The 72,089-nt window shown below is 43.0% G+C and overlaps 2 protein-coding genes and 1 pseudogene across 8 annotated transcripts; 2 read left to right on the top strand and 1 right to left on the bottom strand.

Moving 5' to 3' along the window:
* Nucleotides 1-7,314: 7,314 nt before the first annotated feature.
* Nucleotides 7,315-20,179, bottom strand: LOC129866641 (methionine aminopeptidase 2-like). The gene is made up of 11 exons (XM_055939415.1): nucleotides 19,901-20,179; nucleotides 19,053-19,172; nucleotides 18,593-18,655; nucleotides 16,724-16,826; nucleotides 16,005-16,166; nucleotides 14,798-14,979; nucleotides 13,820-13,914; nucleotides 13,372-13,468; nucleotides 13,032-13,135; nucleotides 9,932-10,047; nucleotides 7,315-8,256 (listed from the first exon to the last, which is right to left on the bottom strand). The coding sequence occupies exons 1-11, from the start codon at nucleotides 20,052-20,054 to the stop codon at nucleotides 8,004-8,006; spliced, it is 1,449 nt and encodes a 482-aa protein (XP_055795390.1). The 5' UTR covers nucleotides 20,055-20,179; the 3' UTR covers nucleotides 7,315-8,003.
* An 11,079-nt stretch (nucleotides 20,180-31,258) lies between these two features.
* On the top strand, nucleotides 31,259-34,635 carry LOC129867672 (FYVE, RhoGEF and PH domain-containing protein 6-like; annotated as a pseudogene).
* A 12,103-nt stretch (nucleotides 34,636-46,738) lies between these two features.
* On the top strand, nucleotides 46,739-71,674 carry LOC129866639 (nuclear receptor subfamily 2 group C member 1-A-like). Of its 7 annotated transcripts, XM_055939410.1 has the most exons (15): nucleotides 46,739-47,077; nucleotides 49,086-49,225; nucleotides 54,770-54,898; nucleotides 55,254-55,490; nucleotides 55,830-55,908; nucleotides 56,001-56,180; nucleotides 57,672-57,840; nucleotides 59,784-59,880; nucleotides 60,847-61,040; nucleotides 64,183-64,333; nucleotides 64,584-64,705; nucleotides 66,544-66,695; nucleotides 67,358-67,495; nucleotides 69,955-70,060; nucleotides 70,290-71,674. In XM_055939410.1, exons 3-15 carry the CDS (start codon nucleotides 54,830-54,832, stop codon nucleotides 70,459-70,461), a joined length of 1,866 nt encoding a protein of 621 aa, XP_055795385.1. In that variant the 5' UTR covers nucleotides 46,739-47,077; nucleotides 49,086-49,225; nucleotides 54,770-54,829; the 3' UTR covers nucleotides 70,462-71,674. The 7 variants fall into 7 exon arrangements, with proteins under 7 accessions (XP_055795385.1, XP_055795384.1, XP_055795387.1 ...); XM_055939409.1 differs by lacking the exon at nucleotides 49,086-49,225; XM_055939412.1 differs by lacking the exons at nucleotides 46,739-47,077; nucleotides 49,086-49,225 and adding an exon at nucleotides 47,098-47,246 and having other exon boundaries at nucleotides 57,672-57,819.
* The last annotated feature ends 415 nt before the right edge of the window (nucleotides 71,675-72,089 follow it).

Below are 72,089 nucleotides of genomic sequence, written 5' to 3'. Positions count from 1 at the left end.
TCAAAGTAGCCACCCTTTGCCTTGATGACAGCTTTGCACACTCTTGGTATTCTCTCAACCAGCTTCACCTGGAATGCTTTTCCAACAGTCTTGAAGTAGTTCGCATATATCCTAAGTACTTGTTGGCTGCTTTTCCTTCACTCTGCCGTCCAACTCATCCCAAACCATCTCAATTGGGTTGAGGTCGGGGGATTGTGAAGGACAGGTCATCTGATGCATCACTCCATCACTCTCCTTCTTAGTCAAATAGCTCTTACACAGCCTGGAGGAGTGTTGTCCTGTTGAAAAACAAATGATTGTCCCACTAAGTGCAAACCAGATGGGATGGCGTATCGCTGCAGAATGCTGTGGTAGCCATGCTGGTTAAGTGTGCCTTGAATTCTAAATAAATGAGCAACAGTTTCACAATCAAAGCACCCCCATACCATCACACCTCCTCCTCCATGATTCATGGTGGGAAACACACATGCGGAGATCATCCGTTCACCTACTTTGTGTCTCACAAAGACACGGTGGTTGGAACCAAAAATCGCAAATCTGTACTCATCAGACCAAAGGACAGATTTCCACCGGTCTAATGTCCATTGCTCGTGTTTCTTGGCCCAAGCAAGTCTCTTCATCTTATTGCAATTTTTTAGTGGTGGTTTCTTTGCAGCAATTCGACCAAGAAAGGCCTGATTTACGCATTCTCCTCTCAACAGTTGAGGTTGAGATGTGTCTTACTTGAACTCTGTGAAGCATTTATTTTGGCTACAATTTCTGAGGCTCGTAACTAACTTATCCTCTGCAGCAGAGGTAACTCTGTGTCTTCCTTTCCTGTGGCGGTCCGCATGATAGCCAGTTTCATCATAACACTTGATGGTTTTTGCGACTGCAATTGAAGAAACTTTCAACATTCTTGAAATTTTCCGTATTGACTGACCTTCATGTCTTGAAGAAATTATGGACTGTCATTTCTCTTTGCTTATTTGAGCTGTTCTTGCCATAATATGGACTTGGTCTTATACCAAATAGGGCTATCTGCTGTATATCACCCCTACCTTGTCACAACACAACTGATTGGCTCAAACGCATTAAGGAAAGAAATTCCACAAATTAACTTTTAACAAGGAACACCTGTTCATTGAAATGCATTCCAGACTACCTCATGAAGCTGGTTGAGAGAATGCCAAGGGTGTGCAAAGCTGTCATAAAGGCCAAGGGTGGCTACTTTGAAGAATCACAAATATAAAATATATTTTGATTAGGTTAACACTTTTTTGGTTACTACATTATTCTATATGTGTTATTTCATAGTTGTGATGTCTTCACTATCATTCTACAATGTAGAAAACAGTAAAACTAAAGAGAAACCCTTGAATGAGAAGGTGTGTCCAAACTTTTGAGTGGTACTGTATATACGGTTGAAGTCGGAAGTTTACATACACTTAGGTTGGAGTCATTAAAACTCATTTTTCAATCACTCCACATATTTCTTCTTAACAAACAATTCCAGTGCTTCAGAAGTTTACATACACTAAGTTGACTGTGCCTTTAAACAGCTAGGAAAATTATAGAAAATGATGTCATGGCGTTAGAAGCTTCTGATAGACTAATTGACATAATTTGAGTCAATTGGAGGTGTACCTGTGGATGTATTTCAAGGCCGACCTTGAACTCAGTGGCTCATTGCTTGACATCATGGGAAAATCAAAAGAAATCAGTTTTAAAAAATGGTAGACCTCCACAAGTCTGGTTCATCCTTGGGGGAGGCTTGCAAGCCGAAGAACGCCATCCCAACCATTAAGCACGGGGGTGGCAGCATCATGTTGTGGGGGTGCTTTGCTGCAGGAAGGACTGGTGCACTAAACAAAATAGATGGCAACATGAGGCAGGAAAATTATGTGGATATATTGAAGCAACATCTCAAGACATCAGTCAGGAAGTTAAAGCTTGGTTGCAAATGGGTATTCCAAATGGACAATGACCCCAAGCATACTTCCAAAGTTGTGGCAAAATGGCTTAAGGACAACAAAGTCAAGGTATTGGAGTGGCCATCACAATGTCCTGACCTCAGTCCTATAGAAAATGTGTGGTCAGAACTGAAAAAGCGTGTGCAAGCACCAGCTCTGTCAGGAGGAATGGGCAAAAATTCACCCAACTTATTGTGGGAAGCTTGTGGAAAGCTACCCAAAACGTTTGACCCAAGTTAAACAATTTAAATGCAATGCTACCAAATACTAATTGAGTGTATGTAAACTTCTGACCCACTGGGAATGTGATGAAAGAAATAAAGGCTGAAATAAATCATTCTCTACTATTATTCTGACATTTCACATTCTTAAAATATAGTGGTGATTCTAACTGACCTAAGACAGGGAACTGAGTTTAAATATCAAAACTGAGTTTAAATGTATTTGGCTAAGGGGTATGTAAACTTCCGACTTCAACTGTATATATATATACACTGCTCAAAAAAATAAAGGGAACACTTAAACAACACAACGTAACTCCAAGTCAATCACACTTCTGTGAAATCAAACTGTCCACTTAGGAAGCAACACTGATTGACAATACATTTCACATGCCGTTGTGCAAATGGAATAGACAAAAGGTGGAAATTATAGGCAATTACCAAGACACCCCCAATAAAGAAGTGATTCTGCAGGTGGGGACCACAGACCACTTCCCAGTTCCTATGCTTCTTGGCTGATGTTTTGGTCACTTTTGAATGCTGGCGGTGCTTTCACTCTAGTGGTAGCATGAGACGGAGTCTACAACCCACACAAGTGGCTCAGGTAGTGCAGCTCATCCAGGATGGCACATCAATGCGAGCTCTGGCAAGAAGGTTTGCTGTGTCTGTCAGCGTAGTGTCCAGAGCATGGAGGCGCTACCAGGAGACAGGCCAGTACATCAGGAGACGTGGAGGAGGCTGTAGGAGGGCAACAACCCAGCAGCAGGACCGCTACCTCCGCATTTGTGCAAGGAGTAGCACTGCCAGAGCCCTGCAAAATGACCTCCAGCAGGCCACAAATGTGCATATATCTCTCTTAGAGTAAAGTACATCGAAAAAAATCAAAAGAAAACTGCAAACTGAATAGGAGACCAAACAAGCAGCAAACAAAGAAGAAAGGCTTTTGAAAAAGTAAAAAAATTTTCATAAAATTATATCGTTTTCTTAGCTAGCTAAGTTGTTTACCTGTTGCTAGGCAGTTGCTAGGAACATTCCTGAAGAAGCTAGCTAGCTAACAAGGAGTGTCTAGTTGGCAGAAGAGAAGAAGGGACAAAGAAGGGACAAAGTGGGACAAAATAAGGACAGAAGAAAAGGGAAAGGGGGGAAAAGGGACATTAAGGTGAAGCAGTCCTCTAAAGACACAAAAGACAATAATACAAGAAACAACACTTCTATTGCCTCTCCCTCTACGATACGCACTTCCGGGTTGGAGCGAGTAGTTGCATTCCGCTTTGCTCCACAGGTAGTATAACATTTCATTTCATTACAGTACAACAGTTTGATTTGTTTGATCTTAGCTGGCTACATAGCCGTCTTTGTATCCAAGATAATTGTGTAGTCTAGAGTAATTGTCGAGGTTACCTAGCCAGTTAGAGGTTACCTAGCCAGCTACACTTTCAAACAAAGTCAACAACGCAGCCACTGCTAGCTAGCCTATTTCACCAGCCAGCAGTACTATATCATTTTAGTCAATAAGATTTTTTGCAACGTAAGCTTAACTTTCTGAACATTCGAGACGTGTAGTACACTTGTCATTCCAATCTCCTTTGCATTAGCGTAGCCTCTTCTGTAGCCTGTCAACTATGTGTCTGTCTATCCCTGTTCTCTCCTCTCTGCACAGACCATACAAACGCTTCACACCGCGTGGCCGCTGCTACTCTAACCTGGTGGTCCCAGCGCGCACGACCCACGTGGAGTTCCAGGTCTCAGGCAGCCTCTGGAACTGCCGATCTGCGGCCAACAAGGCAGAGTTCATCTCAGCCTATGCTTCCCTCCAGTCCCTCGACTTCTTGGCACTGACGGAAACATGGATTACCACTGATAACACTGCTACTCCTACTGCTCTCTCCTCGTCTGCCCACGTGTTCTCGCACACCCCGAGAGCTTCTGGTCAGCGGGGTGGTGGCACTGGGATCCTCATCTCTCCCAAGTGGACATTCTCTCTTTCTCCCCTGACCCATCTGTCTATCGCCTCCTTTGAATTCCATGCTGTCACAGTTACCAGCCCTTTCAAGCTTAACATCCTTATCATTTATCGCCCTCCAGGTTCCCTTGGAGAGTTCATCAATGAGCTTGACGCCCTGATAAGTTCCTTTCCTGAGGATGGCTCACCTCTCACAGTTCTGGGTGACTTTAACCTCCCCATGTCTACCTTTGACTCATTCCTCTCTGCCTCCTTCTTTCCACTCCTCTCCTCTTTTGACCTCACCCTCTCACCTTCCCCCCCTACTCACAAGGCAGGCAATACGCTTGACCTCATCTTTACTAGATGCTGTTCTTCCACTAATCTCATTGCAACTCCCCTCCAAGTCTCCGACCACTACCTTGTATCCTTTTCCCTCTCGCTCTCATCCAACACTTCCCACACTGCCCCTACTCGGATGGTATCGCGCCGTCCCAACCTTCGCTCTCTCTCCCCCGCTACTCTCTCCTCTTCCATCCTATCATCTCTTCCCTCTGCTCAAACCTTCTCCAACCTATCTCCTGATTCTGCCTCCTCAACCCTCCTCTCCTCCCTTTCTGCATCCTTTAACTCTCTATGTCCCCTATCCTCCAGGCCGGCTCGGTCCTCCCCTCCTGCTCCGTGGCTCGACGACTCATTGCGAGCTCACAGAACAGGGCTCCGGGCAGCCGAGCGGAAATGGAGGAAAACTCGCCTCCCTGCGGACCTGGCATCCTTTCACTCCCTCCTCTCTACCTTTCCTCTTCTGTCTCTGCTGCTAAAGCCAATTTCTACCACTCTAAATTCCAAGCATCTGCCTCTAACCCTAGGAAGCTCTTTGCCACCTTCTCCTCCCTCCTGAATCCTCCTCCCCCTCCTCCCCCCTCCTCCCTCTCTGCTGATGACTTCGTCAACCATTTTGAAAAGAAGGTCGATGACATCCGATCCTCGTTTGCTAAGTCAAACGACACCGCTGGTTCTGCTCACACTGCCCTACCCTGTGCTTTGACCTCTTTCTCCCCTCTCTCTCCAGATGAAATCTCGCGTCTTGTGACGGCCGGCCGCCCAACAACCTGCCCGCTTGACCCTATCCCCTCCTCTCTTCTCCAGACCATTTCCGGAGACCTTCTCCCTTACCTCATCTCGCTCATCAACTCATCCTTGACCGCTGGCTACGTCCCTTTCGTCTTCAAGAGAGCGAGAGTTGCACCCCTTCTGAAAAAACCTACACTCGATCCCTCCGATGTCAACAACTACAGACCAGTATCCCTTCTTTCTTTTCTCTCCAAAACTCTTGAACGTGCCGTCCTTGGCCAGCTCTCCTGCTATCTCTCTCAGAATGACCTTCTTGATCCAAATCAGTCAGGTTTCAAGACTAGTCATTCAACTGAGACTGCTCTTCTCTGTGTCACGGAGGCGCTCCGCACTGCTAAAGCTAACTCTCTCTCCTCTGCTCTCATCCTTCTAGACCTATCGGCTGCCTTTGATACTGTGAACCATCAGATCCTCCTCTCCACCCTCTCCGAGCTGGGCATCTCCGGCGCGGCCCACGCTTGGATTGCGTCCTACCTGACAGGTCGCTCCTACCAGGTGGCGTGGCGAGAATCTGTCTCCGCACCACGTGCTCTCACCACTGGTGTCCCCCAGGGCTCTGTTCTAGGCCCTCTCCTATTCTCGCTATACACCAAGTCACTTGGCTCTGTCATATCCTCACATGGTCTCTCCTATCATTGCTATGCAGACGACACACAATTAATCTTCTCCTTTCCCCCCTCTGATAACCAGGTGGTGAATCGCATCTCTGCATGTCTGGCAGACATATCAGTGTGGATGACGGATCACCACCTCAAGCTGAACCTCGGCAAGACGGAGCTGCTCTTCCTCCCGGGGAAGGACTGCCCGTTCCATGATCTCGCCATCACGGTTGACAACTCCATTGTGTCCTCCTCCCAGAGTGCTAAGAACCTTGGCGTGATCCTGGACAACACCCTGTCGTTCTCAACTAACATCAAGGCGGTGACCCGTTCCTGTAGGTTCATGCTCTACAACATTCGCAGAGTACGACCCTGCCTCACACAGGAAGCGGCGCAGGTCCTAATCCAGGCACTTGTCATCTCCCGTCTGGATTACTGCAACTCGCTGTTGGCTGGGCTCCCTGCCTGTGCCATTAAACCCCTACAACTCATTCAGAACGCCGCAGCCCGTCTGGTGTTCAACTTTCCCAAGTTCTCTCACGTCACCCCGCTCCTCCGCTCTCTCCACTGGCTTCCAGTTGAAGCTCGCATCCGCTACAAGACCATGGTGCTTGCCTACGGAGCTGTGAGGGGAACGGCACCTCCGTACCTTCAGGCTCTGATCAGGCCCTACACCCAAACAAGGGCACTGCGTTCCTCCACCTCTGGCCTGCTCGCCTCCCTACCTCTGAGGAGGTACAGTTCCCGCTCAGCCCAGTCAAAACTGTTCGCTGCTCTGGCACCCCAATGGTGGAACAAACTCCCTCACGACGCCAGGTCAGCGGAGTCAATCACCACCTTCCGGAGACACCTGAAACCCCACCTCTTTAAGGAATACCTAGGATAGGATAAAGTAATCCTTCTAACCCCCCCCCCCCCCCCTTAAAAGAGTTAGATGCACTATTGTAAAGTGGTTGTTCCACTGGATATCATAAGGTGAATGCACCAATTTGTAAGTCGCTCTGGATAAGAGCGTCTGCTAAATGACTTAAATGTAAATGTAAATGTAATGCCCATGGCCTATGTCCTATATTTCTGTATTAAATGGACATAAATGGGTTGGAATTTGCATGCTGTGAATAGTGCCCAGGTAGCCCAATGGGATCCAATGGTTATGAATTCCATTACCATAGCATTAGTTTTCTCCACATACTTTCTTACGTGTTACTGTATATGAATTCAGTTTCATAGTGAGAAACAAGGCTGTATCTTTGAAGCGCCATTGTGTCGTGTGAAATTCGGTTAGTTCTCTTGCCTGTGAGCCCAAGTGGAGAGTACATGTAATAATATCGCCCTCCTTTGGTTACAAATGAGAATACAATATTTCAGTCACACAATTTGAACAATTAGAAACTCTTTGTCTTTCACTGAACACAGTGGCTATCTGATGATGCAGTAAAATGTGAAGACCACAGAAACAAAGGCTGTTATAAGATTGGTAACAATACAATTTATTTATTAAAAAAAATGGCCTCAAAATAAACTACAGCAGATAAACAAAATATAGAAATATAAATACTTTCATAGCAGGTATATATATTTTCCACAGGTTCTTTCCAAGACATTGAAGCTTTGCACTATTAAGTAATATATTGAGGTGTCCACCCAAAACATAGGGAGCAATTTTGCATATTTCATTTTATTCTAAATAAGCAAAATAGCAATCAAGTAAGTATGATAAAGAAAATGTCAAGATTATATTTCTTGCTTTTTATATGCCCTTATTTATTGGCTTGATCCTTTGAAATAATACGTAATAAGTAAGCTACTTCCTTGACACCAGTCTCATGCTCTTGCTAAAACTCTTGAAGCTACTGAAGGTTTGGATTTAGGCAACTTAAAATAACGTCACAACAACGTTGAATAAATGTCTAGTGAGGATTCCTGTCTGTGTTTTACTGGGTTGTGTTCATTCGGCACCAAACGGAAGAAGAAGGAAAAACAACACAGAGGGACTAACTGGACTTGTCCAATAAGAAACACTCAATATCATTTTCTGTTGCAAAACATTTTAAAAAGTGTTGTGCCCTAATGAACAGGACCCTGATTTATCTTCTCTCATTCTTTCTCTTCCTGTTCTTCCTGGTTTTGAGGTCAGCCGACCTACGGAAAACGCTCAGTAGTCATCCCCGCGGCTCACCACTTCCTTACAGGTGGGCCTGAGCAGGATGGTGTGTTCATACTGAGCGGTGTAGGAGCCCTTTGTGTCGCAGAGCGGCGGGTACGGGTCTATGATGCCCAGGTCACACAGGTTCTTCAGGGCCATCAAGTACTTGCTCTCTCCCTGCCGGTCCAACCAGCGGCGGCAGAACGCCAATGTCCCGAAGTTCTCATTGATCACGTTTAGCAGATGCTTGGCCCTGGGAAGTCTTGATGCAGAACAGGGAGAGAGGAGAGGGAACACACAGGAAAGGCGTGACAGTAACCCTTCAGCAGCGCTTGAAGTGGAATGAAAAAGGGGCCAGTACTCATTTTAATTTAGTACCGGTGTTCATACTTTAGAGTGAATATTCCGGTACTCAAGCAGTAGAAATGTGAGGCGTGCACCAACGCCCTTCAGTGATAAGTATGGTTTCTGAAATAACAGGTCTTTACAGTCCTAACACCCTGACTTCACCGGCCACGTTGTACGCGTGAGTGTTGCAAAAAGAAATGTAGAACTTGGTTCTATTTGAGACCACTCTCAGCGGGGATGATACAAGCCGGAAACATCTGGCTTTTAGGGATACAGTATCTTCAACCTAGCTTTCTTTATCCCTGAAAACTGGACGTGGGTACCCCGTTCAGGTGTTCTTTTTATGCCTGCTACGTTAGGTTAATTTGAGAAGCTTGACGCGCTGCAAGTCCTGCCTCTCCCATCTCCTTATTGGTTTTCACGAAGATACAACCTCGAGTGTTTGCTTGAAAGACGAACGAGGAGATATTCATCAAAGATAACTAAAAACGAACTAGGTTTCCTTTTTTATTGATGGAATAATCTTTGGGGAAAGAGAAACACACGATTTTTGTATGATCCGGGTCAAAATTCGACAAAGAACCAGATAAAAAGGGGAACATGTGCATGATCAGGTAAAATAACAACCCAATGTTCATCTGCCAGGACAAACTGCTAGCAACAGCTATCTACCTACATGTCCAGCAATGTTTCATGTGTGTTTCGACCTGTCCCTAAATGAATACAGTTGGTTCACAGTTGGTTTTGGTATTTTAACCTGAGTGTCAAGATCATGTCTGGTGGGGATAAACAAAATCAACACACGCTCAGGGCCAGTGTAGTCATAGTGTAAGAATAATTCACGAATCTTTATCGCATAATGAGTAGTTATGTGGAAGCGAGATCATTTGTAAAGCTGTCATTCTGCACAGTGACAATGCCCTTGAGTGCCATGAGTGTCTCTGATGTCTTTAACAGAGTCAAGACCAAATTAAATCTACAGAGTATACAAAACATTAGGAACACCTTCCTAATATTAAGTTGCACCCCCTTTTGCCCTCAAAACAGCCTCAATTCATCGGGCCATGGACTCTACAAGGTGTCGAAAGCGTTCCACAGGGATGCCGGCCCATGTTGACTCCAATGCTTTCTACATTTGTGTCAAGTTGGCTGGATGTCCTTTGGGTGGTGGACCATTCTTGATACACATGGGAAACTGTTGAGTGTGAAAAACCCAGCAGCGTTGCAGTTCTTAACGCTCAAACTGGTGCGACCTGGCACTTACTACCATAACCTGTTCAAAGGCACTTAAATGTTTTGTCTTGCCCATTCACCCTCTGAATGGCACGGATACACAATCCATGTCTCAAGGCTTGTGTATACATGTCTCCTCCCCTTCATCTACACTGATTGAAGTGGATTTAACAGGTGACATCAATAAGGGATAGCTTTCACCTGGTCAGTTTATGCCATGGAAAGAGCAGGTGTTCCTAATGTTTTGTACACTCAGTGTAGCATTCTACTCAGCATTGATGTTCCGTATCATCAATCAGCATTAAAATCAGGTGAGGCTCTCACTCAGCGAGCTCCGACCGAACCGAGCGACCAACCTTATTGGCACGTGTCCAACATTGAAGTTCTTCATGTAATGCGAGCACTCCATGTCATCGTGAACCGCTCCCCTCCCTGTGCTGCCAAATGTCTCGATTGCGTACACCTCACCTTCCTGTGGAGCATACGGGTAGAAGAGGACACAGTAAACTCAGCGGATCCTAGAAACAACTGATTGACCGTAATCCATCTGCAATTTACATAAGACCAAAGTTCTTCACATCGGAAAGCCACTACTGGCAATTGGGAACAGCCACAAGGAAACAGGGAGAGATGTCATTTTGCTAACGAAAGTAGATCTTTAGAGATTAAATATATATTTTTACTAGAATCAACATCATAGATGAGCAAACATTTTTGTCAATGTCATTACAGTTACTCCATCATCTCTTATAGTGTTCTCACACACACAATCTGGGTGTGATCTATTGAAGAGGTCTTTATCACACACACACACACACACACACACACACACACACACACACACACACACACACACACACACACACACACACACACACACACACACACACACACACACACACACACACACACACACACACACACACACATACACAGTGGTGGGCCGTCAGGGCCTGCAAGGCCTTCTCTGCTGGCCTAAACATTATCAGAATAAAAAAAAAAAATTTAAATATATTTTCCCACAAGTATGTATTAAATTATTCCCCAGAGTAAGAGTTATACTCTTCATTTCACAGCTTTCCTCTTGGTTGCACTGCTTCCAGCCCCAGGTTGAGATTTGGAGGGCTGGTCTTTATGTTAGATCTTTTATCCAATCATATTCAGCCATCATGTGTTGCCAGGGGTCTAAAATCTGCCCTCAGGCCTTCAGAATCAACAGTGCGGGCGCTTGTAGTTTATAGTGAATGGAAATGAAAATTTAGTGTCAACCAATCAGCTTTAGAGTTGGCTATTGTACGCCTGCTGGCTGGCTCCAGTGTTACACAGGAGCCAGCTAGCAGGCGTAGTGCGTGCACGTCTTTTGATTGGATTACCAATATTGAGAGGCAGGTCCTATGGGCAGGTCTATGCAGATCTAGGAAACTGAATTTGATAAACAAATTAATTCGCGTACTACTAAGCTTTTTTTTCAACCCACAATGGCGGAAGGAGGAGAAGATATCGATTTGGTCGAGGATATAATTATAACGCCATTCTCAAGACAAACTTTTCAAGAAAAGTTAGACATTGTAAGGAGAGGTCGCCCGACGCCACAAAGCCTGTCACAGGCGGGAAAGGGGTTCGTTCGTTCGCCACTTTAAAAGTTTCAACTACGAGCGCTGTCAATGGCTCACAGGCTCTGAGAAGCACTGCAAACTGTACTGCTGGGAATGCATATTATTTGCAAGTGATCGATTTGGTGTTTGGAGCCACACTGGCTTTGCAAACTTGTGTTGTCTAACCAAGGCAGCAACGAGACACCAAAGTACGGCTGGGCACTAACAAGCAATGGTGCTTTTGAAAACTTTTGGGGACACCGGAGTGGATCTACAGCTCAAAGAACACGCGCGCAGGGCAACGGAGCTGCACAATGAAAAGGTGAAGGGAAATATTGAAAAGACTCATTGATTGTGTCATGTTTTTGGGTAAACACTGTTTACCCAAAAATGTCAATTTGTCAATTCCTGGTTATACTGCGTTTCTGTCTAAATGTATAGTGTCTAGAGCCATGGCATCATAATGATGGTAATAAGAGGTGGATTAATTCGGGTGGGACTGTGTAGTACCTCACTGAAGGCCCAGGCCCCAGGCCCACGGCACGCCACTGCACACACTACACACACACTACTCCCTCGTTCCCCACTCACACACACAGAGCTCATCAGCTCTCTATCAGGTCATTGTGGTTGTTCAAGGCCCTGTGGTATTAGCTGATATCATTGCGACACCCTCCCTCCCTCTCTGTCTGCTCAGATAATCACTCAAAATGAGAGCAGCCCCGTGGCACGCCCCGCCGACACCAATACACTCCACATAGAGAGAGACAAGCACACACCACCATGCAAGCAAGCAAGCAAGCACACCACACACACACCCTCACACAAAGAGGGTAATGGCCCTAACGCACCAACACTCACTCCGGCTAAAAATATAACCCTCAAACATGCCACATCAGCAACTCCTTGCCTCTCTCCCTGGCTTCGTTGGAAACATCAGCAAAACGCACCACTCAGCAGCTTGCCAATTATAAAGGTTCAATTCTGTCCAAACTGAGTTAAGCATTGCAGCTGTCTGGGCGGCGGGGGGGGGGGGGGTGGCACTAGCCTAGATTTGTGACCCTAGGCTAGTGAACCTCAACCACACCCAACATTTCCATCCTCAATCTACTCCGTTCACAGATCTGTTTGTGCTGTCCTGCCAACAATGACCACGGGAATACTAGACAGCACAAACAGACCTGGGACCAAGGTACCTTTCCTGGGGCAGGTATCTATGCAGGTATCTTGGCGATATCTTCTCCTTTAGTGAGGTAAATGGTCATTAATTGACTTTGGGTGGTGAAAACGCAATGTGCTTCGAGATGCAATAAGGAGTTTCAACAAGTGGCGCTACTCACTACTTGATGCTCCTGGCTGGTAATGTGATTAAAGGTGTAATTAAAGCCCCGAAGAGGGTGCCTAAGGAGGTGTTGGAGTGTGTGTGTGTGTGTGTGTGTGTGTGTGTGTGTGTGTGTGAGAGAGAGAGAGAGAGCGAGAGAGAGAGAGATGTGAATCCGAGCTCATCTCGACACTGTGTTGTAACTCTACATAGTCTAGAGATGTTCTTTCAATAACACTTAATCAAGGGTTTTAATTATATGCTACATTTTTAAAAGATAGACATTCTGAACTGATCAAACTCGCAAGAGAGGAGATGTGTACCTTGAGTTTGTTGTTGCAAACATGGCAGGGAAAAAATAAGAAGTTTGACTAAATTGTACCTGAAGCAACATCTCAAAAAACCTGTTCAAATGAATAAGAGGTGACTCCAGTCCCTGGATGTTTTTACATTTGGTGGCAGCAGAGGAATTTGAACCCACGCCTCTGAAAGGACTGGAGCCTGTTTGATTCAATTGTACTGAAGTATCTGAGAGGTTACCTCCATCCTGGTAGCTTCTCCTCCCTTGACGATGGGAACAGTCTTGCCTGCGTGTATCCTGTACTGTCCGATGGAGTGGCCATTGAGGTTCCTGATTGGCTTTACTACATAGGGAAGAAAGAAATATATATAGAGAGATTTTTTTAAAGCAACAATTTATCTAGATGTATTAATATATCTGCAGTATATCTATAGTTGTAATATTTCTATATAAATATATCTGCAATTTATCTGTCATTGTAATTTCCCACATCAAACCAGCAAACATAAAGAGACAAACAGTTTCCTATATAAACAAACCAACAAACAGAGAGACAGACAGACAGAAGGAGCCTGATACCTTGGTATGTTTTCCCATCTATCTCCACCTCATAAGACTCCATGACCTCCTGGATGGTTTCACCCACGTCACATAGGCGCACATCTATCCCTGCGCACTGGGAAAATGCTTTCAACTTAAACAAGCTCTCTCCACAGGGATCACAAACGGACAAGAGTCGACGTGTCCACAAGCATTCATCAACCATCTCTGCAGAGCTCATGATCAGACGAGCGACGAGTGAGAGTTACGTCACATATCCTCTTATGTTAGCTAGTGTCCGAGATACGGTCATTTAGCAGAAGCTTTTATCCATGCGGCTCACGGACATGTCGACATCAACAGTGACAGATACAGTATATTCAGTATTTGTGGCCCATGTGGGAATCAAACCCACAGTGTTGCCAGCATCATGCTCTAACCCACTGAGCCATTGGAACCAAAGTCACAGAGGAATGGGTTGAGTTACCTTGATGCCTGTGTTGGTAGCATCTCTCACAGCCTCCAGTAGTCTGTCATACTTAGGGTTGAAGGTCACGGTGAAGGCACAGTCAATGATTCGACCTGAAACACCAACAACATGAACATAATCACATGAGGAGGTAGTGCTTTTTTCTGACGGCTTGTTTCGGCTGGTATTGTGATACTCAAGGAGTGTAATTACTAGCTAATTATCATGCAACTACAGTACCATTTTATATTTAAACAAGTGTATCAGGTAAGGCAAAGGGGTAAAAGAGGGATCCTCAATCCTGCTTTAGGAGAGACTGCAGTACTTCAGGTTTTTTGTACCAGCTCAGCAGTGGAACGAACACCCGATTCAGCTAATCAAGGTGTTGAAGATCAGTTGATTATTTGAATGAGATGTGATGGGATTAAATTGCTGGAACAAAAACCTGCAGTATTGCAGAGGGACTATTATTGCTTCAAAATGCAAGTGCAACCAGATATAGACATTAGGCCGGGTCTCTGTAAAGCACTTGACAACTGCTGATGCAATTTTACCTCGACTAACCGGTGCCCCCGCACATTGACTCTGTACCGGTACCCCCTGTATATAGCCTAGCTTGTTATTTTGCTGCTGCAGTTTAATTATTTGTTACTTTCATTTTCTATTTTCAACTTTTTACTTATCCATTTTTTACTTAACACTTATTTAAAAAAAAAAATCTTAGCACGCTTGGTTAAGGGCTCATAAGTAAGCATTTCACCGAAAAGTCTAAACCTGTTGTATTTGGCGCATGTGACAAATAACATTTGATTTGAAACAAGTTTTCTAAAAACATTTTATTGAGAGATTGATCGAACTCAGTGCCAGTGCTGACCCTTTAAGTGTGTGACAAAGTGTATTTATATAAATAACTGTGATTGATTGATTGATTGACTGAAGTAACACAAAACAAAACTACAGACTGAACAGAAACTGAGTGTCAGTGTGTTGACTGACCGTTGATGTGCGTGCCAAAGTCTATCTTGCAGACGTCGTCGTACTGCAGTACTGTGGGGTCTCCAGCGTTGGGTGTGTAGTGGGCAGCGACGTGGTTGATGGAGCAGCCAGTGGGGAATGCCAGGCCAGCCTTCAGACCATTCTCCTTGATTAGCTTCCTACTACAGCCCTCCAACCGCTCACTGTTGACACAAGAGGTCAGGTTTAACATGCCACAACAAAAGAAACACCAACATAAAGTGTTGGGCCACCACGAGCCAGAACAACTTCAATGCACTTTGCCATATATTCTACAAGTGTCGACATCACTGTTCCACGAGCAATTCCATAATTTGGTGTTTTGTTAATGGTGGTGGAGAACTGTCTCAGGCACCGCTTCGGAATCTCTCATAAGTGTTCAATTGGGTTACGATCTGGTGACTGAGACGGCCATGGCATATGGTTCACATAGTATTCATGCTCATCAAACCTTAAAGTGACCACTAGTGCCCTGTGGATGGGGGAATTGTTATCCTATGGGGGCATAGCCATTGTAGGCAAAATAATGGCCTGCCCAGCATTTTTATACATGACCCTAAGCATGATGGAACGTTAATTGCTTAATTCGCTCAGGAACCACACCCGTGGGGAATCACCTGCATTCAATATCATTTGTATCCCTCATTTCCTCAAGTGTTTCCATTATTTTGTATTTTTTAGGTTAACCGTACAATTGAATAAAGTCTCACTTATAGAGCAGTCCGCCAACCGCTCACTGACAGACAGGGGCCACGGCGGACATGGACAGGTGTCACATTCCGGATATTTTCCCTTCAGCAACACAGGTTAACCATGCAGGTTAATAAAGTCTCACTCAATGATCTTCAATGCTGCTCCTGTGGCGCTCTAGAACCAGCTCAGCAGTGAAACACCTGATTCAGCTCATCAAGGTGTTAAAGATCCGTTGATTGATGAAATCAGGCGTTTCACTGCTGATCGAGTACAAAAACCTACAGTACTGCGACTCTCTAGGTGCAGGACTGAGAATCACTAAAAAAATCTCAAATACGTCAATAAACAATATGACTGAAGTGAACAACAGCCAAGTACAGCACTTTGAGATATCAGCTGATGTAAGAAGGGCTATATAAATACATTTGATTTGATTAGTATAACGTGACAGTTTTTTAAAGTACCAAGGCCTATATGATTTGTGAATGAACCTCACCAGATGTCAATCATGGTCATCCCAGGTTTGATCCAGGTATTGACGTAGTTTCGAACCTGTCTGTGGGCCTCGGCAGCCTGACGGAAGTCATTCCACATCTCCTCGTTAGCCTTGTCTAGGACCCTCTTCTCCTCATGGGTGGTCCTCCACGCTGCACTGCGCCTGGTGGTGAGGAACACACACTCCATGTGCGTTTTCGTATGTGTGTGTGTGTGTGTGCGCGCACGCACGCCGGTGTCACATGGAGTCACATGGAGACATACACACACAGACATGTATGAACAGTCACAAATGCACACAGACACACACATACTGTACACACACCCCACAGACAGCACATTCTTTATCGTCTCATTATGCAAATGTTTTCGAATGGGATTATGATGTCAAACAACACGTTCAGGAAATGATGCAGTTTATAATGCAGGTATAGATTAACATACCGGTAGTGTGTGTACATTTTAATGCAGTGTATGCAGCTATAGATGAGTTTGTGTCTAATTCATTATTATATTTGACCTTGATCCAACCAATAAAGTGAATAAAGACAGAATTGCTGTGAATACAATGTTATGTTATGTTGGGTGACTGAGGTACATCCAATATTTTTATTCGGTTTCAGAGTATGAAGTATGATGGACTGTAAACCACAGAGGCCTCAATAAGATCTATGGCCACCACACTGCATAAGGCCAATGCACTTGGTAGAGGTGACATACCCGTCTTTAGATGGGGGATATTCACACTCCTCTCCTTTTGGGAAGTCTCCACTGGGATACAGCTCACAAATAGGGAGGGAGGGAGGGTCAGTCTGTCCCTTCACTGTGGCCCAGATAGGAGAGAAAAGGAGAGGAAGGAGGGAGGGGAGGACGAGAAGAGAGGAGGACAGGGGAAATGAAGTAGAGAGAGGTTAGCCTCTGCAGATGTCCAACCCATTGTTGCTATTAGCAACACATGGTAACATATTGTCACAGCACATGCTACAGCAGGGTTCCCCAATAAGCGGCTAGCAGGTGATTTTATTTACAATTCCTGACATTTAATCCTTGTAAAAATTCCGTTTTAGGTCAGTTAGGATCACCACTTTATTTTCAGAATGTGAAACGTCAGAATAATAGTAGAGAGAATGATTTATTTCAGCTTTTATCACATTCCCAGTGGGTCAGAAGTTTACATACACTCAATTAGTATTTGCTTCATGGCTGGGATGGTGTTCATCGGCTTGCAAGCCTCCCCCTTTTTCCTCCAAACATAACGATGGTTATTATGCCCAAACAGTTCTATTTTTGTTTATTCAGACCAGAGGACATTTCTCAAAAAAGTACGATATTTGTCCCCATGTGCAGTTGCAAACCGTAGTCTGGCTTTTTTATGGCGGTTTTGGAGCAGTGGCTTCTTCCTTGCTGAGCGGCCTTTCAGGTTATGTCAATATAGGACTCGTTTTACTGTGGATATAGATACTTTTGTACCTGTTTCCTCCAGCATTTTCACAAGGTCCTTTGCCGTTGTTCTGAGATTGATTTGCACTTTTCGCACCAAAGTACGTTAATCTCTAGGAGACAGAACGCGTCTCCTTCCTGAGCGGTATGGCGGCTGCGTGGTCCCATGGCGTTTTTACTTGCGTACTATTGTTTGTACAGATGATCGTGGTACCTTCAGGCGTTTGGAAATTTCTCCCAAGGATGAACCAGACTTGTGGAAGTCTAAAAAAAAAAAAATCTGAGGTCTTGTCTGATTTCTTTAGATTTTCCCATGATGTCAAGCAAAGAGGCACTGAGTTTGAAGGTCGGCCTTGAAATACATCCACAGGTACACCTCCAATTGACTCAAATGATGTCAATTAGCCCATCAGAAGCTTCTAAAGCCATGACATAATTTTCTGGAATTTTCCAAGCTGTTTAAAGGCACAGTCAACTTAGTGTATGTAAACTTCTGACCCACTGGAATTGTGATACAGTGAATTATAAGTGAAATAATCTGTCTGTAAACAATTGTTGAAAAAATTACTTGTGTCATGCACAAAGTAGATATCCTACCCGACTTGCCAAAACTGTAGTTTGTTAACAAGACATTTGTGGAGTGGTTGAAAAACAAGTTTTAATGACTCCAACCTAAGTGTAACTTCCGACTTCACCTGTATCTGATCGTATCCCAATGTAATGCAGGATTGAAATGATTCTGTGTATGTCAAATACTATGTCTGTTTGGGATTCTTGAGGTCAATTTGCAATGTACAAATTATTTATAACTATGTTCCGGCCCCCTGACCATCAGCCGAAGGAAAAATCGTCCTACGGCTGAATGTAATTAGGGATCCCTGTGCTACAGGGAGTATGACAATATATGCTTACAAGGTAGCTACCTAATGTATGATGTTATGTGTATAACATTACAGGAGTACAAACAGTGTTCTGGAGGCAATCTCTTCTCAAGAAACAAACCTCCTCAGGTCAAAAAATGGCAATATGTTTTTTATGCCATCTGTGAGCCATCAAAGGTTGGCCTGTACCCACTGATGTAACAGAAGGAACTCAAACCATGCAGTGGAGGGGAAAAAATGCCAACATCAATGGCAAGAACAAACTCACCTCCTTTCTTCTTTTTCTTCTTCTTCTTCTTCCTCCCTGCGGAGTTCTCCACATCTTCTCCATCTGTTGAAAACACAAGGCTTATTCTCTTAACAAACGTGACGTGACGTGTTCGGTCACAATTCGCAGTGCTTGCGGTTAACTGTTTACACTTAAGTAGTTACGTTAATGCGCCACCACGGCAGGTGCCAACTCATGTCACGTCAAATTCTGACTTTGTTGGATTAAAGGAGCAAGTCGGGACTTCAAGATCCGTATGAGAATGACAATGACGATGACGATGATGATAATGAAGTCAAAGAGGACTTGAGAAGTGGTTCGGTCACAATACCCAGTGCAGTTCTTGCAGTTAATGTAGTTTGTTAATGCATGATGACACCAAGCCCGTGTCGCATGTTGAGTTTGAGTATGAGAATGATGATAGTGAATAATGATGATGATGACAAAGTTGAAGTCGTACCATCCACTACATCGTCCTCTTTCTCTTTGTCCTCCAGCAGAGCTTGCTGCTCCAACTGTTTCGTCACATCACCAACACCTCCTCCGGTATCTCCATCCCCCTCAGCCTCATTTGTCCCTGCTGCAAAGTCATACACACATACACACATGTGCGCACACACACGCACTCCGTAAGTAAATTGTTCATAGTTCTGAGTCATTTTGAGAAAGTGCATCTACTGCGATCAGAACTTGGCAGGAGCCATGCATAATTTCAATCTATACCTTAGGAATCAATATCCCAAGGGCATATGTAGGTACCTTGCAGGACTATGCCATGCCATTTAGCCCTTCTGAAACGGGACTACTCTATAGACTATAGAGAAATAGTTAAACGTGCTCCAGAAAATAAGATCAAGTCCACATGTGTTTTTACAAGATAAGATAGCCTTTGCTTGTCACATAGTTTTGTCAGCAATTAATGTAATGCCAGAGCATGCTTTATTTTTTATCCCTAGTGGAGCTCTTTTATAAGACAAGGCAAGTGCTGAAAAGTACTGGAATATCACGGTCATGCACAGACAATTGATATGGTATCTGCCTATTACTGTTGAAAGCAACATCCTTCAATATTCGAATTTGACAACATTCCATCAAACCAATAGAAGAAGAGACATGTCAAGCCTCGAGAGAGGCATTGCCCAGTTTCCAGATGTGCATCTGGCACTTAGCCCTCATAACGGGACAGGGACCCGGTTTTCACTTACAGGTACGGGACTTTACTGCTTTTTTACGCTATGGCACAAATGGGAGCCCTCACTAATTGGCTATTTTCAAAACGGCATTTATCCACAATGTCATGCGTCTTACCTGGAGCAGCAGTCTTATTCTTTCTCTTTTTTCTTCTCTTTTTCTTCCCTGATTCCGAGGGCTCCTCGTCCTCTTTCTCTTCGTTCTCCCCGGCGTCCCCATTGAGAACTTCGGGCGCCTCCAGTTCAGACTGCATTGTCTCGAGCTCCGCCATGATCCGCGGCAGGAATGAAGTGACGCATGAACTGCTGGGAGCCTCCAGTGGACAGATTCTGAAACAGTCATCAGCTGCAGCCTGTGGCTGGCTGTGCTCAAGAGAGAGTCTGCCTGCCCCGGCAGAGGCAGCTGAGCCACTAACGAGCTATTAGGCACTTTGTGCAACTTCTCGACCTCAAAAGAGAAAACTAAACCCGTCCTATCTTAATGACAAGATAGGAGTGTAGGCTAGTGCATAAATGCTGTTTGGAGAGTCTGAGTTTGCGATTCTATACTAACTTTGTTGATGTTTGTGTTCCCAACATAGACCCATTTCGAGATATAGTATGAAATGAAATATGACGTATTATCAAAGTCAAATAGATTATCAAATGTACATACACAATATCACTATGACACTAGTCGTTCAAATGAGTAATAAATAAACAATAAAGAGAGCCCTTGATCTAAACTGTATTAAAATGACATAAAATGACAAAGTCTATAAAATGTTATCATCTCTTACTAGCCTACAGCTGGCATGAGACACTTGTGATGTCCTCGATGAGTGGCCCATAAGGGATGCAGGCCAGAATCAAATCACCGCTTTCTTTCTTGAACAATTATCATCCAGATATGTGCTAGCGCGTCCATCTCAAGTTACTGGGCTCTCTCTGTGCACTGGGGACCGGGACCACTTTGTTTCGCATAACTTGTGTTTGCAAGTAATCAGGCACTCGAGCCACATTCTATTTTTAGAAGAGGAGGGATCCGGTGGTTTGTATTGTCGATGTTATTCTTTCAGATTGTTAACAGGATTTTTATCATTTCTGGTGCGTGAACACATTTATAGACCGCACTGTGCAGTGTATCCAAGCAACACGTTTCCGCAAAATCAAACTAAAAGGATGAAGGTTACATTTACACTAATAGCTAGATGAAAAGGGAGGTTTGCCCAATGTTATTCTGACTGACTTCTGCACTCGCTCCTCTTCTTCTACTTGGGTTCAAATGTGTGTATTTGGCACCAGATCTGGACAATATGTTGAGTTTGTAATTGAGTGGAATTATTAATAATGACAGATTTAAGACCCCGACCACTGTATTTCTTTGACCAGGTGAGGTAACCAATGGACATTATTATTGTTCTACAATTCTGCATATATTGAGGAAACATGGGATAATTAGGCTAATCATAACTTTACACCTCCCTTGCGAGCAGGACACGGATGCAGGAGGAATGGATCATTCCTTTGATTTGGAAAATGAACAGTGGTATGAAGTAGTTCAGTAAAATTACTTTAAAGTACTACTTTAAAGTACTACTTAATAACCATTTACTGCAATGGGGTAAATCAGGGTCACACAGTGTTTCTTGGTAGTATTAAACAAATCTACTTTGAAACAAAAGTATACACCTCACACACATGGTTATGGGTTTAAAGAAAACGAGTCACCTTTACCATGTCAGATAAAGAGTTGAAATGCATTCAATGTTGAGTTTGCATTCCAATATTACACTTTGTATACATCACAGAAGACTGAAATATAGCAAAACCGTTTGGCATAGAAACACCGGATTTTTGGCAGGTTTTTGAAATAATGTTTATTAATTATGAAATAATAAAAATATTAATAACATTCCACCCATGAGGTAATTTGACTGCAGGAAAGGGCTACATAGTTTTTTGGGTGGGTATCTGTACTTTACTTTATTTAGTATTTCTATTTGGGACAACTTTTACCTTTACTCCACTACATTCCTAAAGAAAATAATGTACTTTCTACTCCATAACATTTTCCCTGACACCTAAAAGTACTTGTTGCATTTTTCCCCTTACAAAAAAAGATTGCCGTTTTGAAACTGCAGTAAAAGTGCAGTACCCGCAGTCGACTGTGATATTTTGGATGCAGTAATTACAGAATAACTACAGTGTACTGCAGTTGAAAAAAAGGTGTTATTTTGAACACAGTATTTGCAGCATACTACCGCTATACTGCACTCAAACTGACTGCAATCTTTTTTCGTAAGGAGAATACAGAGCAGGACAGGTCCAATTCATGCACTTACCAAGAGACCACCCCCTACTACATCTGATCTGGCAGACTCACTAAACGAAAATGCTTTGTTTGTAAAATATGTCTGAGTTTTTGAGTGTGCCCCTTGCTATCTGCAAATAAAATAAAAACAGAAAATCATGCTGTCTCGATTGCTTAAAATAAGGAATTTGAAATTATTTATACTTCTTCTTTTACTTTTGATACTTAAGATTAAGAATACTTTAGCAATTACATTTACTGTTGATACTTAATTATATTTAAAACCAAATACTTTTAGAATTTTACTCAAGTAGTATTTTAATGGATTACTTTAAATTTTACTTGAGTCATTTTCTATTAACATATATTTACTTTTAATCAAGTATGAAAATTGGTTAAGCCTACTTTTTCCACCACTGCAAATACTGGTGCACTTTTGGCAACAAACAAAGGTATGTCCTTTATCCAAAGTAGGTCTTTATTCTTACACATTTAGAGCATTGAGTCTGTGTTTATTGTTGTTGTTGCTTAGTGGTTAATAATATTATGGTTCTTTTTTTGCATTTCTATATTTTCTATTCTTTTCATTTATTGATAGCCTTTGCACGCACAGTGAGTGTGTTGAGGATAAGGATGAGATATCAAACGTTTTTAAAAAACAACGATAATGCACACAAAGTGCAAAATAAAACCTTCATAAGTGATAAACCTCATATCTCCCCGCTGTTAACGAAGTAATGAACATGGGTGGTGGGAAGAATCTGGAGGTCGCCACCATGCCAAACGTGCCAGCCGTGCCGGTGGACTGGCTGGATGACATGCACCCAATGGATACATACAAGCAGTTGTTGAGTAAGTTGGGGGAGTTTCCTTCTACAGTACCAGAGGAGCAAGGAGGTATGTATTCCAGACTGGCTCGTATTCTATTATATTCAATTCTACTTTATTTTATCTATTTCTATACCTTTGCCTGCAACACAAGATATCCATATTTCCCACAGTTGCTGTTTCAATTACTTTAGTGTGTCAATGTATCAATAAGTGTGTGACCTCTCACTTCACTCTGAGTTAGGTGGGGCTCTTTCTCATAAAGTATGACTTCATTTAATACAGAAAATTGCAGACGACCAAGCAAGCAGCGAATGGCCTAAACAAACCACCCATCCTCCGCCCCTATGGAGACGTCAATTTGTCCACACAAGAAACATGGTATAAAGGAGACTGGTTGCCCTCTAGGTTACAGAGAGCTGGTAGTCCCATCCACCAAACTACCAGGTGTGAAACAGGGAAGAGACTCAGGGGGTATGCTAATTTGAAATAGAGCAGACCTAAAACCCTATTAAATGAGTCAAAACATGAACATTTTACATCTGGCTAGAAATTAATAAGGAAATGATCTAAACAAAGACAAATGTTCTCATGTGTGCTACCTATATCCCCCCAATAGAATCCCCATACTTTAACGATGACGGCAGCTTCTCTATACTATAGGGGAGATCAACAATTTCCAGGCCCAGGGACATGTACTAGTCTGTGGCAATCTACATGCCAGAACTGGACAATAACCTGACACCCTCAGCACACAGGGGGACAAACACCTACCTGGAGGTCACAGCATTTCCTCCCCCATATGCCCCCCTAGACACAACTATGACAACATAACCAAAAACATGGGTCACAACTCCTGCAGCTCTGCCGGACGCTGGGTATGTACATAGTCAATGGTAGGCTTCGAGGGGACTCCTCATCTCTTGGCAGTAGTACTGTGGACTACTTTATCACTGACCTCAACCCAGAGTCTCTTAGAGTGTTCACAGTCAGTCCACTGACACCCCTATCAGATCACAGCAAAATCACACTCTACGTGAACAGTGCTATGCTCAATCATGAGACATCAAAGCCAAAGGAACTCAATAATATTAAGAAATGCAATAGATGGAAGGAAAGTAGTGTGGAAATTTACTAAAAAACAATTGGGCAACAACAAATTCAGTCCCTGCTAGACAATTTCCTGGACAAAATGTTTCACTGTAATAGTGAAGGTGTAAACTTAGCAGTAGAAAACCTAAACAGTATAGTTGACCTCTCAGCTTCACTATCAAATCTAAAGAAATGTAAAGCAGACAACCTAAGAAAATGAACAACAATGACAAATGGTTTGATGAAGAATGCAAAAACCTAAGAAAGAAATGGAGAAACCTATCCAACCAAAAACATAGAGACCCAGAAAACCTGAGCCTACGCCTTCACTATGGTGAATCACTAAAACAATACAGAAATACACTACGGAAAAAGACGGAACAGCACGTCAGAAATCAGCTCAATGTAATTGAAGAATCCATAGACTCCAACCAATTCTGGGAAAATTGGAAAACACTACACAAACAACAACACAAAGAGTTATATTTTTGTCTCTTTAATAAAGGACAAACAGCACAAATATATACATGATCAAATACAAATCTCAGTATCAACTATTAAAGACTACCAGAACACACTGGTTTCTCCAATTACATTGAATGAACTACAGGACAAAGTACAAACCGTCCAACCCAAAAAGGCCTGTGGGGTTGATGGTATCCTAAATGAAATGATAAAATATACAGACCACAAATTTCAATTGGCTATACTTAAACTCTTTAACATAATCCTCAGCTCCTGTATATTCCCCAATATTTAGAACCAAGGACTGATCACCCCAATCCACAAAAGTGGAGACTTATTTGACTCCAATAACTCCCAGGGGATATACACATATAACAGCAACCTTGGGAAAATCCTCTGCATTATCATTAACAGCAGACTCATACATTTCCTCTGTGAAAACAATGTACTGAGCAAATATCAAATTGGCTTTTTACCAAATTACCATCGACAGACCACGTATTCACCATGCACACCCTAATTGACAAACAAACAAACCAAAACAAAGGCAAAGTCTTCTCATGCTTTGTTTATTTCAAAAAAGCTGCTATACAAATTGAGGTAGCGGTCCTGCTGCTGGGTTGTTGCCCTCCTACGGCCTCCTCCACGTCTCCTGATGTACTGGTCTGTCTCCTGGTAGCGCCTCCATGCTCTGGACACTACGCTGACAGACACAACAAACCTTTTTGCCGCAGCTCGCATTGATGTGCCATCCTGGATGAACTGCACTACCTGAGCCACTTGTGTGGGTTGTAGACTCCGTCTCATGCTACCACTAGAGTGAGAGCACCGCCAGCATTCAAAAGGGACCAAAACATCAGCCAGGAAGCATAGGAACTGAGAAGTGGTGTGTGGTCACCACCTGCAGAACCATTCCTTTTTTGGGGGTGTCTTACTAATTGCCAATAATTTCCACCTTTTGTCTATTCCATTTGCACAACAGCATGTGAAATTTATTGTCAATCGGTGTTGCTTCCTAAGTGGACATTTTGATTTCACAGAAGTGTGATTGACTTGAAGTTAAATTGTGTTGTTTAAGTGTTCCCTTTATTTTTTGAGCAGTGTATATATCAACGAATTGGCGAGGGCACAAGAACAGTCTGCATCACCTGGCCTCACCCTACTAGAATCTGAAGTCAAATGTCTACTGTTTGCTGATGATATGGTGCTTCTGTCCCCAACCAAAGAGGGTCTACAGCAGCACCTAGATCTTCTGCACAGATTCTGTCAGACCTGGGCCCTGACAGTAAAACTCAGTAAGACAAAAATAATGGTGTTCCAAAAAAGGCCCAGTTGCCAGGACCACGAATACAAATTCCATATAGACACCATTGCCCTAGAGCACACTAAAAACTATACATACCCCGGCCTAAACATCAGCTCCACAGGTAACTTCCACAAAGCTGTGAATGATCTGAGAGACCTGGCAAGAAGGGCCTTCTATGCCATCAAAAGGAGCATAAAATTCGACATACCAATTAGGATCTGGCTAAAAATACTTGAATCCGTTATAGAACCCATTGTCCTTTATGGTTGTGAGGTCTGGGGTCCGCTCACCAACCAAGAATTAACAAAATGGGACAAACACCTAATTGAGACGCTGCAAAAATATAATCTGTGTACAATGTAAAACACCAAATAATGCATGCAGAGTAGAATTAGGCCGATACCCGCTAATGATAAAAATCCAGAAAAGAGCTGTTAAATTCTACAACCACCTAAAAGGAAGAAATTCACAAATCTTCCATAACAAAGCCATCACCTACAGAGAAACGAACCTGGAGAAGAGCCCCCTAAGCAAGGTGGTCCTGGGGCTTTGTTCATGAACACAAACAGACCCCACAGAGCACCAGGACAGCAACAAAATTAGACCCAACCAAATCATGAGAAAACAAAAATATAATTACTTGACACATTGGAAAGAATTTACAAAAAACAGAGCAAACTAGAATGCTATTTGGCCGTAAACAGAGAGTATACAGTGGCAGAATTCCTGACCACTGTGACTGACCCAAAATTAAGGAAATCTTCGACTCTGTACAGACTCAGTGAGCTTAGCCTTGCTATTGAGAAAGGCCTCCAAAGGCAGACCTGGCTCTCAAGAGAAGACAGGCTATGTGCACACTGCCCACAAAATGAGGTGGAAACTGAGCTGCACTTCCTAACCTTCTGCCAAATATATGACCATATTAGAAACACATATTTCCCTCAGATTACACAGACCCACAAAGAATTTGAAAAAACAAATCCAATTTTGATAAACTCCCATATCTATTGGGTGAAATACCAGTGTGCAATCACAGCAGCAAGATGTGTGACCTGTTGCCACACGAGAAGGGCAACCAGTGAAGAACAAACACTATTGTAAATACATCCTATATTTAATGTTTATTTTCCCTTTTGTACTTGAACTATTTGCACATCATTACAACACTGTATATAGACATAATATGACATTTGAACTGTCTTTATTCTTTTGGAACTTTTGTGAGTCGAAATGTTCACTGTTAATTCTGTATTGTTTATTTCACTTTTCTTTATGATCCATTTCACTTGCTTTGGCAATGTAAACATATGTTTCCCATGCAAATAAAGCCCTTAAATTGAAATTGAATTACCAGAGAGGAATGGAGAGAGTTACTTCCTCACTGAGTGATTCACCGACTGATATAGTGACAATGTAGTGCCAGTGTGTAGAGCAATATCGGGTTAAGAATAGCCTATTCTGTGGAATGTCCACGGTGATAAAGATACTGAAGATACGAATGAAGACTTTAGTTCCTTACGTACTTCCTGACACAAATCTCCGAACTTGCATACTGAACTCCAGCGTTTTCATTTTTCCACAGAACTCAGTTGCTGTTATTAGCACTGATGACGGAGAATTATATTCAACTTCAGCACACAATATGTGATGGTACATAAAATATTCAGCAAACAAACATGTAGGCCTATTATTACCATTATTGAGCACAGGCAATTTTTTGGTGAAGCATTTTTTATTAAACATATGAATAAATACTGGGATTGATAAATACACTGCTCAAAAAATAAAGGGAACACTAAAATAACACATCCTAGATCTGAATGAATGAACTATTCTTATTAAATACTTTTTTCTTTACATAGTTGAATGTGCTGACAACAAAATCACACAAAAATGATCAATGGAAATCAAATTTATCAACCCATGGAGGTCTGGATTTGGAGTCACACTCAAAATTAAAGTGGAAAACCACACTACAGGCTGATCCAACTTTGATGTAATGTCCTTAAAACAAGTCAAAATGAGGCTCAGTCGTGTGTGTGGCCTCCACGTGCCTGTATGACCTCCCTACAACGCCTGGGCATACTCCTGATGAGGTGGCGGATGGTCTCCTGAGGGATCTCCTCCCAGACCTGGACTAAAGCATCCGCCAACTCCTGGACAGTCTGTGGTGCAACGTGGCGTTAGTGGATGAAGCGAGACATGATGTCCCAGATGTGCTCAATTGGATTCAGGTCTGGGGAACGGGCGGGTCAGTCCATAGCATCAATGCCTTCCTCTTGCAGGAACTGCTGACACACTCCAGCCACATGAGGTCTAGCATTGTCTTGCATTAGGAGGAACCCAGGGCCAACCGCACCAGCATATGGTCTCACAAGGGGTCTGAGGATCTCTTCTCGGTACCTAATGGCAGTCAGGCTACCTCTGGCAAGCACATGGAGGGCTGTGCGGCCCCCCAAAGAAATGCCACCCCACACCATGACTGACCCACCGCCAAACCGGTCATGCTGGAGGATGTTGCAGGCAGCAGAACTTTCTCCACGGCGTCTCCAGACTCTGTCACGTCTGTCACATGTGCTCAGTGTGAACCTGCTTTCATCTGTGAAGAGCACAGGGCACCAGTGGCGAATTTGCCAATCTTGGTGTTCTCTGGCAAATGCCAAACGTCCTGCACGGTGTTGGGCTATAAGCACAACCCCCACCTGTGGACGTCGGGCCCTCATACCACCCTCATGGAGTCTGTTTCTGACCGTTTGAGCAGACACATGCACATTTGTGGCCTGCTGGAGGTCATTTTGCAGGGCTCTGACAGTGCTCCTCCTTGCACAAAGGCGGAGGTAGCGGTCCTGCTGCTGGGTTGTTGCCCTCCTACGGCCTCCTCGACGTCTCCTGATGTACTGGCCTGTCTCCTGGTAGCGCCTCCATGCTCTGGACACTACGCTGACAGACAAAGCAAACCTTCTTGCCACAGCTCGCATTGATGTGCCATCCTGGATGAGCTGCACTACCTGAGCCACTTGTGTGGGTTGTAGACTCCGTCTCATGCTACCACTAGAGTGAAAGCACCGGCAGCATTCAAACGTGACCAAAACATCAGCCAGGAAGCATAGGAACTGAGAAGTGGTGTGTGGTCACCACCTGCAGAACCATTCCTTTATTGGGGGTGTCTTGCTAATTGCCTCTAATTTCCACCTGTTGTCTATTCCATTTGCACAACAGCATGTGAAATGTATTGTCAATCAGTCTTGCTTCCTAAGTGGACAGTTTGATTTCACAGAAGTGTGATTGACTTGGAGTTACAGTGTGTTGTTTAAGTGTTCCCTTTATTTTTTTGAGCAGTGTACAATAGGCTTTACAGACATCCGATTGGAAATGTAAACACTGACAGCGATTGCATACAAATAAAACAAAAATAAATAAAAAAAGACATGTAAAAAAGAAGCAAGGCATCCACAGCAACTCTCTGACCATATCAATAATGTATGTCCACGGCATGAGAGAGCACATCCTTAAAGTCCCTGTATAGAGCACCCAATCTACCCTACAGATGTGTATTTGATTTGTGGAGTTGTGAGCCCCCTAGTGGATATGTTGTGAATAAACTCTTTTATACAATCAGCGCTCACAGCGTAGTCTTCACAGGCAGAGTTGATAACATCGGAGCGGATCAGAGCAGCGCAACCGATGCCTGTTCGGGATCAAAAGAAGAAACGTTACAAAATCTAACGGGTGGATAGCAAGATTACTTACAAAGTTTTGACACCACACTCGAGTCTTGACAACGCATCTGAAAGAAGAAAGCGGGCGGTTTTCATTGGAAGAAAAAAATTGATAAACCAGCCGGAGGAATGTGTGTGTGCGACATTAATCATCATCATGAGCGCAGGTGAATTGACAGGCTGTAGTTGATGAGAAGTATTAATGGGTTTCGATTGGGTTAGAGGATTTGAAAAGCAAGCTTAATTTACCTGTGTAGAGATAGACATTAGACATGTAATGTAGACATTACACAAACCTTATAATAGTCGCCTATTGATTTAAACAATGATACATTTGGGATTATATATATATCTATTTTTTAAAGATAAAAATATCATTCACCACATGGAGCGATTTGGTGGCCCTAGTGCATAGGCCTACACTACAGTGTAGGCTAGTTTTGATTGTCCCAATACTGCAGGCACAACGACAAAAGTTGAGTTCAAACAACTACAGAGCAGGTAGTTTAGGGGTTAACTCCCAAATGCCTGTGATGAGTAAAAATGAATCAACCAAGAGATTCTTAATATAATGTCCGTCAATCACGTCATACTCTTTGTTTTTGGTGTTGCATTTAATAAAAGGAAACTGTTCTCTTTGCTTTCAGTTGACTATTACGTTGCAATGTTTCGTTTAGAAAAGTGGCACACCGATCAGGCCAAACTGAGTGAGAATACTTAATACACAATAACAGTTTGGTTTTCAATGCTGACAGTGCTGATTTCCTGAAGGACCATTGTATGTCTATCTCTATTCCTCTCAGCAGTTCAGTTCTATACTGAACAAAAATATAAATGCAACAATGTAAAAGTGTTTACTTAGTTACAGTTCATATAAGGAAATAAATTAGGCCCTAATCTATGGATTTCACATGGCTGGGCCTTGGAGGACATAGGCCCACCCACTTGGGAGCCAGCTTTTCAGTACCCCCACAGAAACCCTCCATGGAAACCTATTGAAATATAGATAATAGAATACATGTGACCTTTGAAGTTGACATTCGACAATGACCAGCGGTCATCTTTGTGGTAGTAATTATAAGTAAACATTTTCAATGTATATGTCAATGGTGTACCAGGTAAATTGCAGTGGTCTGAAGGGATGGGTTCATTCTATGAATTATATTTCTATGATTGAAATGACACCCACCCTGTAGTCAAGAGCATGTTGTGTCTCAACCGGTGGCAGGGACAACACGAAAACCCCAGAAGATGTAAAACAGGGTCTAAGCTGCAACATATAAAAACATGGAGTATGCTTTTAGATAATTGATGTTAGAGGATGAAAAATGACAATTTACAAACACTGTAAGCAAAGTCAATCGTTTATATTTTCCAGTGTTGAAGACGTGGATGTCTCATGGTATGGTTGGGTATGCAAAATGGGTTCACTTTGAGCACCTTTATCTCCAGAGTGTTTTGGCATTCAGGTCCAAAAAGTCACTTTTTGAACACTTCTTTCACGGCCAAATGTATGAAATGTTTTGTTTTAAATCAAAAGGGATCCTCTCAAAAAGTAATTGAATTCAAATGGATTTACCCACATGTCAACCCTCTGAGTGGAGGCACGCACACACACCCCTTTCTCCTTGTTAGCCCAGCATCTGTTAGCTTTTACAGAACATTTAAATGTAATTTGTATTCTAGAGTACGAGGATTTTCTTATACTAGAATGATCAATATAAATGTAATCTTTAGAGTTCTAACTTTTACTTTCAGTTAGGACTGCTTGACATGTATGAGGGTGATGGTGTCACTTTTCCTATGTTTTTAATGCCTGTTCTCTCTCTCCCTTCTCCAGCCATGCAGAAGCCACCGGTGGCCGCCAAACCAAAGATCACTCAGCCCCAGGAGCCAGGGCCCTCTCCATCCTCGGCTCCCAAACGAGATGGCCTCTCCCAGGCTCCCCTCGGTACACCAAAGAGGGTTAAACCAGCTGTAGCCCCCAAACCACCATGCTTCCCCAAACCATGCCTCGCCACAGCGTTGGAGTCCAAACCGCTCTCATCAAAGACTGTAAGTCACAATCAGACCACAGTGAACGATGGTCAGAGACCATCGGAAATGTCCAGCAGTATAGGTCTTCTGAACTGCAGAAATGGAATACGGCATCAAGAGAACAAGAAACCAGATTGTGATTATATTATTCCAATTTGTCAGTGTAGCCAGAAGAACTGTCTGTGTGTGGGGAACGGTAACACACCGGATGTAGAGATTGACAAAACTGACAAAGACTTGAAAACGTTGCATAACAATAGCAAAATGGAGGAATCCAGAATAAAGCTTGTTCCCAAATCTCGATCTCGAGAGAACAAAGGAGACAACAACGAGAGCCAAGCCGTAAACAACACTTTACCAGATGTTTGTGCACAGGCTGTGTTGCTGTCCGCGAATAACCACCTCTTAAACACAAATCAGAACGTCAAATCAGACATTGTGACGTCATCACACCCTGACATAGTGCCCTCTTCCTCAGGAGAGCACATAGAGCAATGAAGCCAATGCTGGTGGTGACACCATCCCCTCCTCTTGTTCTATTGGTAGAGACACTGGCCAGCCCAATCAAAACCCAGCTGTCCATAGGAAGCCTCTCCCCCTCCCTGTACCACGGAAACCCAGGAAGTCTGCCCTGGTTAGACAGGAAGACCCAGAGGAGGGGAGGGGAGGATAACAACGGTCAGAAAGGTGAAGGTGTCACTGGAGAGGAAGAGCAGCCCATCTCTCTGTCAACGCACCTGCTGCTCATGCACACAACATTCCTGCCAATACCAGTGAAAGCTGTGAGAGTCTTCCATCGTCCAGTACACCCTGCCCTCCACCCCCTTCCAGAAAGAAAGCCTTTCTGTCTGAACCTGAGAAAGCAGCACAGACCTCTGCCACCTCCTCCCATCCACACCTCCCTCAGGATGTAGAGGAGGAGAATAAGGGATGGGTGGATGACTGTGTCTATGAAAAGGAGTGTTCAGTAGACAAGGAGGTGATCCATGGTGAGATTACTTGTCATCCTTTCTCGACCAGTCTGCCCAACCAGCTGGAGCTCAACTCTAACTGCCACTCGCCTTTCACCGTGGCAACCAGCAAGATGGCCGTTGTCCCCAAGAAACCACAGGGACACAGCTCCCCGGCAGCATTGGTACTGAAGAAGGAACTGTCAGAAGAGGGAAAAGGGGAGAAAGGAAAGACCTCAGATAGTGATGAGGATGGACGTGTACTCGCTAAGGGCAGTCAAGATGGCAGGGCTCTAAATATGAAAGCTATGAGAGCGCTAGCTGCAACCCCAGGGGAGCGACCAGGAAGGGGCATCCTTCAGATGCTGGTATCACCTATCTCCAGTAAGAACAGCATCGGTGAAACACTGATGCTGTCCAAGACGCTTCGCTCCACCCTGGGGAACCGGAGAACCAAGTCCTTCTCCTCTGCCGACTTCACCCGCTCCGACGGACAGAAACTTAATTCCTTCCGGAGGCTCCTGGAGCTGAAGCTCTCTGTCAAGACGCTGCCCAAGCTGCTAGCCAAGGGAGGCCAGTCTTTAGACTGCACTGCAGCTGACTCAGAGGCTGAGCAGTGTGTGAATGGTGGCGGCCAAGATATCAATTTTCAAGATCGCCTGGGTATGTCGGGGGCACGCTGTCCCCAGCTTGGGGTGATTGAGGTGGGGGTGGAGCAGAGCGTGGATGAGTTCCGTCACCTCGGAGCGGCACAGGCTCCGGAGATGGAGTATGAGAATGTGTGGTATTACGAGGAGATACCGGAGTATGTCATCCTGCCTCTGGCACTGGGGAGTGGGGGGCCGGTGGGTACACCTCCGGACCAGTCGGACTGGCACAACCACCTGTATTATGATAATATATTTACGAGGAACACGAGCCGTACCATCCCCTGGAGAAACACACTGAACATCAACAGCGGAAGCATAGTGAGAGGTATTCTTGCTCTTTTTGTTATTATATATTTTTTTTAATTAGGTAAAGGGAGCCATACATTTTCTTCTTGTTATTTAAAGGATTAAACATGTTTGTGTATTTCATTGGAGAGTGGAGAGATACTGTAGTGGGAAAGACAGATGGAGAGTGAAAGTGTCACAAAGGCAGTGGGTCTGATTCAAACCCACAGCAGCACAATGTGACTAACTCTATTTGAGCTATTCCACGCAAGTGTGGACGGGAAATATTTCTGGTATCTCAGATTATTTTGGCAAAAATATTATTCTGATTATCTCAAAACTATCCTTTTTGATTTTGTTCGTTTTTAAACATATTGCACATCGCATTTCCAGAGTGGGCTCTCTAGTACTTTTGAAAATATGACCCATTTCATACATAGAGATTGACAATATAGGTCATTAACCAATCACAGCCTTCCTTTAAGATTGCACATTCAGCAAATCACTAGCAGATGGAGTTCCCTTTTAAATCCATTTTCCACTTCACTGTTTTGGGAACAGTGGGTTACCTTGTTCAGGGGCAGAATGACAGATTTTTACCTTGTCAGCTCGAGGATTCGATCTAGCAACCTTTCGGTTACTGGCCCAATACTCTAACCACTAGGCTACCATGGTTTGGTAAGAAGAATGCCCCTCTCCCCACAGGTGTGATTACTACCTCTGAGGGTTTAGAGCTCGAGGTAGTCACCTCATACAAGTACTTGGGAGTATGGCAAGACGGTACAGTGTCCTTCTCTCAGCACACATCAAAGCTGCAGGTTAAAGTTACATCTAGACTTGGTTTCCTCTATCGTAATTGCTCCTCTTTCACCCCAGCTGCCAAACTAACCCTGATTCAGATGACCATCCTACCCATGCTAGATTACGGAGACATAATTTATAGATCGGCAGGTAAGGGTGCTCTCGAGCAGCTAGATGTTCTTTACCATTCGGCCATCAGATTTGCCACCAATCCTCCTTATAGGACACATCACTGCACTCTATACTCCTCTGTAAACTGGTCATCTCTGTATACCTGTCGCAAGACCCATTGGTTGATACTTATTTATAAAACCCTCTTAAGCCTCACTCCCCCCGATCTGAGATATCTACTGCAGCCCTCATCCTCCACATACATCACCTGTTCTGTCAGTCACACTCTGTTAAAGGTCCCCAAAGCACACACATCCCTGTGGCTGCTTTGCGTGATGTGTTGTTGTTCAACACTCTCTTTATGTAGTGTTGTTGTCTTTCTTGTCGTGATGTGTGTTTTGTCCTATATTTACCTTTTTAATTTATTTTTTAATCCCTGCCCCCGTCCCCGCAGGAGGCCGTTTGCCTTTTGGTAGGCCATCATTGTAAATAAGAATTTGTTCTTAACTGACTTGCCTAGTTAAATAAAGGTTAAATAAAAAAACACTTCAGTGTTCTGTGCCTTGAACCAACAGCTTCGTGTGTTAGTCAGGCCTCTTTGTTTCAGAGTGAAACAATCACATGCATCTAACACACATTGAGCCTCTCACAAATACAGCCGTACCAGAGAATCTCTACTGTAAACAGGGCATGGCCTCAGAATGCACAGAGAAGGAGACTACTTGAGGTAGCCACTCACCATGGTCCAGTTCTAAACCAATACCTAACAACAATAGTTCTGCTAAGCCTTCTGCTTGGCTAGGTGGTGTTTTTGTCATATTATAGCTGGTTGGAGTAAAGGGCCTAGGATTAGGGTAGAGTTAGCATGCTGCATAACTTCATCCCCCCCCCCCCCCCCCCCCCCCCCCCCCCGTAGGAACATAACATAGGAATGTCCTTCACAGAGGACTGAAAAGGAACCAGCTCTTTATATTTGGCATTAGAGCTCAAACACCCCTCAATAGAATAAATAACTTTAAAAGGTAACCCTCAAGCCATCAGATTGGCCCTCTCAGGGGCCAGGCTCATAGGAACCAAATCTCCGGCTTTGCGTGCCAAACCTGCCCATGTGTCGCCCGAAGCGCGAGAATGTACACACTACTCCACAGCAGTGGGGAGCACCAAGGTTAGTAGGGGGAGAGTCCCTCACTGTATGCCACCACCACCATAAATATTGCTGGACAAGCAGCACAAGTTGGCGAGACAAAGGTGAAAGGAAGCACCTGATACCCTTAGGGGGATGTGTCTGTCGTGATCATCCTGCATGTTACAACTCAACTCATGGGAGCCCCCTGACTATAACAGTGGGTCCCACCACTGGGCCAGAACCTGTAGGCCCGATGGGGACACCCAAAGCAACCGGTTTAGGCTGTGAAATGCGTTTATGTGAGCGACTTGCACTCAGCGCTGGAAAGGCCGCAACAACAATGGCCCCAGGGGAATGGCTTCTACCACAGAAGTCATCATCCCCAGTAGGCTTAAGCACTGTGCTAAACACACTGCATGACCCAGCTGAAATGTGGTTAATCAGAGCCAGAGTGAGTCGAACTCGAGACCCAGAAACGGAATGCGCTGAGAGTCAGACAGCAAGTTTTTCTGGTTTCCTATGAAGCCTAGAGACTGAGTATGGGAAACAAGCATGTATGCGTGTAACACTGCTTGCCCGCAGCCCGTCAACTGTAACAGTTGGCGGCTTGTGATGCATTCTGAATTCATAGACTCTTAGGTGCTTGCTGAGGACACATAGGTCTCAGGGACCAGGATTTACCGTCTGTACCAGCCGTCCTGGAGCCGACATAGAATCCACTCTATGTATATGTAGGTAGAGTTATTTAAGTGACTATGCATAGATGACAACAGAGAGTAGCAGTGGTGTAAAGATGGGGTGAGAGGGGGGGCACTGCAAATAGTCTGGGTAGCCATTGGACTAGATGTTCAGGAGTCTTATGGCTTGGGGGTAGAAGCATGCTCGTAGTACACTTCCTGGTAATCTGTCTTGCCCTGTGGCCTTGTGAATGTTGACCTGTTTAAAAGTCTTACTTACATCGGATGCGGTGAGCGTGATCACACAGTCTTCCGGAACAGCTGGTGCTCTCATGCATGTTTCAGTGTTATTTGCCTCAAAGCGAGCATAGAAGTAATTTAGCTCGTCTGGTAGGCTTGTGTCACTGGGCAGCTCTTGGCTGTCCTTCCCTTTGTAGTCTGTAATGGTTTGCAAGCCCTGCCACATCCAACGAGCGTCAGAGCCTGTGTAGTATGATTCGAATTCACATGTGGGAGACGCAAAACTTTTGACACCCATGAACACTGTAACTTTGGATTTACGACTGTTTATGCGCCAAAGGTTTGCCTGAAGCCTGCCACTCTGGGTTCGGGGGCTCCAGGAATCATTGACATACCCCAACTGGCAGTGTCACTTGGGGGTACTTTTGTCACATCGAGCCTCACTTGGTTTAGGCAGTAAGATGCGTCCCGGCACCCAGCACTGTACCGCACACATTTTACAATAGACTCAGGGAAAAAACGCTATCATGAAGGTTATCATGCCCACCAGTCATAGGTACCGGTGCCACAGGACCATGTAACACAGTTGGAAAAGGGACAGAGCTTTCAAACAAGGTTTGTAATTGAATCTAATTCCCAGCAATAAAACAAATTGCTTATAGAACCCATAAACTGTATCACTAAGCACCTCATAGGGACTAGTGAGCTGCTGGCAGGAATTGGTAATGAGCCACCTATGGGGGAGGGGTGCCCCCTTGTGGACAGAGTGAATAGCCCAACTCCTTACTCTTACCTTGGGGAAATGTACACTACATGGCCAATAGTAGGTGGACACCTGCTCGACGAACCTCTCATTCCAGTCAAGTTCATTCACACCAATCTCTACAAACCCATTAACAGTTGAAGTCGGAAATTTACATACACTTAGGTTGGAGTCATTAAAACTAGTTTTTCAACCACTCCACAAATATCTTGTTAACAAATTATAGTTTTGGCAAGTCGGTTAGGACATCCACTTTGTGCATTACACAAGTATTTTTTCCAACAATTGTTTACAGACAGATTATTTCACTTATAATTCACTGTATCACAATTCCAGTGGGCCAGAAGTTTACATACACTAAGTATCTAAGCATGCCTTTAAACAGCTTGGAAAATTCCAGAATATGATGTCATGGCTTTAGAAGCTTCTGATAGGCTAATTGACATAATTTGAGTCAATTGAAGGTGTACCTGTGGATGCATTTCAAGGCCTACCTTCAAACTCAGTGCCTCTTTGCTTGACATCATGAGAAAATCAACAGAAATCAGCCAAGACCTCAGAAAAAAAAGTGTAGACCTCCACAAGTCTGGTTCATCCTTGGGAGCAATTTCCAAACGCCTGAAGGTACCACGTTCATCTGTACAAACAATAGTACACAAGTATAAACACCATGGAACCATGCAGCCGTCATACCACTCAGGAAGGAGACGCGTTCTGTCTCCTAGAGATGAACATACTTTGGTGCGAAAAGTGCAAATCAATTCCAGAACAACAGCAAAGGACCTTGTGAAGATGCTGGAGGAAACAGGTACAAAAGTTTCTATATCCACAGTAAAACGAGTCTTATATCGACATAACCTGAAAGGCCGCTCAGCAAGGAAGAAGCCGCTGCTCCAAAACTGCCATAAAAAAAGCCAGACTACAGTTTGCAACTGAACATGGGGACAAAGATTGTACTTCTTGGAGAAATGTCCTCTGGTCCGATGAAACAAAAATAGAACTGTTTGGCCATAATGACCATCGTTATGTTTGGAGGAAAAAGGGGGATGCTTGCAAGCTGAAGAACACCATCCCAACCGTGAAGCCAGGGGGTGACAGCATCATGCTGTGGGGGTGCTTTGCTGCAGGAGGGACTGGTGCACTACACAAAATAGATGGCTTCATGAGGAAGGAAAATGATGTGGATATTTTGAAGCAACATCTCAAGACATCAGTCAGGAAGTTTTGCTTGGTCGTAAATGGGTCTTCCAAATGGACAATGACCTCAAGCATACTTCCAAAGTTGTGGCAAAATGGCTTAAGGACAACAAAGTCAAGGTATTGGAGTGGCCATCACAAAGCCCTGACCCCAATCCTATAGAACACTTGTGGGCAGAACTGAAAAAGAGTGTGCGAGCAAGGAGGCCTACAAATCTGACTCAGTTACACCAGCTCTGTCAGGAGGAATGGGCCAAAATTCACCCCACTTATTGTGGGAAGCTTGTGGAAGGCTACCTGAAACGTTTGACCCAAGTTAAACAATTTAAAGGCAATGCTACCAAATACTAATTGAGTGTATGTAAACTTCTGACCCACTGGGAATGTGATGAAAGAAATGAAAGCTGAAATAAATCATTCTCTCTACTATAATTCTGACATTTCACATTCTTAAAATATAGTGGTGATCCTAACTGACCTAAGACAGGGAATTTTTACTAGGATTAAATGTCAGGAATTGTGAAAAACTGAGTTTTAAATGTATTTGGCTCAGGTGTATGTAAACTTCTGACTTCAACTGTACATAAGAGCTGTGAAGTTTTTTGTTACAGACATGTCATTTTATCATTACGGGTGTAGATCGAGTAATATCTATACATTGACATCATCTGCAGTTTTTAGTATTTGCCATTACAGTTGATTGAAAGATATCTTATTTTAATGTATTATGCAGAAAAGGCAAATAAATGAGTTGTTTTGTCCCAGGGCTTGTTCTATCAGATGTCGTGACACGTAAGACCTCTTTTCATGCCATTGCAGTTATATCATCAGAGGGAAACACAACATGAGCACAAGTCACACCATGGAAATATATTTCAAACACAGCGTTGGGTAGTACAGCCTGTTTGGTGCACCTAAAAACATTGGTGCAGTTGTTTGTGGGTGAAATTCACTCATGAACACATGGGCCTTTGCACAGGAATTATGAAATCAAATGTCTACAGTTTACCTCACAATATTCCTTTGAGGCACTACAGCACTAGTGATCAATCCTTGTTATTGTACTGTGTGTAAATATTTAGCTTTCATGGATATTGATTTTACATAGAATTTTAAATAAATCAAGTTGACATGTAATCGATTTTATATTTACTGGTATGATTACGCACGTGCCAATTGTAATAACTTTTGTATCTGTTTCTCCATTTCATATTTTAAGCCAAAAGCCCACTGGGCAAAAACAAATTTTGCATCTATTCCACACTGGTTCAATGTAATTCATTGAAATTATGTGGAAAAAACATTGACAGTGTTTGTCCAGTGGGAGCCTTGTCGTGGGCCTGGGACAGAATTGATATCTTGTTTTGTAGAAGGTGAAAACTAGGCTATTTTGATTTAAAGAATCTTAGCTGATCAAGATATATTATCAAAATATGGGAGGAATACCGTAAATATAGCCGTGAGCAGCAATGAACGGGGTTCACAGCATGACAAAGGACACAAGATCAGCTGGATAACAAAGCAAGCACTATCATGTAGGAACGATCTTTATGTGCAATCAGTGAATGCATTAGTATGTTTATCTCTCAATACCACAAGGATGATGCAAGTCAAGTTAAGTCTAGTGCTGTAGGTTGGTTATCTTTGAATGGAGCAGGTAATCATTCTTTATGCGGGAAAATCTGACCCGAGCTAAATGTGCGTAAATGGAACGTAATTCCTTTTTTATGCACCTTTCTTTACGCGTATTCTGACCTTCAACTTAAGCATGAGAATAGCATGCTATTCGTTTAGGGTGGCAATCAATGCATTGAAGGTGTGCCGGAGGTGCGTCTACAGATATGCTGTATTCTGATCTTGACTTAATTCCCTCATCCTTTCACCACATTTACACGCCATGAATAAGGTCGAGCAACCTGTCAGTTCCAAATGGAAAATCGACTTCATTTTCCCCAATTGAAATAAGACCATTCTCCATGCACTGTCATTTTCAAATTGATAGAGCTAGGTAAATGAGTAAGCTGTTTTGGATAACGGGATTATAAATTTACGTGTTTTTGATCTATTTTACCATATGATTGCTGAAACCAGTCATTTGGCAGTAAACTGAAGAATATCAACATGTGAAGTGTATAAAATACTGGCCTTATATTCAGGGATGAAATTTGGAGATGCAAGCTATATGATTCTGTATTCATGAGCAAATTACAAATTACACACCAAACCTACAGAGTTGATTTATGATTTCTATGATGTTTTAATTATTATTATTATGTAATTATAAACATGAATGTTTTTACAATTTGTATCATGTTAAATATTACCCACTATCGGTAGGTCAGTTATACCCACATACATTTATACTGAACCAAAATATAAACTCAAAAGGTAACATTTTGGTTTCATGAGCTGAAATAAAAGATCCCAGACATTTTTGAAATGCACAAACAGCTTATTTCTCTAATTTCGTGCAAAAATTCGTTTACATCCATTTTAGAGAGCATTTCTCCTTTGCCAAGATAATCCATCCACCTGACAGGTGTTGCATATCAAGAAACTGATTAAACAGCATGATCATGGTGCACCTTGTGCTGGGGACAATAAAAGGACACTAAACTCTGCAGTTTTCTCACAGAACACAAGGCCACAGATGTCTCAAGATTTGAGGGAGCGTGCAATTGGCATGCTGACTGCAGGAATGTCCACCAAGAGCTGTTGCCAGATAATTTATTGTTAATTTCTCTACCATAAGCCGCCTCCAACGTCATTTTACAGAGAAATTGGAAGTACGCCCAACAGGCCTCACAACCACAGACCACGTGTAACCAGGCCAGCCCAGAACCTCCACATCCGGCTTCTTCTGAGACCAGCCACCCAGACAGCTGATGAAACTGTGGGTTGCAAAAATGAAGAATTTCTGCACAAACTGTCAGAAACCAGCTCAGGAAAATTGATCTGCGTGCTCGTCGTCCTCACCAGGATCTTGACGTTCTGCAGTTTGGCACCGTAACCGACTTCAGTGGGCAAATGCTCATCTTCGTTGGCTACTGGCACGCTTTTTAGAAATTGTTGCTCATTTGAAAACTGAAATATCACATTTACATAAGTATTCAGACCATTTACTCAGTACTTTGTTGAAGCAGTGATTACAGCCTCGAGTCTTCTTGGGTATGACGCTACAAGCTTGGCACACCTGTATTTGGGGAGTTTCTCCCATTCCTCTCTGCAGATCCTCTCAAGCTCTGTCAGGTTGGATGGGGAGCGTTGCTGCACAACTATTTTCAGGTCTCTCCAGAGATGTTAGATCGAGTTCAAGTCCGGGCTCTTGCTGAGCCAGTCAAGGACATTCGGAAACTTGTCCCGAAGCCACGCCTGCGTTGTCTTGGCTGTGTGCTTAAGGTTTTTGTCCTGTTGGAAGGTGAACCTTCGCCCCAGTCTGAGGTCCCTAGCACTCTGGAGCATGTTTTCATCAATGATCTCTCTGTACTTTGCTCCATTCATCTTTGCCTCGATCCTGACTAGTCTCCCAGTCATGCCGCTGAAAAACATCCCCACAGCATGATTCTACCACCACCATTCTTCACCGTAGGGATGGTGCCAGGTTTCCTCCAGATGTGACGCTTGGCATTCAGGCCAAAGACTTAAATATAGGTTTCATCAGACCAGATAATCTTGTTCTGGCAAACTCCAAGCGGGCTGTCATATGCCTTTTACTGAGGAGTGGCTTCCAACTGGCCACTCTACCATAAAGAGCTGATTGGTGGAGTGCTGCAGAGATGGTAGTTCTTTTGGAAGGTTCTCCCATCTCCACAGAGGAACTCTAAAGCTCTGTCAGAGTGACCAATGGGTTCTTAGTCACCTCCCTGGCCAAGGCCTTTCTCCCCAAATTGCTCAGTTTGGCCAGGCAGCCAGCTCTAGGAAGAGTCTTGGTGGTTCCAAACTTTTTCCATTTAAGAATGATGGAGGCCACTATGTTCTTGAGGACCTTCAATGCTGCAGAATTTTTTTTGGTACTCTTCCCCAGACCTGAGCCTCGACACAATCCTGTCTCGGAGCTTTACGGACAATTCCTTCGACCTCATAGCTTGGTTTTTGCTCTGACATGCACTGTCAACTGTGGGACCTTATATAGACAGATATGTGCCTTTCCAAATCATGTCCAATCAATTGAATTTACCACAGGTGGACTCCAATCAAGTTGTAGAAACATCTCAAGGATGATCAATGGAAACAGGATTCACCTGAGCTCAATTTTGAGTCTCAGAGCGAACGGTCTGAATACTTACAGTACGAGCCAAAAGTATTTGGACACACCTACACATTCAAGGGTTTGTTTACAACATTAAATCATGTAGTAACCAAAAAAGTGTTAAACAAATCAAACTAAATATGAGAATCTTAAAAGCAGCTACCCTTTGCCTTGATGACAGCTTTGCACACTCTTGGCATTCTGTCAACCAGCTTCATGAGGTAGTCACCTGGAATGCATTTCAATTAAACAGGTGTGCCTTTTTAAAAGTTAATTTTGGGAATTTCTTTCCTTCTTAATGTGTTTGAGACAGTCAGTTGTGTCTTGACAAGGTAGGCGTGCTATACAGATGCTAAGCTATAGGACTGTTTTGCTAGCACAGACTGGAATATGTTCTGGGATTCTTTCGATGGCATTGAGGTCACATCAGTCATTGGCTTCATCAATAAGTGGACCAATGATGTCGTCCCCATAGCGACCGTACATATATTCCCCAACTAGAAGCCATGGATTACAGGCAACATCCGCACTGAATACACTGCCCTTTCCCAACTGGACAAAAGGAACACCTAGGCTATGAAACACTGTCACCACTGATAAATCTATGATAATCGAGAATTTCAAGAACAATTTTTCTACGGCTGGCCATGCTTTCGACCTGGCTACCCCTACCCCGGTCAACAGCTCTGCACCCCCTCACAGCTACTTGCCCAAGCCTCCCCCATTTCTCCTTCACCAAAATTCAGATAGCTGATGTTCTGAAAGACACTATCTTTTTAAAATTATCCGCCGCAATTGTTGCAACCCCTATTACTAGCCTGGTCAACCTCTCGTATCGCCTGAGATCCCTAAAGATTGGAAAGTTGCCCCAGTCAGACACTCTCGACCCAAACTGTTACAGACCTATATCTATCCTACCCTGCCTTTCTAAAGTCTTCGAAAGCCAAGTTAACAAACAGATCACTAACTCTTTCAAATCCCACCGTACCTTCTCCGCAAGGTCCTAAACAATATCCTAACTACCATTGATAAAAGACAATACTGTGCAGCTGTCTTCATCGACCTGGCCAAGGCTTTCGACTCTGTGAATCACCGCATTCTTATCGGCAGACTCAACAGGCTTGGTTTCTCAAATGACTGCCTCGCCTGGTTCACCAACTACTTCTCAGATTTCAGTGTGTCAAATCAGAGGGCCTGTTGTCCGGACCTCTGGCAGTCTCTATGGGGGTGCAACAGGGTTCAATTCTCGGGCCAACTCTTTTCTCTGTATATATCAATGATGTTGCTCTTGCTGCTGGTGATTCTCTGATCCACCTCTACGCAGACGACACCATTCTGTATACATCTGGCCCTTCTATGGACACTTCTTCAGGATAGGGTCTATTTTTCTCCATTTGAGCCGGACTGACGTGCCCAAAGTAAACTGCCTGTTGCTCAGGCCCTGAAGCCAGGATATGCATATAATTGGTACCATTGGAAAGAAAACACTCCTAAGTTTGTAGAAATGTTAAAATAATGTAGGAGATTGTAACACAATAGATATGTTAGGACAAAATCCAAAGAAAAACCAACCGAAATGTATTTTTTTTGAGAGCCCATGCTCTTCCAATGGAACATATAGATAAATAATTTAATCTCGCTCCCAGTATGCAATTCTTTGGCTTTCACTGGATGTCTGTAGTCATTGTTCAAGGTTTCAGGCTTGTTACTTCCCAAACGAGGAAGAATAATGAGTTTTGATACAGGGACACAGAATTGGAAATCAGCATATGTGTGCGCAATGAGGAGGACACGCACCTGCTAATATCGTTTTCCAATTGAACATACTTCTTTCCATATGAAATATTATAGTTGAATTACATTTTAAGGCATCTGTGGATTAAATAGAAATGGATTTTGACTTGTTTTAACAAAGTTTAGCGGTAGCTTTTTGGATTCCTTTCTCTGCATGTTGAACAAGTGGATTACTAAAATTTATGGCGCCAACTAAACAGACTTTTTGGGATATAAAGAAGGATTTTATCTAATGAAACGACACTACATCTTGTAGCTGGGACCCTTTGGATGACAAATCAGAGGAAGATTTTCAAAAAGTAAGTGAATATTTAATCGCTATTTGTGAATTTATGAAACCTGTGAGTGAAAATATTTTGATGTAGGGTGCCGTCCTCAAACAATCGCATGGCATGCTTTCGCTCTAAAGCCTATTGGAAATCGGACAGTGCAGTTAGATTAACAAGAAGTTAAGCTTTTAACCGATATAAGACACTTGTATGTAAATAAATGTTTAATATCCATCATTGTTACGATTATTTATTTGAATTGCGCGCCCTCCAGTTTCACCGGAAGTTGTCCCGCTAGCAGGACACCTAAAAGGGTACCAAAACCCTAGTATAGTCGAGGTACGGATCTGGAGAAGGGTACCAAAACATTTCTGCAGCATTGAAAGTCCCTAAGAACACAGTGGCCTCCATCATTCTTAAATGGAAGAAGTTTGGAACTACCAAGACTCTTCCTAGAGTTGAGCAAAGAGCGGAAAAGGGCCTTGGTCAGGGAGATGACCAAGAACTCACTGGTTACTCTGACAGAGCTCCAGAGTTCTTCTGTGGAGATGGGAGAAACTTCCAGAAGGACAACCATCTCCGCAGCACTCCAGCAATCAGGCCTTTATGGTAGAGTGGCCAGATGGAAGCCACTCCTCAGTAAAAGGCACATGACAGCCCCCTTGGAGTTTGCCAAAAGGCACCTAAAGGACTCTCAGACCATGAGAAACAAGATTCTCTGGTGTGATGGAACCAAGATTGAACTCTCTGGCCTGAATGCCAAGCGTCACATCTGGAGGAAACCTGGCACCATCCCTATGGTGAAGCATGGTGGAGGCAGCATCATGCTGTGGGGATGTTTTTGAGCGGCAGGGACTGCGAGACTAGTCAGGATTGAGGGAAATGTGAACGGAGCAAAGTGAGATCCATGATGAAAACCTGCTCCAGAGCGCTAAGTGCCTTGGAAGGTGAACCTTCGCCCCAGTCTAACAGGACAATGACCCTAAGGACAAGTTTCTGAATGTCCTTGAGTGGCCCAGCCAGAGCTCGGACTTGAACCCTATCGAACATCTTTGGAGAGACCTGAAAATAGCTGTGCAGCGACACTCCCCATCCAACCTGACGGAGTTTGAGAGGATCAGCAGAGAAGAATGGGAGAAACTCCCCAAATACAGGTGTTGCCACAAGGTCATACCCAAGAAGACTTGAGGCTGTAACTGCTGCCAAGTGCTTCAACAAAGTACTGAGTTAAGGGTCTGAATATTTATGTAAATGTGATTTTTTTCTCCAGTTTATATTTTATTTTAATACATTTTCAAAAATGTCTAAAAACATGTTTTTGCTTTGTGTGAATGTGATTTTTCCATCTTTATTTTAATAAATGTGCAAAAATGTCTAAACCTGTATTGTGTGTAGACCCACATTGTTTTGTATGTAGATTGCGGGGGGGGGGGGGGGGGGGATATTGAATCCATTTTAGAATAAGGCTGTAATGTAATAAAATGTGGAACAAGTCAAGGGGTCTGAATACTTTCCGAATGCACTGTGCATACACAGTTAAGTCTCTAAGTCAAACGGGAGACGGATATGAGCAATGAAGTGAGACCGCGTATAAATAACAGCAACCCCTTATTGGCCAATCTGTGCCATTATTTTTGACCAAGTTACTCATGGTCTCTAGTCTGTGTGCCAAATTTGAAAAGTTGCCAATCCATGCTTGAATTATTTATTAAGTCAAGGAAAAATTATTCATAGAATAAAAATAGATTTCACAGCTTTGCTGTGAACCCCTAATAAGTAATTAGTAGGTCTGCATAATCTATGTTATGATTGATTGCCCATTACTTTGAGCCAAGGGCAAAATTTCCTCCTGAGGAGGAGCTGGCCAATCAGCGGTCCACTTGCATGAACGTTTTAAAGACTGGTATACTCCCACACCACTGCAACATTGAAAAGCTTATTTAAAAAAAAAAAAAAAACATACTTAATTCCAGGAAAACTATTTCAATCATATTGTTAATTATAGGCCATAAATCTGGAAACACTGGACAGTTACTTTAAACACAGTTGACCAACAGCAGGGGATTAAATAATATCACAAGAAATTGTGTAACAGCAGGTGACAGTGGACACACTACGGCATTAGCTACATTGTCATTAATTGCAAAACTCGAATGACATGGTTGAACTGAGGATACACCAGGACTCAAAACAAAAAGTCATGCGGATCACGGAAAAGCCACAACTTTGTTTTAAAAGCCGTCAGTTGTGATATTCAACAGAATACGCATTTTGCAAGCCTTGCGACTCGCGATGCCCGGGTGTTTGAGCTAATGCGCAGAAGCATCACAACGTGTTTTGAGGAAAAAGGTCACGAACTCTGACCCTGCCTGAAGCAGGAGCAAAAGACAGAAAAATAACATTAATTTATTACCTATACAATAGCGTACAACAAGCAGAGCAGGTAAGACAACTGGATTGTGCGCGAAAGCTGCCATGAAAAAACACGTCATGCATCACACAATGAAGAATACATTTGCCAAGCCAGCAGCCCGAGGGGAAGCTGCCATTAGCTAACGTAGCTAGTTCGTAGACTTTGCTAATGATTCCGGACCAAGAGTGCACCAAAACCGGCAAGTAATGAGATATCAAAACCATACGGATACTCGGTGTTATTTGGCACTAAACGACAGAGTGTAGTTAGCTAACTCAAACAAATTGATATTCGTGTGCCAGTTATTAGATAAAACGTGTATGCTAGCAAGCGGGCTAGATGTGAATCCTGTACGAGAATGCTAACTAAAAATACCTAGCGCGAAGAAATTGGTTCGATTTCCGGAGCTGATGTTTGAATATGAACACCTAGCTAAATGTTCGTTTGTATTGGACCAACAACAATTTGAAACGGTTCCAAATTGATTTTCAATTGCTAGCTAACGTTACATTTGTGCGTTCTTATTGCTTGTTGTCAACCGCGAAGTCCCGCCACTCGCTGGCTGCATTTGTGTATGGGCCTTGAACCCTAGCGTGCTTTAACCCTTCAATGATGACCTTTCACCTACAGGAAAAGAAATACCTTTATCTTCCGTATCGATTTGAAATAGTTAGCTACTAGACCTGAGCGTGTTTATGTTGTACTTACAACCATCGATATTAACGTATGGCTAGTTAACTAACTAGATTTTGTGTGATATTTCTCAGCTTGGTGAAGACGGCCATAATTGCAGATAACAAGCATGCTAGGCCGTGCAATTCTACCACGGTGTGCCCCATAGTTAGCTAGTCAGCTAGCATGCACATTCCGAGTTGATCAACCCCTAACGTCGTTACTCTCACGAAGTTAAGTCAAAACAAAATGAGTCTGTACTACATTGACTAACCCTCCTGTTTTCTCACATTAGTAGTAATTAACGACCTAGCTAGCTTCCTGCATAGGACCTGGGCAGGCATTTCAAAAACATGTTGCTTGCTAGCTAGTAAAACTGACCCATATTCAGTAACATGTAACATTTGTTATTGTTGTTGGCAGGGCAAAAACGATTTGGTGATTTCTGTTATGATTACAATAAATAAATCACAGCACGTTTTTGGACTCGTTTTACCGGATTAAGTAGAATGCCACTGGAAATGAATGTTGAAAGTTCAATGTATATGTCAAAAATTTCAGTTGACAAGACATTTTGATAAATATCCTAATGTCAAAACGCAGTTTGTGTCCAAATCTATGACCAATATGCAGAAACAGATGTCATGTTTAGGTTTCAGAATATCAATCTACACATGTGCCACAATAGTAACAATATCACTTGTATTTGTTTTATTTAAAATGAGCACCTTATAAACTGCACACACACACACACCGAAAACCCAGTTTTGACAAGTGGCAATAAATCACTCATAGATATGTGCTCAAAAAAAACATACGGAAACTGGAGATATTCTTTTTACATCAACTGGTTAGAGGACAACCTTCAGAACAGTCATCTACATTTTGTAATTTCGTTTTTTTTTTTTTTTTTCAAGTGGGTCTCCAACGTGGTAGGCTAAGTATAACGCAACACTTCTTTTGTTAATCCATCGATATGAGGTTGAAATCAATAGGACAGGGGGCAAACGTTTGGGGTGTAGCACTGTTTCAACTAACACTATTCGAAGGCCACACGGAAACTTAGAATAACATCTACATGGTTGTTTAGAGGAGACCTTTAGGAGGCTTATCTATACTGAACAAAAATTTTACTGCAACAATTTCAAAGATTTTACTGAGTTACAGTTAATGTAAGGAAATCAAGTCAATTGATATTAATTCATTAGGCCCTAATCTATGGATTTCACATGACTGGGAATACAGATATGCATCTGTTGGTCAGAGATACCTTTAAAAAATAGGTAGGGGTGTGGATCAGAAAATCAGTCCGTATCTGTCTGACCACCATTTGCCTCATGCAGCGTGACCCATCTTCTTCCCTTAGAGTTGATCAGACGGTTGATTGTGGCCTGTGGAATGTGGTCCCACACCTCTTCCATGGCTGTACGAAGTTGCTGGATATTGGCGGGAACTGGAACACACTGGTGTACACGTCTATCCAGAGCATCCCAAACAGGCTCAATGGTATGCAGGCCATGGAAGAACTGGGACATTTTCAGCTTCTAGGAATTGTGTACAGATCCTTGCGACATTATCATACTGAAACATGAGGTGATGGAGGCGGATTAATTGCACAAAAATGGGCCTCAGGATCTCGTCACAGTATCTCTGTTCATTCAAATTGTCATCCATAAAATGCAATTGTGTTTGTTGTCTGTAGCTTATGCCTGCCCATACCATAACCCCACCAAGGGGCACTCTGTTCACAATGTTGGCATCAGTAAACTGCTCTCCCACACAATGCCATACACATGGTCTGCGGTTGTGAGGCCGGTTGGACATACTGCCAAATTCTCTAAAACGATGTTGGAGGCAACTTATGGTAAAGGAATGAATATTAAATTCTCTGACAACAGCTCTTGGCATGCCACTTGCACGCTCCCTCAAAACTTGAGACATCTGTGGCGCGGCATTGTGTTGTGACAAAACAACACATTTTAGAGTGGCCTTTTATTGTCCCCAGCACAAGGTGCACCTAATCAGCTTCTCGAAATGCTACACCTGTCAGGTGGATGGATTATCTTGGCAAATGAGAAATGCTCACTAAAAGTGACAAACAAATTTGTGCACAACATTTGAGAGAAATAAGCTTTTTGTGCATATGGAACATTTCCATACAGAAAAATAACCCCAAACTCAGCTCTGTTTTACTCCCGTCACGGTGGAAAACCTTCAGGTCGCTCTTGGTACGCACTCCGATAGCATATTTCGCATTAGTTCACTGGGCTTTAACCCAGTGCACCAAAGTTGGCAACCAACTTTAAGATGCATTACTGCCACCAACTGGACTGGAGTGTGTGGATCTTGTTCATCTTTCAATCACCAACATGATGCTTGTAAAAACCAATGAGTCGATGGGAGAGGCAGGACTTGCAGCACATCAAGCGTTTAAAATAGAACCAAGTTCTATTTTAGAGACTGGCTACTCAGGTGACTGTTGACGTGTGTGTAGGGATGTTAGTGACCCTATTACCGCCACACATCATGACTGCAGTCAAATTCCACATGCTCAAGCTTTGATGCTCATTAGCAGCCTACCAAACTTGCTAACTGCCTGGTACTCAGCACTCTATTGTCCCGCTAATCACTCTGACAGCAATGCAAATGTGATCTAAAATCAAATCAAACACTTCATGAGAGCCCATGAGCTCATGTTGTGCAACATTTCTATAGGCTATGCAATAGCATGAGAAAATAAAGTTTTGATGGCCTCTATTAAAAAGAGGATCCCATCTTTCTATAGGCTAGGCCTACTATATTTATTTCTCAACTTTCCTAATATTAAGCACATTCCTTTGCTTTACAACAGGTACAACTGACTAGTTATCCCCTTCCCTTTCCGCTGTTCCGAGACAATTAATTTCACACATATAGTATATGTAAAGACAAGCTCTGATGCTCATTGGATCTGGCAGGGCTTAAAAACTATTACGGACTACAAAGGGAAACCCAGACGCAAGCTGCCCAGTGACGCGAGCCTACCAGATGAGCTAAATGCCTTTTATGCTCGCTTCGAGGCAAGCAACACTGAAGCATGCATGAGAGCACCAGCTGTTCTGGATGACTGTGTGATAACGCTCTCGGTAGCTGATGTGAACGAAACCTTTAAACAGGTCAACATTCACAAAGCCCTGGGCCAGACGGATTACCAGGACGTGTACTCAAAGCATGCGCGGACCAACTGGCAAGTGTCTTCACTGACATTTTCAACCTCTCCCTGACCAAGTCTGTAATACCTACATGTTTCAAGCAGATCACCATAGTCCCTGTGCCCAAGGAAGCAAAGGTCACCTGTCTAAATGATTACTGCCCCGTTGGTAGCCATGAAGTGCTTTGAAAGGCTGGTCATGGCTCACATCAACAGCATCCTCCTGGACACCCTAGACCCACTCCAATTCGCATACCGCCCCAACAGATCCACAGATGACACAATCTTAATCGCACTCCACACTGCCCTTTCTCACCTGGACAAAAGGAACACCTATGTGAGAATGCTGTTCATTGACTACAGCTCAGCATTCAACACCATAGTGCCCACGAAGCTCATCACTAAGCTAAGAACTCTGGGACTAAACACCTCCCTCTGCAACTGGATCCTGGACTTCCTGACTGGCTTCCCCCAGGTGGTAAGAGTAGGCAACAACATGTCTGCCACACTGATCCTTTACACTGGGGCCCCTCAGGGGTGTGTACTTAGTCCCCTCCTGTATTCTCTGTTCACCCACGACTGTGTGGCCAAACACGACTCCAACACCATCAAGTTTGCTGATGACACAATAGTGGTAGGCCTGATCACCGACAACGATGAGACGACCTATAGGGAGGAGGTCAGAGAACTGGCAGTGTGGTGCCAGGACAACAACCTCTTCCTCAGTGTGATCAAGACAAAGGAGCTGATCGTAGACTACAGGAAAAGGCGGGCCGAACAGGCCCCCAAAATCCACTAATTAAGACGGGACTGTAGTGGAGCGGGTCGAGAGTTTAAAGGTCCAAACATCACAAAATACTCGTGAAGAGGGCACGACAAAACCTTTTCCCCCTCAGGAGACTGAAAAGATTTGGCATGGGTCCCCAGATCCTCAAAAGGTTCTACAGCTGCACCATCCTGACCAGTTGCATCATCGCCTGGTATGGCAACTGCTCGGCATCTGACCATAAGGCGCTACAGAGAGTAGTGCGAACGGCCCAGTACATTACTGGGGCCAACCTCCCTGCCATCTAGGACCTATACAATAGGCGGTGTCAAAAGAAAACCCATAAAATTGTCAGAGAGTCCAGTCACCCAAGTTATAGACTGTTTTCTCTGCTACCGCACAGCAAGCAGTACCGGAGCGCCAGGTCTATGACCACAAGGCTCCTCAACAGCTTCTACCCCCGAGCCAGAAGACTGCTGAACAATAAATAAAATCACCACCGGACAATTTACATTGAGTACCCCTGCACACTGACTCGGTACCGGTGCCCCCTGTATATATCCACGTTATTGTTATAACTTTTTTTTTTGTCTGCTTGGTAAATATTTTTCTTGAATATTAAATAAATACTCTTCTTGAACTGCACTGTTGGTTAAGGGCTTGTAAAGTAAGCATTTTTCACAGTGAAGTCTACAGTTGTTGTATTCGGCGCATGTGACAAATAAAAAAGTTTGTTTTGAAGTTAAGAATAGTCTGATGGGTGACAATATTAGCCTATCAGTTGTGAATGATGTCCAGCGTGTGCAGTAAGGCAAGAAACAGCCTTTTTATTTGATTTATTTTATTTTTTATTTTACAACTTTTCCAAATCATAGTGGCACACCTCATGTAGCCTAGCCCATAGACCTATATGCTGATAAGGTTTGTATCACAACTAAAGTGGCCAAATAACTTCTTAAAAATAAGCACATTTTAATTTGCTTTACAACCGGTGTAGAGCATAACTGGCATGCAATTTGGGGAAGATAATTTTTACCACATTCACCTTTATAGTAAAGCGTTAGATGCATAATCGCATTTGCGGTCACTTTTAAGAAAAGTGTTTTCCCGCTAATTGATTGCATCTTGGAACGCTTGGAGCCTACTGCCGGGTGCGCATTGAAATGGCCCAGTAGTTTATCAACATTAAGCTAAACGTTCTGATCTGTTTATTAGCCTCATTGCTTTAAAAGTTGTTTTGATGCGAGTGGTTGTATTAATTTGGGATCTATCGCATCCCACAACTGTCCCAGAGTATGTTTTGGAGTATTTATTTCTCGCATAGAAAGACAAGTTGACCAATAGAATAGGTCCATTTTTGTACTATGGGGGACAGTATATATTTTTTAATTTGACCTTTATTTAATTAGGCAAGTCAGTTTAGAACAAATTCTTATTTTCAATGACGGCCTAGGAACAGTGGGTTAACTGCCTTGTTCAGGGGCAGAATGACAGATTTTTACCTTTGTCAGCTCAGGGATTCGATCTCACAACCTTTCGGTTACAAGTCCAACGCTCTAACCACTAGGCTACCTGCCTCCCCATAGGCTAGTGCTTTTGCTGTTCGTTAGGCCTACTCATCTTGTTGGCTGACAAAGTAAATGTGAACAGTTCTAATATCTTCAATATGCACCTGGGAATTCGATAAGAAGGATGCACGCAGTTGCGTCCCTGATGTGTCTGTCTTCACTTGTAGCCTACTTCGGAGCTGAGATGCCTGTGAGACGGACCCGATCACGTGACAGGCAATGGCTAATCAAAATTGAGATATCTGAGAGGGGCTGAATATAATAATTATAATTCCCTTTGCCCGGCTGCCAATCACCGTGCTCCGAAGCACAAGGGCACACTGGCCACTTTCGCTGCAAAAGGCATTAAAAAATATTTTTTTAGGGGACGTTACGGCCACACAAAGGGGATTTGTATCTACTGTAGCCCCCAGCCATATGTCATAGCCAGATCAGGGCCTAACATAAGCGCAACTCACAGTATGCTATTCTGTTCTTCTGAAATAGACTGCATTTTCTTCATAGCGTGTTTCTTCAGACCTGTCTAAAATAAATAATACATTTATTGTGACGGTGTATGCTATATTACATGTATTTATTAGACTTTTTCAAATTTAGATGTTCCAAAGGTCTGCATCGGTGGCTTGTAGCTTTTGTGTGGAAGCCAAGAGCTGCTAAACATGTTTGTTAATTAAAGGTGAATTACCGTGAGACCAGCAGTTACTATTAGCGTGACAATCACAGGCTGACAATTTCATGACCGTCACAGTCCTACGCGCGTGAGCAGTTTGGATGAAATGATTTAAAAACATTTATTTTGCAACATTTGTGTACGCTAGGTGGCCGGTTTGGTCAGCGTGTAAGTCCTGCGCACCCCAGCATTTGACAAAATCAACGGTACAACACCAAAGATCTAGATATATTTTTTAAAGCAATCGATCTTACGTTATCGTGATGACTTAACTTTTATTTTAACATCACCAATCTGAAGTAAAAAAGGATGTCATTCCACAAAATGTTATGGGGTGAAAATGCAAGTTTGTGTAAGGTAGTAACACAAACTGTCCACATTAGGGAAATTAGCGCAATCCAAAATACGTTTTTATATGGCAAAATAATTCAACATGTCAATTAAGATGATAGTATATGTTTCCTAATCACAAACCATTGCAACAATGACATGTATTTCTCACTAATTGAACCATTTTGAGAGTTTTAAAATGCTCTCAAACAACATTTTACCGGGCGCTCTAAACTAGAGCCATAGTCTGTGTAGCAGCCTGAACATTTGACGTCCATAATTATGATATGTAAGAATGTAGGCCTATGTTTGTCCTCTCATTGTATAGACGCGTTACTGGCCCATCCTTATGGCCTAGTACTAACTATATGGTGTCTATTTTAGAAAAAAAGTTTTTGCTATGATATTAATAAGCCCATTTGCTACACATCTCACTCTCTGAGAACTTGTTCTGATGCAAATATGTTTATCATCGATTTTCAATGCATACCCAGTAACTGTGAAAGATTCCTTCCTTCCTACACAGTTTGATGTGCCTCCTGGGGCTTTGATGTGAGCGGCAGCAGAAGGTAACAGAATTGGCGTCATGGACGGACAGACTCAGAGGATTCAGCTGGTGTCAGCTGATGGTGGCATGATGGGACACCGTATCCAGGTAATGTCACGGACAGGTCATTTCCTGCCCTGAGACATGGCTGTGACCTCCACGTCTCAGGTTATCCCTTACCCCCAAACTATTGGTCAAGGCTATTATTAGTCAACATCCGCATGACTAGTACCTTCATATGACTTCAAGGTTAGACAATAGCAGAACGTACAGCATCAGGGTTAGATTCCAGTGGAAAGGTATGGGACAGGACACTATTAACAATACTGTTCGTCGGCATTTGATCACACCAAATAGAGCATATTGGCTTCAGACAGTATACTAACTGAACATAATTTGGCTGAAGTATTTCTGTTATTCTCATATAAGTTGACTTGATTATTCTCCTCTCCTTTCCTTCCAGATTGTGACAGACCAGTCCACGGGCCAGAAGATCCAGATCGTCACTGCATTGGAGCAGGGTTCTGGTGGGAAGCAGCAGTTTATCCTGGCTAACGCAGACTACTCCACAGCAGGCAAGGTAATCCTAGCCAAACAAGAAGCCTCGTCCCCGGGCAAGGTGATCCTGGCGGCCCCAGATGGTTCAGGGGTCAACCAGCTGCTGTTTGTCTCCCCTGACCTGGCTGGCCAGCAGATCCAGGTAGAGGCCTCGGCCTGCACCACCAATATTCTAGCCTCTTACTACCTTCTATTCAGAATATTGCTATCCACAAAATTCTGGTTCCCCTAGCACAGATTAAAGCTACGAGTTTTTCAGCAAAACAGCCGCCTGCCATTTGTTTTGGTATACAGCTGAGGAATGGGGTTAGGGAAATGTAACCCCTCTCAAATTCATATGAGACGGCGCTCTATATGCAAGAATTGACATTCCGTTTAGTCCAGCACTATGCTTAATCTGTGAGGGAAACAGGCCCCTAGAAGTGTCTTTGACATCTGATATGAATGCCTCTTTTGCTTTTTGTGTGCGTTGTATTTCCAGTTTGTGACGGAAGGGTCAGACCAGGCCCTTTCCAAGCCTGTGGTGGAGTACTGTGTGGTGTGTGGAGACAAGGCCTCAGGTAGGAATGACATGCACTTGAACTGGTCTGACCCTTCTTGAACCCTCTCCTCATTGTGTGACTGACCCTGTCCGTCCCTTCCCCTCGCCCAGGTCGTCACTACGGGGCTGTGAGCTGTGAGGGCTGTAAGGGTTTCTTCAAGCGAAGCATCAGGAAGAACCTGGTTTATACATGCAGGGGGTCTGGCGAGTGTGTCATCAACAAGCACCACAGGAACCGCTGCCAGTACTGCAGACTTCAGCGTTGCATGGTTCTGGGCATGAAACAGGACTGTGAGTATCTGCCCCAATCACTTACTGACGTTCACATAGGTATATAATGTCAAACACACATGCTTCTCTAACATGTCATTTAAGAAATGGTGTCAGTTTGTCAACGTCTGCAATGTTCCACAATGCCCTGTGTTGCTTACTAGTCAGTATGTTTGAGGGGATCAGTTTGAGCAAAGTGGAGGTATTGATCACACAGGCACTCTAAGAACCCAAATCATCTGATTTAATTTATATATTCCAATATTTATTTTTGACTGTCAACATAGTAGCACACAGATGCAATGCTAAATTCCTGTCACTTTTACATTTTGGGATGGTTGTCATGATAAAGGCATGTCATGTGCAAAAAATACACTTCCGAGCAGTTCTTTTTCGATCTGAGCGTTCAGGCAGAAGTCGCACATGGAGGTTTTGTATCAGGATTCCGGTCTACTAAAGCCTTGTTCACATTGGCAGTTTGAAGTGACTCTAAACATTTATTTTCCATATCTGATTAAAATCTGTTATTTTTCTTGCGGACAAAAAGCACATGGAATTAGATATTTCAAGCCACATTTGTAGGTGGTTTGAAATCGGATACAAATCAGACTCCTGGCCACGCGACTTGTCTGAACAGTCAAATCTGAGTTATTTATATGCTGTTGACAGTTTTGACAAAAGCATGTGGTAGTTAACTAGGGTGTTGTTTACAAACAAATGAGTGAATGTGTTAGAAAGCTAAACAGCTAGGGCCTACCTAGCTAGCTAGTTGACTGCTGTGGCTAACCAAAAAGGACCTCGTTTTGAAAGTTGGATCATCTTATCCTTTGAAACTTTAAAAGCATTCGTACACTATGATTTTTAACATTCAAGGCAACTGGGAAATGTCCATGGTTGGCATTGTTGTCACCTTAGCTTGATACGTAACTTCCGAGTGATCGGAAGCACGAGCACCACCACCAATCAGCCTACACCACTGCGCACACATCCGTTGTTGCTATGACAACTGGCGTAGACATGTCAGCAAATGACTGCTGTCTGAACATACCCAAATCCTATTTGGTCACTTGTAACTTGCTGTTTGGACAGTCAGTATTCAAAAATTGATTTGAAAAACAAAACGTATTTGAGCATTATGGCCTGCAGTGTGAACAAAGCTTTAGACTATTTTTACACAGGCAGCCCAATTTTTGAGCAAAAGATCAGAATTGAGCTGCCTGTGTAAACACAGCCATATGGAGGTGGTATGAATCGTAAATCAAAAGATCAGATTCCATGTGTTTTTTTGTTGTTGTTTGCTGTTTACATATTAGGAAAATATCAGATATGCAAATGAATTGGCGAAATATCTTAATTTAGCTGCCTGTGTATACAGCCATAATGAGTAGTTATTTGGGATGGAAGGTGATTTGTAAATCACTGGTTCTGTGTAGTCCGACTGCAATGCAGTCGATCACAAAATGCACATAAGCATGGCGGATTAAAGTTAACTGTTCTCTTCCTCTCTCTTAGCCGTTCAGTGTGAGAGGAAGCCGGTGGATGTATCCAGAGAGAAGTCTATCAACTGTGCTGCGTCTACGGAGAAGATCTACATCAGGAAGAACCTGTGTAGTCCTCTGGCTGCCACGCCCACCTTCGTCACCGACAAGGAAACCGCCAGGTACTACAAGGAGACAGCCAGGTACTGCAGCTGGCTTAAGGGCCCCATCACATTGAGCAACACAGCATACAATTATAAAACCAACTCTATGTATTTCATTGGGGAAGTTGGTTTGGAGTGGTGGAATATAAGGCGCATGAGGTCACACCAAACACCTGCAAACACAGCCTCAAAAGGCACAGGGTACATACTCCACTGTAATCTCTGTGCGGGATGCGTTACCAGTGTGTGAGCCCTAATTAATTAATTGATGTTACTGATTGGCTGGAGTGGACACACCTGTGTTCCCATGTAGAAATCAGTCCATAGAGTCCACTCAGAGAGAAAGAGGCGAAGTCAGAGGGATAACTGGTCCCAAAATCTGTCTTCTCCAGCAGGTGGCTTTTTAATTTTTTCCATTTACCGAGCAAGGAGTTTTTGTATGAAGGTTAGTAAGAGGGTTGAATTTGGTTAACAAAAAATATAATTGTGTGGCTTATTTGATCAAATAGAAGTTCCGTAATGCTTAGGTTGCACTGATATAAGTAGGACACGTGGCAACTTCGGGGGAAAAAACCCACTTTATATCGGAGTTGTTCCTGTTCACGCGTATCTGCCCAACCTCCATTTTTTTAAAAACATTTATTTTTGTTGTTAGTGGCCACTTGAGTATCTGACACCTTGCCCAACCGTCTGCGCGCGTGTGCTATTGTGCATAAATTTATTTTGCCCCCCCACACCAAACGCGATCACGACGCGCAGGTTAAAATATCAAAACAAACTCTGAACCAATGACATTAATTTGGGGACAGGTCGAAAAGCATTAAACATGTATGGTAATTTCGCTAGTTAGCTTGCTCTTGCTAGCTAACGTTAATTTGTCCTATTTAGCTAGCTTGCTGTTGCTAGCTAATTTGTCCTGTGATATAAACATTGAGTTGTTATTTTACCTGAAATGCACAAGGATCTCTACTCCGACAATTAATCCACACATAAAACGGCCAACCGAATCGTTTCTAGTCATCTCTCCTCCTTCAAGGCCTTTTCATCGTTTAAATTATATGGTAATCGCATCTAAGCTTTCATTGTATTACCATGACTACCGGCAAAACAGTTCGTCTTTCTATCACCCACGTGGGAATAACCAATGAGGAGATGGCACGTGGGTACCTGCTTCTATAAACCAATGAGGAGATGGCATGTGGGTACCTGCTTCTATAAACCAATGAGGAGATGGCACGTGGGTACCTGCTTCTATAAACCAATGAGGAGATGGGAGAGGCAGGACTTGCAGCGCGATCTGCGTCAGAAATAGGAACGACATCTATTTTAGCCCTTGGTGTCGCAGACGCTCGTTGGCGCGCGCAAGCAGTGTGGGTGCAATAATTGAATAACATGGATTTCTAAATTTATTTTGCGACGCTCGCGCACGTGACGTGTCCGGTCTGGTCAGCATGTGAGAAGACTAACCACTGCTTCAGCAGTCTCAATCGTTCATAATTGGTCCTCCAATTAATCTGCACTGATTGGAAAATACTTCACAGGTGAAAACAATATTGTGGAAGCTCAACATTGGCTGAGTTTAGACAGGCAGCCCAGTTCTGATATTTTTTTCACTAATTGGCCTTTTGACTAATCAGATCAGCTCAGAAAAAGATCCGATGTGAACAGATCTGATGTGATTGGTCAAAAGACTTGGGGTGCCTGTCTAAACGCATCCAAAATAGGCTAGCTTTCAACCTTTTTTCCAGATTAGTGTAAATGAAGAGGATGGTTAGGGTAAACGGAATGACTGTATAGCCATTTGGCCGCATTTATACAGGCAGCCCAATTCTGATCTTTTTCCACTAACTGGTCTTTTGACCGATCAGCTCTTTTGCCATTAATTGGGCAAAATATCAGAATTAGGCTGCCTGTGTAAACGCAAACCTTCGAGATCTCTGTGGGATTAGATGGTAGAATTGAAGTGTTGTTTGTGTTTGCAGATCAACTAGTTTGCTGGAGTCGAGCATGCTCCTCAACATCCAGCAGCCATTCCCCAAGCTGGAGAACACCATCCTGCTCCCGACATCCCCTGAATCGGTTAGTAACTGCAGCACACGTGGGGGGCACAATATACAAATTAATTTCATAGTTAGCTCGCGTCCACCCGTGGGCTAAACTCATCTTTTTGAGTGTTTATATATATTTTTTTAAGTACACATACAAAGCATACATACCATAGAGCTAAAAAGTTAAATGTAGTATGTATAAAAAAAAAACTATAAAACAAAAAACAAAAAAAACATTGCCTTCAGAAATGATTCATACCCCTTGACTTATTCCACATTCAGTTACAGCTTAAATTCTAAATGGGTAAAATAGATTTGAGATTTATTTTTCACTAAACTGTTTAAAAACATGTTTTCACTTTGTTATTATGGGGTATTGTGTGTAGGGGAAAAAATCTATGTAATCCATTTTGAGTTCAGGCTGTAACACAACAAAATGTGGAATAAGTCAAGGGGTATGAAGACCTTCTGGAGGCACACTATAAGTGAAGACCATCTCTTCCAGGGCAATAGGAGACACCGTATTTATATTTATACTCAGCCGAGGGCTGGAAGAATCAAACCAATTTAGGATTGGACAAAATGCTGGTGCATAGAAATACTATTTTAAAGTTCGGTGTGGGTAGTCTTCCTACGTCTTTCCCTCTTTGTAATTGTTCATTTTATCCGGGAAACTGCAGTTTTATTGAAACCGCACTGGATTTGTTCCCGATAGCCAGAAAGGAAACCAAGCATTGAACTACAGCAATTCAGCCTTGGCAATATATTCATTTTGACAATAGATATTCTGCTGGTTAATGCAACTGGGATGTTAGTCTGTGATGAGGTCTGATTGAATCTATTTGAGCATCCTGTTAAAGTTTCAGGCAATGGTTTTATCTAAGGAAGGAAATATATCTATTCACAAATATTTAAAATGGGGAAACGATTGGGACTCCAAAAGTAGAGGTATCCATTATTAATAGTGGTGCTGATTTTCCCTTGTGCCTCTCCATAGAATGACCCATGTCAGGGTGACCTGAGCACGCTGGCTAACGTGGTGACATCATTGGCTCACCTGAACAAGGCCCGGGAGATGAACGACATTACAGACGGCAATGACCTAATGGGTATGGACGACACCCTTAGCAACGGAGACAGCTCAATGACGGATCTCCAAGGAGACGAACAGACCGCCAGTGACATTACGCGGTGAGGAGATTTCTTATGCAGGATTCTAAAGCTACTTTCTGGAATTTGTTTTATGCAGAATGCCATCCCCGCCACTTGTTTTGGTATACATTTGAGGGATAGGGCTAGGGACGTACAGCACAGCCCTTCTGAAATCCATAGACGGTTCTCTAGATACTTAGACTGACAGTCCATAATACCCACATGATAGTTTAAAACTTTTTGTAGCTAGACACAATGTATTTCGCCATTGAACGAATTCTCAGATCCCAGATTGTATCTATTTTTAACCCCCTTCAGTCGATTAAATCCAAGTTTCATAACAACAACAAAAACATAAAAATCTGTAAGTTTAAGTTAGAGATGTTTTTTTGAATTGGCTGCATCTCAAATCTATCGCATCTGCCAGTGTCGCACTTCCGCATCTGCGGTGAAAGGTGGCAGAGCTAGAGTGGTGTTTGTCAGACCATGATACATCCCTAAAATCGGGCTTCTCACGTAAATGTCTGCAGCGTCCGTATGGTTTGACCTACGGGGGAGACTCACGAACACGATGGTGTTCTCTGTTTTGCTCTACGAGGAGACTCGTCCGAAGTCTGTACTGTTTATGTGCCAACTTCTGTTTGGTACTGTCTGAACCGTTTGGGCTATAAACTAATGGGACCCCACTATGGAAAGGGGAGATTCTCACAAACACAATGGTGCTCTGTTTTGCTCTAGGACCACCACAAGTGTTACTGGACTCGTCTGAAGGTACCGGTTAAAAGAAACAAAAAACGAATGGAAGTATGAAGGTAGTTTTGTGCCTACTCAAAAAAGGGGTTCAATATGTATAATTAAAAAAAAATTATACAAAATATTTCCTGTTTTTTAAAATTTATTTTGTTTTTACATCTCCTAGATTTAAGACGGACACTTCAAAACCTTGTTTCTTATTTTCTGACTGTCCTTTTTGCCATTTCTGAATGTGTTATTCAATGTGTTTCTATGGGCTTCAGTAGTAAAGGCCAACATCGACCTAAAGTTCCAAATCAAATAGCTAAATGATCCATATTATGACCATCTTAAAACAATTCCATATGTCAGCTTAGCATCCCCCCTTCCCCAACGTCTTTAAAGGATTTTAATAGGTAAAATGTCATGTGCTTGGATTGACTAACGGCAGTACTGATTTTAGAGCTGATAAATGTTCTGAGTGTATCAGAAGGAACTTAGCGGTTGTGTTTTCTGTATATCATGGGGCTCAAATTGAATTTTTTCTTCCAGTCAAGGGCCATGTGGTTCCTGTGTTCCTGCCTCGGTTAATTAGGTTACGTGCTGGTTAGATATTTCCTATCCCAAGATCTGTCAAGCTTGAAGCTTGTTTTCCTTTCTGCAGTCTATTTCTGTATCACTTCCTGAATCTCAACACTAATAGACATATTTACCTCTAAGAAAGTAAAGACAATAGAAGTACTTTTAGAGATGAATACAGTGCCTTCAGAAAGTATTCACACCCCTTGACTTTTTGTTGTGTTACAGCCTGAATTTAAAATGGATTACATTGAGATTTATTGGTCACTGGCCTACACACAATACCCCATAATGTCAGTGGAATTATGTGAAAAAAAAAAAAAATTATAAAATGATTTTTAATAAAAAAATGAAAAGCTGAAATGTCTTGACAATAAATAAGTATTCAGCCCCTTTCTTGTGACAGGCTTAAATAAGTTCAGGAGTAAAACTGTGCTTAACAAGTCGCATAGTAAGTTGCATGGACTCACTCTGCGCAATAATAGTGTTTAACATGATTTTTGAAGGACTACCTCATCTCTATACCCCACACATACAATGTCTGTCGGGTGCCTCAGTCAAACAGTGAATTTCCAACAGATTCAACCACAAAGACCAAGGAGGTTTTCCAATGCCTCGCCAAGAAGGGCATCTATTGGTAGATGGGTAAATTGCACTTTGGATGGTGTCTCAATAAACCCAGTCACCACAAAGATACAGCTGTCCTTTCTAACTCAGTTGCCGGAGAGGCAGGAAACTGCTCAGGGATTCCACCATGAGGCCAATGGTAAAACAATTAGGATTTAATGGCTGTGGTAGGAAAAAACTGAGGATGTAACTACAAACTTAATTGACAGAGTGAAAATAAGGAAGCCTGTACGGAATCATTTTGTTTCCAAAACATGCATTCTGTTTGCAATAAGGCACTAAAGTAATACTGCAAAAAATGTGGCAAAGCAATGAACTTTTTGTCCTGATTACAGTGTTATGTTTGGGGCAAATCCAATACAAGACATTACTGAGTACCACTCTCCATATTTTCAAGCATAGTGGTGTCTGCGTCATGTAATGGCTATGCTTGTAATCACTAAGGTCCGGGGAGTTTTTCAGGACTAAAAATAAACGAAATGGAGCTAAGCACAGGCATAATCCTAGTGGAAAATCTGGTTGTCTGCTCTCCCAGACACTGGAAGATTAATTCACCTTTCAGCAGGACAATAACCTAAAACACAAGGCCAAATCTACACTGGAGTTGCTTACCAAGAAGACAGTGAATGTTCCTGAGTAGCCGAGGTAGATTTAAGTCAAAACTACGGCAAGACCTGAAAATGGTTGTCTAGCGAAGCTCAACAACCAATTCGACAGAGCTTGAAAATATTTTCGGAAGAATAATGGGGAAATGTTGCATAATCCAGGTGTCGAAAGCTCTCAGACTTACGCAGAAATACTTGATGTAAATTAGATTTCTGTATTTAATTTGTAATAAATGTGTAAAAATGTCTAAACATTTTTACACTTTGTCGTTGAGGTATTGTGTGTGGAGAGTGATATAGAACATCTATTTAATCCATTTTGAATTCAGGCTGTAACACAACAAAATGTGGAATAAGTCATGCGGTTTGAGTACTTTCTGAAGGCACTAAGTGTACTAGTTTAAACTCTCCTGTGTGTGTGTGTAAAGGGCTTCTACACTACAGAGCCAAAACAGAGATGTACTGAGCTGGCCTGATTTACGTATCCACCATAATTGATGGAACTGTGCTGGAAAGGACAATGACAAACTAAAATATCAGAGCCAGAAGAGTTTGGTTTTGAGTCGGCACTATAGTGTGAATCGAGCACTAATTTGTCGATTGACTTGTTTTGTTGTCTCGCTCTCCCACCTCCCCAGAGCGTTTGACACCTTGGCCAAGGCCTTGAATCCTGGTGATGGCTCAGCGGCCTCTCTGGAGGCCACGTTGCAGTTGATGTCAGGGGACCAGTCGGGCCCTGTGGTGGAGCTGGAGGGGCCCCTTCTCTCAGACAGCCACGTCCCCTTCAAGGTGAGGCCCAGGGGCCATGCTCAAAATTATTCCACTATAAAGGGAAAAGGGTGCCACGTGGGACGCTACCCCACTCAAAGACCCAGGGCCTGACCATAACACCTGATTTAAAAATGGATTCTTAAAAATGGATCCATCTTAAAATGGAAATTTGTTTTCAGTACGTTGTAGAGTGCTTAAAGAAAAAAAAAATGAATGTCTAGGCCCATTCTTACTCAATCATGATGTCTCTCTTGCTCACTCTCTTTAGTTGATGATGCCTTTGCCCATGCCTGAGTACCTAAACGTGAACTACATCTGTGAGTCGGCCTCAAGGCTCCTCTTCCTGTCCATGCACTGGGCGCGCTCCATACCTGCCTTCCAAGCCTTGGGGTGAGTCCCTACCTACCTACTGCTCTCATTCTGTGTCTCTAATTCTCTTACACTGAATTGTAAGATGTAAGTAATGGAAGATGTAAGTATTCAGATCCCTTTTTTCACATTTTGTTACATTACAGCCTTATTCTAAAATGGATGAAATGTTTTACCTCAACAATCTGCACACAATACCCCATAATGACAAAGCGAAAACAGGTTTTTAGAAATCTTTGCAAAACAAAACGAAATACCTTATTTACATAAGTATTCAGACCATTTGCTATGAAACTCGAAATTGAGCTCAGGGTGCATCCTGTTTCCATTGATCATCCTTAATGTTTCTACAATTTGATTGGAGTCCATCTGATGTAAATTCAATTGATTGGGCATGATTTGGAAAGCCCCACGCCTGTCTATATAAGGTCCGACAGTTGACAGTGCATGCCAGAGCAAAAAGCAAGCCGTGAGTTCGAAGGAGTTGTCCGTAGAGCTCCGAGACAGGATAGTGTCGAGGCACAGATCTGAATAAGGGTACGAAAACATTTCTGTGGCTTTGAAGGTCCCCAATAACACAGTGGCCTCCATCATTCTTCAATGGAAGATGTTTGGAACCACCAAGACTCTTCCTAGAGCTATCCGCCTGGCCGAACTGAGCAATTCATGTTCATGATGGTTAATCTCTGGAGTTCCTCAGTGGAGATGGGAGAACCTTCCAGAAAGACAACCATCTCTGCAGCACTGTACCAATCAGGCCTTTATGGTAGAGTGGCCAGATGGAAGCCACTCCTCAGTAAAAGGCACATGACAGCCCATTTGGAGTTTGCCAAAAGGCATCTAAAGGACTCTCAGACCATGAGAAACAAGATTCTCTGGTCTGATGAAACCAAGATTGAACTCTTTGGCCTGAATGCCAAGTGTCAAGCCAGGATGAAACCTGGCACCATCCCTACGGTGAAGCATGGTGGAGGCTGCATCATGCTGTGAGGATGTTTTTCAGCAGGAAGGACTGGGAGACTAGTCAGGATCGAGGCAAAGTACAGAGAAATCATTGATGACAACCTGCTCCAGAGCGCTCAGAACCTCAACAGGACAACGACCCTAACCACACAGCCAAGTCAACGCAGAAGTGGCTTCGGGACAAGTCTCTGAATGTCCTTGAGTGGCTCAGCTAGAGCCCGGACTTGAACCCGATCGAACATCTCTGGAGAGACCTGAAAATAGCTGTGCAGCAACGCTCCCCATCCAACCTGACAGAGCTTGAGAGGATTTGCAGAGAAGACTGGGAGAAACTCCCCAAATACAGGTGTGTCAAGCTTGTAGCGTCATACCCAAGAAGACTCGAGGCTGTAATCACTGCCAAAGATGCTTCAACAAAGTACTGATTTAAAGGGTCTGAATATTATGTAAATGTGATATTTCAGTTTTCAAATTAGCAACAATTTCTAAAAACCTGTTTTTGCTTTGTCATTATGGGGTGTGTGGATTGATGGGGGGGGAAACAAGTTAATACATTTTAGAATAAGGCTGTGATGTAACAAAATGTGGAAAAAGTCAAGGGGTCTGAATACTTTCCAACGGCACTGTATATGCAAACTGCCATGTGTATCAGTCCGCCTTTTTCTGCCTACTGGCCAGAGCACCAAAATGGAAGTATTTGTGTGTCATCCTCTGATATTTAAATGCAGTGTATATTATTGTATTCTCCATGCATGCATTTTATTAAATGAAATGAAATGCATCCTAAATTTCCCAGTGATAATGACATTAACCTGGTGAAGTCCTGTTGGAACAAACCGTTTGCCCTGTGCCTGGCTCGACGCTCCAACGTTTTGAATGTTGTCTTCTTTACATAGGGGTCTCGATAATGACATTAACCTGATGAAGGCTTGTTGGAACGAACTGTTTGCTCTGGGCCTGGCTCAGTGCGCCAACGTTATGAATGTCGCCACCATCCTGGCTGCCATCATCAACCACCTGCAGACCAGCCTACAAGAAGGTACAGGAGGTGATTGTACAAATGAATACATATTTCTCACAATATTTACAATAATTGCCAGCGGATTTTTATCCAAATTGCCTTCCAGTATGGGGAGTGTGATTTATGCAGCAAACATATTTCCAGGCTCGGGGGCGGAAGGGTAGCCTAGTGGTTAGAGCGTTGGGCTAGTAACCGAAAGGTTGCAAGTTCGAATCCCCGAGCCGACAAGGTACAAATCTGTGTTTCTGCCCCCTGAACAAGTCAGTTAAGAACACTAGGCCGTCATTGAAACTAAGAATGTGTTCTTAACTGACTTGCCTAGTTAAATAAAGGTAAAATAAAAAATCTCAATGGATAAAAATCTGTCCTCCGCGTTGTCTCCTCTTTTTCATAATCTGGACTGATTCGAAAAGACTCGACTGGGAAAAACAATATGGTGGAAAGGAAGCTCATTAGGCTAGCTTTTACCTGGTCATTTTCTTTTGAAAGATCAGTGCATATGAAGGAGAGGAAGGATTTTAGACAAAGAACCCCAGTGTCCTTCTCCAGTCTTCCTCTTGTGTTCATTCCCTGTTCCCCCCCCTGCAGAGAAGCATCTGCCGAGTCAGAGCCACAGTAGGTTTTTGTTATTGAGGGAAAACATGGGGGCGTTTATAGTATTATAAATGACTTACGTTTCCCACCTATAGAGAAGCTGTCACCAGAGCGAGTGAAGCTGGTGATGGAACACATCTGGAGGATGCAGGAGTTCTGTAACAGCATGGCCAAGCTGTCCCCTGACTCGTATGAATACGCCTACCTCAAAGCCATCGTCCTCTTTAGCCCTGGTGAGTGGTGGCTGGAGAGAGGGATTAAAGAGGGAGGGGAAAGAGAATACAGAGTTTCATTATATATCATGGAATGAAGCATAATGTAACTCGGTGTTGCAAAGAGTAATTGGTCACATTCCAGACAGTGCAAAGCATCCACGGAGAGAGGGGGAGAAGATAAAATGTGTTAGTTTTGAAATTAGATTGTAAAGTGCTGATACACTATATGGCCAAAAGTATATGGATACCCCTTTCAAATTAGTGGATTTGGCCATTTCAGCCACACCCGTTGCTTACAGGTGTATAAAATCGAGCACACAGCCATGCAATCTCCGTAGACAAACATTGGCAGTAGAATGGCCTGTACTGAAAAGCTCAGTGACTTTCAACATGGCACCGTCATAGGATGCAACCTTTCCAACAAGTCAGTTCGTAAAATTTCTGGCCTGCTAGAGCTGCCCCGGTCAACTGTATGTGCTGTTATTGTGAAGTGGAAATGTCTAGGAGCAACAGCGGCTCAGCCGAGAAGTGATAGGTCACACAAGCTCACAGAACGGGAAACACTGAGTGCTGAAGAGAATAGCGCATAAAAATCACTCACTGACGAGTTCCAAACTGCCTCTGGATGCAACGTCAGCACCAGGACTGTTAGTCGGGAGCTTCATGAAATGGGTTTACATGGCCAAGCAGCCGCACACAAGCCCAAGATCACCATGCGCAATGCCAAGTGTCTGCTGGAGTGGCGTAAAGCTTACTACCATTGGACTCTAGAGCAGTGGAGACGCATTCTATGGAGTGATGAATCTTGCTTCACCATTTGGCAGTCCGACGAACAAATCTGGGTCTGACAGATGCCAGGAGAACGCTTCCTGCCCTACTGCATAGTGCCAACTGTAAGGTTTGGTGGAGGAGGAATATTGGCCTGGGTCTGTTTTTTATAGTTCAAGCTAGGCCCCTTTGTTCCAGTGAAGAGAGATCTTAACGCTACAGCATACAATGACATTCTAGACGATTCTGTGCTTCCTCAATCAACATGACAATGCCCCTGTGCACAAAGCGAGGTCCATTCAGAAATGGTTTGTTGAGATCGGTGTGGAAAAACTTGACTGGCCTGCACAGAGCCCTGACCTCAACCTCATCTAACACCTTTGGGAAGAATTGGAATGCAGACTGCAAGCCAGGCCTAATCGCCCAACCTAAGTGCCCAACCTCACTAATGCTCTTGTCGCTGAATCCCCGCAGCAATGTTCCAACATCTATTGGATAGCCTTCCTAGAAGAGTGTAGGCTGTTATAGCAGCAAAGGGGGGATCAACTCCAGATTAATGCCCAGAATTTTGGAATGAGATGTTCGACGAGCAGGAGTCTACATACTTTTGGCAATGTAGCGTACATGAGAAACTGTTGCATGACGCAACTCACTTCTGTGAAAAATTGTCACATGATTACGCTCATTGGGCCAACCTCCTGGACGCAGATTATGCAAATATATAATATATATATATTTTGAATTTAAAAAAAGGGAGAGTTATTATAAATGCAGAGTTGCACCCTTTCCTTTTGCTTAATCTACTTGTTCTGTGTCTTTGCCAAGAACTATACTGAACAAAAATATAAACGCAACAATTTAAATGATTTTACATGTTGAAATCAGTCAATATTAAATAATTAATTAGGCCCTTATCTATGGATTTCACATGACTGGGAATAAAGATTTGCATCCCGTTACCTATACCTTAAAATAAATGTGCCTTACATTGGGCTTCAGGATCTCGTCACGGAATTTCTGTGCATTCAAATTGCCATCGATTTAAAATGCAATTGTGTTCATTGTCTGTAGTTTATGCCTGCTTATACCATAACCCCAATGGCACTATGTTGACATCAGCAAATCGCTCGCCCACATGACGCCATACACGTGGTCTGTAGTTGTGAGGCCGGTTGGACGTACTGCCAAATTCTCTAAAACGACGTTGGAGGCGGCTTATGGTAGAGGATTCTATGGCAACAGCTCTGGTGGACATTCATGCAGTCAGCATGCCAATTGCATGTTCCCTCGACACTTGAGACATCTGTGGACATTTTAGATTGGCCTTTATTTTCCCCAGCGCAAGGTGCACCTGTGTAATGATCATGCTGTTTAATCAGCTTCCCGATATGCCACAGCTGTCAGGTGGATGGATTATCTTGGAGGGATGTAAACAAATTTGTGCACACCATTTGAGAGAAATACGTTTTTTGTGCGTATTAAGAATTTCTGGGATCATTTATTTGACTTCAAGAAACATAGGACCAACACTTTACATGCGTTTTTATATTTTTGTTAAGTGTATAAAAGACTGGAAACAAAAAAATGGAAACATGTACACAGTCAGTGACGGTTGTTTGGTACCATGGTGATTTACCCGATTGTCTCTGATGCGATACCTTTCCTTTTGTTTAATGAACTTGTTCTCTGTGTGTGTGCGCATGCTATAGACCACCCAGGCATTGACAACACCTTACAGATCGAGCGGTTCCAGGAGAAGGCTTACATGGAGCTACAGGACTATGTTACCAGGACCTACCCAGAAGACTCCTATCGGTCAGTAACTCGCTACATTTTACCACTAAATCCAACTATAACATATTTTCCTCTCTCATTCATCTTCCAATTCTGTTTCTCTCCCACTGTCTTTGCCTCCCTCAATTAAATTGTCACATTCTAATGCTTTCCTGTCTTCAATTATAAATGATTTATTGGCATGACATTCACATGAATATTATTGCCAAAGCAAAGATCCATAACATTATAAAATGTCTCTACCCGTCAGGTTATCCAAGCTGCTGCTGCGGCTCCCGGCCCTGCGGCTGATGAGTGCAGCGGTGACCGAGGAGCTGTTCTTCGCTGGCCTCATCGGCAACGTGCAGATAGACAGCATCATCCCTTACATCCTCAAGATGGAGTCCACCGACTACAACAGCCAGGTGGCCACTGGAGTCTGACCTTTTGACCTGACCCACTCCGACCTGGTCACCACAGCAGCCAGAAGCATCTCCTGGTCACCGTGGCAACATCACCTGCAGGACAACTGTAGGGCTGTAGGCGAACTTCCAAGGTAAAAATGCAGGGTCGTGTTCATTAGGGCACACCATTAGCAAAAAAAACAAACATCTGTGGGAAGTTCAGATAGTGCCTCCATGTTTTTAATTTTTCACTCCATTTTGGACGGTTTTCTTTCCGTTTCGTACCTACTGAACACAACCCAGGTTGGCTGCATTGCTGTGTGTCCACCTCCCTAAACAGAATCTGAAGGTTTTCTCAATGGAATCAGATGACCTTCAATGCTGAAACAATCCTCTTCTTTGACAACCTGATAATAGCTCAAGAAGGAAGACTGTAGTCCACACCCATACAGCCGCCACGCCTGCTGTTATCCTCCGCTTCAACAAATGAACTTTGAGTGAGTCAATCAAGCTTCGTAAATTGTGCTCTTTAGTAATGTACAGTACATTACATATGTAGGATCTTAATTTGATAAATGTTGCTGAGAATTTTCCTGCACAACAGGAAATGCAAACTTGTGTATTCAGGGTTTTAAAAAGGCTTCTGAAGTTTGTACTTTCCGCTTTAAAATGTCAGACTTGATTTGCCTTAACAGCATTTTTTTTTAAATCAACCCCTACAAAGAATTTGAGTACACATTAATCACATTTCCTGTTTCTGCCGGATTATTTTCCTGCTGTTGCAAACTGGCTCAAATTAAGTTCCTACATCTGTTTTCTTTATATCCCTTCATTTTGTGCTTCTGATCTCGTTTGTATTTTGATGAACGGACCGAGGAGCTGTTTTAACTTTTTCGAGTGCCCGCCTCATCTGGTTTCAACATGCACTTGTATTATTTTCCCAATTTTTTTGGGAGAAACTTTTTGTCAATGTGAGTTGGTTTGCCATGATGTGATCAGTTAAGGTTATAACCTTTATGATATTTGTTTGCTAATCCGAAGGAAAAGGCTTGTATCACGAGTCAACACTTGTCTAACTTGGAACTCAAAGTATCATGTATGTATGTGTAAATATGTATATAGAAATATGTGAAGAAAAAGCTATCATGGACTAAAGCTGCTTATTACAAGAATTGTAGTTGCTAAAATGTAGTTGCTAAAACAATTAAGTCATTTCAAAATAAAATGACATTTCAATGGTCAATCAAATGTATTATATAATCATTCACACTTTTCAATGATGGGGTGAGCTTTTTTGATGACTACTTCAGTTGTAGCCTGGTTCCAGATCCGTTTGGGCTATTGTTACGAAACCAATAACTAGCCTGCTAATATTGTTGCACTTGCTATAAGTCTAGGGATCTTAGGCCTAGTCTGTGTGCATTTGTGAGAAGTCAGCGTATGTGCCTTGGTGTTGAATGTAGCCTACATGTGCCCAGGGCAGTGCTTCATTGGTAAATCGGGAGGTGCCCGAACAAAAAGTGAGCGTGATAGAGGGGGGCTGTGAGGTACCAGAATGCATGAAAAAATATACAAATGTATTCGGTGCAGATGTTATTGCGAGTGTAGCATAATGCTTGTGTTCCAAGCTCCATTAGTGCAGTAATATTTAACAATACACATCTAAA

The sequence above is a fragment of the Salvelinus fontinalis genome, chromosome 12 (genome assembly GCF_029448725.1).
Source record: "Salvelinus fontinalis isolate EN_2023a chromosome 12, ASM2944872v1, whole genome shotgun sequence".
NCBI lineage: Eukaryota > Metazoa > Chordata > Actinopteri > Salmoniformes > Salmonidae > Salvelinus > Salvelinus fontinalis.
Note: the sequence above shows the minus strand (reverse complement) of the source record. Positions and strands in the feature narration are given on the sequence as shown.

Coding starts and splice junctions, on each gene's coding strand:
- LOC129866641 (XM_055939415.1), bottom strand. CDS start 20,054: ATGGCGGAGCTCGAGACAATGCAGTCTGAACTGGAGGCGCCCGAAGTT. Junction 19,173..19,900: donor GAATAAGACTGCTGCTCCAG/GTAAGACGCATG, acceptor ATGACTTTGCAG/CAGGGACAAATGAGGCTGAG. Junction 8,257..9,931: donor GTTGGACACGTGCCAATAAG/GTTGGTCGCTCG, acceptor TTCTGCATCAAG/ACTTCCCAGGGCCAAGCATC.
- LOC129866639 (XM_055939409.1), top strand. CDS start 54,830: ATGGACGGACAGACTCAGAGGATTCAGCTGGTGTCAGCTGATGGTGGC. Junction 57,841..59,783: donor TACTACAAGGAGACAGCCAG/GTACTGCAGCTG, acceptor TTGTGTTTGCAG/ATCAACTAGTTTGCTGGAGT. Junction 66,696..67,357: donor CCTACAAGAAGGTACAGGAG/GTGATTGTACAA, acceptor TCCCACCTATAG/AGAAGCTGTCACCAGAGCGA.